Source organism: Elaeis guineensis, chromosome 3 (assembly GCF_000442705.2).
Source record: "Elaeis guineensis isolate ETL-2024a chromosome 3, EG11, whole genome shotgun sequence".
In the NCBI taxonomy this organism is placed as follows: domain Eukaryota; kingdom Viridiplantae; phylum Streptophyta; class Magnoliopsida; order Arecales; family Arecaceae; genus Elaeis; species Elaeis guineensis.
The window spans coordinates 1,961,747-2,033,835 of NC_025995.2; the positions used below are offsets into that span (position 1 = coordinate 1,961,747).

At 37.3% G+C, this 72,089-nt stretch overlaps 2 protein-coding genes across 2 annotated transcripts; one reads left to right on the forward strand and one right to left on the reverse strand.

The window, feature by feature from the left end:
• Positions 1-4,972: 4,972 nt before the first annotated feature.
• LOC105042398 (DEAD-box ATP-dependent RNA helicase 36) lies at positions 4,973-42,749 on the reverse strand. The gene is made up of 6 exons (XM_073253516.1): positions 41,998-42,749; positions 26,962-27,284; positions 18,495-18,698; positions 18,313-18,394; positions 8,025-8,123; positions 4,973-5,486 (listed from the first exon to the last, which is right to left on the reverse strand). Exons 1-6 carry the CDS (start codon positions 42,598-42,600, stop codon positions 5,355-5,357), a joined length of 1,443 nt encoding a protein of 480 aa, XP_073109617.1. The 5' UTR covers positions 42,601-42,749; the 3' UTR covers positions 4,973-5,354.
• A 6,155-nt stretch (positions 42,750-48,904) lies between these two features.
• LOC105042397 (uncharacterized) lies at positions 48,905-51,313 on the forward strand. Its single transcript, XM_010919582.3, has 4 exons — positions 48,905-49,197; positions 50,138-50,241; positions 50,858-50,976; positions 51,149-51,313. The coding sequence occupies exons 1-4, from the start codon at positions 48,936-48,938 to the stop codon at positions 51,234-51,236; spliced, it is 573 nt and encodes a 190-aa protein (XP_010917884.1). The 5' UTR covers positions 48,905-48,935; the 3' UTR covers positions 51,237-51,313.
• The last annotated feature ends 20,776 nt before the right edge of the window (positions 51,314-72,089 follow it).

Here is a 72,089-nt window from a genome sequence, read left to right on the forward strand (position 1 = left end):
ATCCCATGAGCTTGTCATTATCTAATAATGACCGGAGCGACAGGGTAGTGGCCATAGCTGTATAAAGAAAAATCAGACCTCTATTAGTACATAAATTAATACTAAAGACTTGGACTTTAGTCTAAAATTTTTTCCAATATTTTTACGAACTGGTAGCCTCAACCTCTAATTCGAAGAATTACTTTAATTCCTTAATGGGTACTAGAATCCACACAGACTACATACGAGCCCAACTTTGGTTGGTCAACCCATGTGCATCTATGGGTAGGTTCTTAATCAGTTGTTTCTCTAAACAACTTCTAGTAATTGATTTTGCCCCAGAACCTAATCAGTAGGCTTTGGCCTCCACTGAAAAGATCTGGTTAGGTCCAACCATTAACATGACTTAATTTGGTGAATCAGACCAATAAATGATCAGGTCCGACTTTGGCCGGCCAACCTAACCACTATCAGAAAGACTCAACCAAATTATCATATTATGAATGATAATTCCATTAGCCAATGAGCACCAGGCCTTTGGGCCTCCAATGATCATTGAACTAATGGACTCATTATCACTCACTTAATGGGAGGCATTGACTTAGTTATCATTATAACTTAATCATTTTAGGGACCTAATAATTTTTGAGGATTTTATTAAAGGATAGTAGAGAAGAAATCATCCAGCCAATTTCAATCCTCCCACTGACTTCACCAAGTCAGATTAAAAAAGGATTTAATTAAAGCTGGCATTAGGAGCACCTAAATCAGTCACACTGATTTACCTAATGACATGGGTGAGCTCTAATCACCAAGTGATCTAATCAAAATCTAACTTACCAGATTGGCCAGGTAAGTGAGATCAGTGGTGGGGATTTGCCATTAACTCGTCAATGATCGAATCAATGCGAGTAGCTCCCGTTTAAGAACCACTAGTCAAAACTGCCGAACTTACCTTAGACACCAACCGGTTCATTAGTTTTAATTTTGATCAACTTGGTAAATAGGGCTCCACCGCGTAGCCATGAATTAAGTTCATCTTGGTCTAGTTAAAGACATGGACCCATTCAACTACAACTATTAAAGTTGAGTCTAGAGTATCCTTGACCTAATCTAATTCAACTTTTGATTAGATTTGACCAATTACTCCATTTAGTCCATTTTTTAAGCTAACCTTAGGTCTAACCCAATTATGGACCTAATTCATCTAACCCATTAGCCCACAAGTTTATGCAATTGTCTTAGGTCTTAATTCATAATTCTAGACCTATTAGACAACACTTAATTCTTTTAATTAAGTACTTGGGCTGATGGGTCAGAGTTTGGCATTTCGAAAATAATTTTCAAATTTTGAAAGATTTTATTTTCTGTTCACCAAATGTGTTGACTCATTTCACAAACAGGTCAGTACATTTCATAAACAGCAATCCTATTGCTCATTTCATAACAGAAAATAACTCAAAATAAATCATAAATTTTTCTTTTAGATCTAATCTAACACATTCATGATAAATTTTATAATTAAGTCCTTTCGCTGCTTCATCGGCATAGAATATAATTGTATCGGCATGGGATATAATTGTATCGGCACCCCTACCGTCATAGGAGACCCCAACGAATGAGAAGAGAGCGCCTTTAAACCCTACTTTTCTCCTATGACCGGACGGCCATGGCAACCAACCCAATTAGATTACTTGCTACTTGGATCAAGTATATCTAAATATACTAATTTTAAAATTTAAATTTTGAATTTCAAATTTTAAATTTCAAATTTCAAATTTCAAATTTGAGATTTTAACCAAATTTTGAATTTTGAATTTTCAATCTTTGAATTTTGAATTTCAAATTTTGAATTTTAAATTTCAAATTTGATATTTCAAACAAATTTTAAATTTTAAATTTCAAATTTCAAATTTCAAAATTCAAATTTTAAATTTTGAATTTCAAATTTGAAACTTCTAACAAATTTCAAATTTTAAATTTTGAATTTCAAATTTAAAATTTTGAATTTCAAATTTAAAATTTTGAATTTCAAATTTAAACTTATAGATTACATCTTAATCTACGCATGCATATGTATATCATATTCTAGAACCATGCTCTGATACCATTTGAAGCGAAAATTCAGTGCAGGAGCAAAATGATAATTTTAAAACTTTTTCAAAATTACTATTTTAAAACAGAATTATTAATTAATCTCATTAATTAATACTAATTAACCCTACACTGGGATCTAAATATGATACAACAGTATGCATTTAAATTTAAAATTCAAATTTGAAACAGTAAACTTTTTACTGTACTGTGTTCAGAACACATCACCTTTTGCGGGTAGTCGATCACCGCAATCTGATCACCGTCGGGGGGCTTTGATCTTCACGTCGTAGCCACACTAGTGTCTGGCCTCTGCGGATCATCCACATGAAGGTCCCGTCTGATCGGTTCCTCACGAATGCTAGTTCGTGATTTCACCCTTTTGATGGCTGATGTTGATCGAACTCCTTTGATCGATGTGTGCCGACTCTTCGGACGCTCCGGATCGTCTGCACGGTTGGTTGAGAGGCTGATGGATCTCTCCCTGAAATTTGGTGGACTCACGACACTCGTGGCACACCAATCTCACTTCCCGAACCCTAGGTAGAAACCCTAGGGTACACACCAAAAACCCTGCACCCACTTCTCTCTCCTTTTTCTCTCCTCTCGGTAAATTTTAAACACTTCAAAATTTTTTTCAGAACCTCCCCACGCCCCTTATCTCTTCTTTCTTTTATTGCCCACGCCCCCTCCCTTTCTCATTTTATAAAACATCGCAAGAGATGTTGAAAGCGTGTGAGTGGATAAGAAGAGGTGGTTGCTCACTTAAATTCAAATCAAATTTGAATTCAAGTGTCAACCAATCTTATCCTCATCCATTTGTGCGACAAAGAAGAGATGGCGTGGCCTTTTTTTTTTTTGTGCGTGGAGACTTTCATGAGAAACCATTTCTCGTGTGGAATATGGGACGCACAAAAGAGGATAAGCTGGCGCATGGTTATTTGGTTATCTATTCAAATTCAAAACCCCTTTGAATTTGGATGGGTAACAAACCAAGTTAATCCAAATAATTGGCGCACAGAAACATGGGTGTGAGAGAGCTTTGCGTGGGAAAAAATTCACGAGAAAATTTCTTCTCGTGAATTCAAATGGGCACAAGGAAGTTGGGTGGCGCAGGAAATTTAAAACAAGGTGGTTTGATTCAAATTGAGCCAACCTAATTAAAATAGGTTAAGTACAATTAGACCAGATTAAATCCAACACAATTAGGCTTAATTAGGCTCAATAAAATCCTAATCAAATCGGGAATTAACTAAACCTAACCCCTGATCAAATCAGGGACTAAGCCACCTTAGCGATTAGATCAACACTTAACCTAATCGGATCAATCCAAACTGAATCCAATTCAATTGGACTTGATCTAAAAATAATTACTCAATCAAATTGAGTTAATTAGCGATCAAATCACTAATTAAACCTCTCATAAATATTGAGTCCAAATCCGATGGGCAATTAGGTATCAGAGACCATCGATATGAAACCCTGATCAAAGAGTTCAAATTTCAAATTCAAAATTTGAAATTCAAAATTTTGACCCCGGTACCCAAAATGTGTGGAACTCATGATCAGAGAATCCTAATTCTCAATCATAGAGTCCCAGACACATAAGACTCATAATCAGCCATCAGATCAGAAAGGAACCTCTAATGTATGTGACCTCGCAGGTTCGAACCTAAACCGGTAGCATAGGAACCAATTCCTGTACTAATCGAAGTGACCATCTAGCAATGGTACCCGACGACCGGATAGGTCGAATAGTCGCAATCGCAACATTCAGAACCTACGTGAATATGGTTACCGTATAATTCATCCTTTTTGACCCCTGTGTTTAGGATGACTCAGGGTTAAACTGTCAACCCTGATGAGATCATCCGAATCATGCTCAACTCAATTAGTCCTATGACTCCTCACTAGGACTACCCTGGCCAAGATTTTGCTAAATTGAAACACGACTGTACACAGCTCCTAAACTGGAGTGGTCAATCCCATCTTGACACACACACCGACAAGTCAAGTACTTGACTACACCCAGCAGCCTTCCGTCACTGAATTAGAAATTCATATAGTCCAGTGTCTAAGTACAGTAAGTTGCTTGCAAGTCACCGTGACGGTCTCAGATCGGAGGGACATTTATACCCATATCCCATCAGAGCAAATCTTGACAGCAGAAATAGCTCCGGAGTCGGTCACGTTCGGTGCAGATGTACCATTACATCTCACCTGTATGCCATACCAGTGCCTCCACACTCCTTGGTTATGAGGACAATCAACCCATATGGCACACAACGATCTATGCTCGATAAACGTTGTCATCCTTGGTAACAACGTATCATTTGATCGCGAACAGATTTAAGGACTAAGCGACAAATCCTCCTTTGTCGAGTCTAAATAGTCCTCAGGACTTCACCACAACACAGAAGTTCATTAGAAGATGAAACATTTGTGATGAAAAAAAATATCAAAATAATTTTTATTTATTTATAATTTATGTATTAATATAAAAGGAGTACAACTGTCAACAGATTGACGATTGATTTTGAGATACTATTCCCAACAGTTTAATCTCTTGACTGATATGACAACTGTTAACTTTCCTAGATATTTTTTCTTTTATTTCTGTTTTCACGGCCCGGATGTACGCATTAAGGAATTTTTTTTCTTTGCCCAACCCTACCGGACCTATTGTCACCTCTAGGATTTAACAATACTGATTTTTTCCGGAACGAACCACATACCGAAACAACGAAAAGTTTGGATATTTATTTATTTTTACTAACCATAAACTGCTTTCCATATAGAAAGTAACAAACTTGTTACCTCAAAATTTCACACATTTCAGATGGACAAGTCATCAAGCACAGCATGTTCTGGGCGGTTAGTTTGTGTTGAGCCAGAAAAGGAAGCTATAGTTCATGATGATCTAATATCAACGTGATCAATATATTTGTGTTTACTAATACAAAAATAATAACCATGCTAAGACCACACAATAACATATCCAACTATAATGCGTAAATAAATAAGATTTTTCTGGTAGGGAAAAGAAAAGCTGGAGGGGTTAACCTACGTGCAGTGGAGACCAGTGTCGCCCTAAAAATCTATCTCTGAATTAAGCAAAAAGAGCATACACACTGCATACTACCCTACCAAAATCTGTGGAATTTGATGTTGCTTTTCTTTCTTTTCCTTTTTTTCTCTATTTTTAAGAATAAAGGGCAGAAGTTCCATCTACTGCTCCTTAAGCAAAACCTTCTCTACCAATGTTCTCAGAAACATTGATTCTACCTTTTCCGCTTCTTTAGCAAACCCTTCTCTGCCAATGTTTTCAGCTTCTGTACTTTTCTAGCTTCTGCTTTCTCTTGAAACCCATCATCTATCATCTTCATATTTGCAACACGTCTGGCTTTGTAAACCTGCAAAACAAATAGCAAATCGAATTGTCCAATCATCAGCTGCAGCTGAATAAGCTCAAAATCTTTGAACAAATAGATCAACCATCAACAAGCAATACGAAAAAGGCTCATTAACTAGGTACATGCAACAATATCACTATGTTAAAACTAGAGTAACTAATCATCCATCCACCTATCTACTTCTATTTCTATATACTGTTTTAATGGGAGCACTTTGTGACTGGATTCTCCCTTTGTAATTGGGCTCCTGTTTTGTATCTAGACTATTTTATGACTGGACTAACCATTTGTAGAGTTCCAAGACACCGAAATAACATTGTCTTAGAAAATAATAATAAAAATTTAGTCCAGAATAAACTTCAAGACACCTACCGGCCCAAATGGATCTCAGATACCACTGGAGCCTCATCTACAAAGTGCTCTAGCATCCTACCATATACAGAAATAAAGAAAAATCCCATCCAAAAGATTTTTTTCTTTGGGTATCAAAGTAGGAAAGCCCCTTTGGGATTGAATCATAATTCATAACTATGCTCAATTTATTATAACTACACTTAGGGTCTGTTTGGTTGCACACATTTCTAGATGCAGCTGTAACTAGAAATGTTGGATATGCATTTGTGTTTGTTTTACTTGCCTTCATCTGAAAAATGCAAATGCAATTCTTGCATTTGGTTGTTTTAATATGAAGGTATGATCACCCTAACATGGTAAGATTACTTACACTGATATTTTTATTATCATAATATCATACTATAATTATTATAATATACTGTAATGTATAATATTATACTATAAGGTATAATATTATATAATATAATAATAAAATATAATATATAATATTATTATAACATACTAAATATTACATAACATCGATTCATGTAATTATCATATTATTTTGTTTTAAAATTAATTAGCATTGCTAATATAAGATAATAAAATAATAATTCATATTATTGTAATAATTATTATATTTTTATATCTTCATATTATAATTTTATTATATTATTATACTATAGTTACATAATATATTATAATTATATATAATATATATTATTATATGATGCTATGATATTTTTTGATTATTTATCAAATAATAACTATTACAATAAGAAATTATGATAAAATCATGATAATATTTTATTATTATGATCATAGTAATATTAGTATCATATGATTATTGGAAAGAAAGGGACATGATATTAGCCCTCTAATGCTGCATTTAAAGCCCACATCCAAGATGCACCCATTTTTGCTACATCTCTAGATGCGGTAAAAAAGGCTTTACGGTGGTTGCAAGCAACCAAACTCCTGCATCTATTTGTCTGCAGCTAGCATGTGGCATCTAAGAACCAGATGCAGGCAACCAGCACAGTACATGCCTAATGCTAGTTAATTGTAATGCCAAAGGCCCTGCATGGCTTTGTATGGTGTGGTCAAGCATATCCATAATATTTTGCCCTTGATAAGAAGGAACAAGTTGGATAGCAACACGAACCACACATGCGTAGCACCTATCTGTACACAGCCAGATCAATAAATAGATAACCAAGACTGAGATCTAAGATAAGGAGATGAATCAAATCCATTGGAGTGTAAAATCCCAGTTCACTCGTCTATTGACCATCCCTGCCTCTTTAGCAGTATGCCACAGAATTAGCTTGCTTTGAAGGATGTGAAGACCTCTTGAAGAAAGGTCACACATACTGATTTTCGAATCATTGGAACATTTCATGAAGGCCAAGCACATACAGTGCGGATTTTTATATCCTTTGCTTCCACAAAAAGCTCCCCAAGTTCCACTGCATTTTCTAGAATATCCGAAACTTTAAAAGGAAATATCAGAACCAAATATCTTAGCAAATGCATATCCAGTTCATGTCACTTCTGCAACACTTACAGACACAATACTTGTAGAAGAATGCATTCCATCTTATATGTTCTTGAATTAAAGGAATTAATAATTCAGTTTCGTTCTACATAATGCTGATAAACCACAGATCATCTTAAAGTCCCCCCCCCCCCAAAACAACAATTTTTTTTTTTTAAAAATCCTGAATTTTACTTCTATTTTTCATTTTCTGTTCTAATATACTCAGTTTTGTTTCAAGTCATGTTAGTCAAAACCTGATGCTAATATCATACCTGTACAGGTCATGGATGATACGATACACAGTATTGACAATTGAACCCTTATACATAACACTATGCCTGTATATTTTATCAATATTTTTTTAGTTATTCCTTTTATATATCATTGTTTCTAGTTAAAATTTGCTTTGTACCATATATGACTGTAAGCAGAATAATGACCCAAAATAGCGAATGAAAATTCACATCTTACTTTCCTCAAAAAAATCACTTCTTTCATTTCAGCTAAATAGTGATTGCCAGAGTAGTTAACATCCTACTCACGAACTCTGGAAATTTGAAAATAAAAAGGTGAAAAGTATTCCTTTTTTGAAGTACAAATAGCAAAATGATAAGCTAATCATAAGAAAACCAGTTGAAATAAGCTGATTTAGTTAGATTATGTACCTTGGTGATATCTTCCAGAACCACTTTTTCTTCATATTCAAATTTATCTAATTGCTTTCCAATAACAGCTTCTATCTCGTGAATAAGATCTACATCATTCTGCAAATAATTGAAAAAATTCAAATTTACTAATGCAAAGAAGAAGAAAGGTAGACTAAAGAACATCTTTTCAAAATTATGTGAAAGCATACGTGCATACACATATACATGCATATAAACACATGAATGCCCACCCCAATCTAATGGCTGATATATAAAATTCTGGTTGGAAAACTCAATTAACTCAGTATCGAACATCCCAACATTGAATTTTAGAAGTTAAGAAAGCGAATTGCAAGTGGAGATCATTAAATTATTCAGATCGACTATTGTATATATTCTTCTGGAGGAAGTCCATAATTGTCAGCATGAAAGCTGTTGGGTGCCTTGTTTATAGTTAAGATAACCTCTCTAATAGAGGTTAAACTTTCTTTCTTGTTTTATATTTATTACTTCATGACAATGCAGTCAAAATTAATAGGAAAGTCAATAGGTTCTGTTTAATTGGTCAACAGGAAAAGCTGCACAAAAGCTTAAATCCGATTTAGTTTAATTTAGAATTTCATTATACAAGGTTTATTATACTAAACTGGCAGGTTGATACATTTGTCTAGCTCATGCATTTAGCTTTTGTCACCATTTCAATATTCAAATAGATATCTATACTCAACAGTTTGGTTCTCTGTATGACATCTAGTCAACTATATAATCCAATATCAGAGGCACACAGCAGCGAAGTTCCCATGCTTCCATGACTTCATGGCATTGTGTGTTGCATGTGCCATTCTCTAGAATAATAAACTAATTTAAAGCCAATAATATAACAGCCTAGCTGAACTAAGCTCAAATGAAGATTGAAATCATGACTTCTTTATAAATCCTAATATAAATGTCAAACAAATAATTTGTTTTATTTTCTGGCTAACCAGATTATTTTGTATTTTCATGGAATAGTGAGAGCACTTTTTCATTACATGACAAATTACATTCCAAATATCAGAATGAAGGCTGAATATTCTGCTCTTCCAATAAGTCCATAGGCTAGAGTTAAACTCAAAAGCCAAGGTTCTTTTCTCGAATAGTCAACCCCAAACCCTTCCAATTTGCAAAATTTTCTTAAGGTTGCTTCTAGTCATACAGAGGCTTTTCATGAAAGAGCATTGGTAAGATACTCCTCAAGCATAACCTTCTAAATAAAGAGACCGACCAATTCTTAATTTGATTATAAGCATTTCTAACAAGCCAAGGCAAGAATAGAATAATTTAACCTTCGTAAAGACAAAAATGAAGGTGCAAATTGGGGCTTGTCCCAATAGTCACACCCCTTTGCTTAGTAACCAGAGGTTCCAGGTTCTGTTCTTTGTTGGTGCATCCAAAATCTAGACCTAGGTCATCATAAAGCAGGTGGGTTTCCTCTCTCTCAAAAAATAAAAGACATAAAAAACATAATCACGTCAAGCTTAGGATTGAATGGGAAACTAAATTTATGAAAATCACACAACGCATTATGTTTGGAGTTGAATTTGAAGAAGAACCATATAAAATCTAAGAAACAACTTGGGCATTAAATTGAGCAAACAAACAGCACTTCATTTTGTGTAGACTGCTTCACCAAGCAAACGCTACTCTAGGTCAGCAGAGAATCTATAAGATATGCTTTAGTAACAAGCAAATGTGAAAGATATTATTTAATTAGAATTAAATAGGAGCGAAACACAAAAAAGAGAGGAGAAAAGAAGGCCCTCCTTCGTCTAGTCCTATTGTCCCTGCAACTCCAACATTTCATTCATCCATTAATGACAGAAAGCAGGGTTGACAATAAGCTAGGTCAGGCTATGTCAAGCCTAGACCCAGAGACAGCACAAGGTCTAAACTACAGGCCCAAGCCTGGTCCAACCAAGATCTGCACTGGAGTATCAGACGTCAGCTCAATTGACTCAACATATACTTTCGGGCCTGGTTGGGCTCAAGATGGCCCTTAATTCTTGTTAACAAATTTTCAGCCCGAGCCCAGCCCAAAAATTGTTTGGGCCTCCATTTACAGAACCAACCATTGCTTACAACTATAAAACACAAGTCCAGGCTCAGATTTCTCTAGGTGAGTTCTTTGGGCTGTTCAAACTAGCCCGCCCATTAACAGTCCATGCAAGCAAGTGGGAAAGGCCCAAATGGTAAGCTGCTAACAAGGTGATGGAGTTGATCTAATCGGCTTGCACTCATATCCATAGATATCGCCAACTAGCTGGGAAATATAGGAATCTGTTAGATGTTTACAGATTGATCTGGCTCCAAGTTTCTGTTGGAGCCTCAGTCATAATACCTTAAGGGGATATTTGGTTGGGAAAGTGGGGGTCTAGAATCGAAATCGGAATGGGTGACTCCCATTCCAACCATTTAGGTGGGAGGAGTCCCATTCCGATTCCGATTCTAGAATAGAATGAGAATGGCTCAATCTATATAGAACTCAATCCCTACTCTCTATGGATTCAAATTTTCATTCCAATTTCGATTTCGATTCCGGTCACAAACCAAACGCTTCGGAGGATTTGGCCATTCCGATTACGATTCCAAGCCATTCCGATTCCCATTCTCATTCCTATTTCGGTTACAAACCAAACACCCCCTAAGAGTTTCCCTTTTTAGTTGAGTCTGAACATTCAAATATAACAATTGGAGAAAATGAAAGAGGCGAGATTGAAAGGGGTTCAAGCAATGAAGAGTTTAGCCTACACAAAGAACAATATCTTTTATCAATAGCACTTTTGCTTCCAATGTCCCTTGTACATGCTACAGTAACTCTTCTATTGGAGTGGGAGCTAGTTATGGCAGAACAACTGATCCTTCAACAGAACAAACAGTGGAGCATGATCCTGATTGAATGAAGGGTTGCTCATCACAGCTTTGGTAATGGCACAGCTTATTTAATACAGTAATAGAAGCAACTATAACTTCAAGCAGTTGACATTCTTAAAGTATTTGTTTAATGAGGTACCAACATGTTTACTTAACATTTGATGACTTAAGCACCTGCAGAGGTAAACCTTTAGTGTATTTTTCATTCCATGTTTCATATTGTCCGCACCTTAAATTAATCAAGCAAATGCTCTTGTTTATTGGAGGTTTGTGATGCAAAATTATTTAAAATCCTTGTGAATTATAGCGGAAATAGTCTATGCAGACTTCTCATGAGAGTGTAATATGTCTAATACAATAACCTGAAAGTAGCAAATATCCTTCTCTACTGACTTGTGGCTTATGGATATGAAGTCCAAGTATTCATTTAGAAAAGCATTAACTTAGATGTCATCATGAATCTTCTAGCAGCTCAGTATGCTTAAATCCGGGAAGTGTCAGCATTTAACTCTTCTTGACTAAGGAGAATCTTGCTACAGCAGGGGTCCTGAAAAATGCAACTCTAACTTTCACATCTGAAGGCTTTTTTCAACTTAATGTGGTTTGTCAGACCAAAAACTAGATTATTACATTAGCATTTAGCATCCATTTCGCTTAGATGAGTATACAGTAAACTCTTCTTGACTTGAAACTTGCCACATAAAGTTCTGTAATTTCTTTGAATTATACTACAATGTGAAAAGGTTCATTGGCTACATGGATTTTTCTTTGGAGTGAAGTAAACATGACCTTAAAGATAAGCTTGCAAGCTAAAACAACAAAATCTAACAAAAGAACTAAGCTGCAACCGGACATGAGAAAAGAACTTTGAAGGAAACTAATAGTTGTTTCGCAGCACCGATGTATCCATGCATTGATTGTAAGTTTCTAGTCTGGCATCCACATTTTGCAGGCATAGCAGATGCTTCATAATGAATTAAATCTTAGTTTTTACCCAAAGAACTAAGCTAGGAGACCACAAAGATTGTAAAATGATCTATGCTGTGATTTGTAATGGCAAAACACTCTATGATGCACAAAATTTTGGACAGCAAGCTAAGATCCTATCATGAGTTAAAACATAAATCAGCCTATAATATGCCTAGGACACCAAAGCAGGGGGTCAACATGCACAGAGGCACAACCAAGGTTTCAAATACCGATACCAAACCCTGTACCAGTTTTCTGCTGGAATAGTACAATACCAGGTCTAGACAATGGTGCAGGACTGCACTCCTGTACTGATACACTGTCACATGCCTGTCATGTAACAACTTACACATGCCTAATGATGTGACAGGTAAATTTATGTGGGAGAACCAACTCTAAGAGATTTCATGGATTAATACAAGATGAGGAAAAGGACCTGGGGGATATTAAGAACACATTGAATGCTACCAAGTCGCTTCCTGCAAAAATCAATGCACTCAACTCCCTCTCTTCCACTTTCCTTTCAAATAGACACGATCTCTCATTTCTTTTATCCTTATGGATGAATGAAACTCTCATATCTGCTTTCCATCTCCCAACTTCCTTCCTACTTTCAATAAATATTGCTCACATGTGAAGTCCTAGAGTTCAAAAAACTATAGGTTTGAATATTGGGGTTTCATTAGGAATTCTTCTTCAAGGATGTTACTGCAAGCTGAGTGCTTTTCTTGCGTATTTGATGAGCCTTTTTGCACTGCAACGTGTGGATCTGAAAGCAAGATGTGCCCCATGGTACAATCCTTTCTCAATGAAATGTTAAAGTCTGCAAAAACTCCATCTTAGGCAGTAAATTCATCCTACTGGTGATTCATTTTCAACGCTTTCTTATTTCTTCTTCCATTAATTGTTTTGTCACTCTTAATTAACGACTGCTTTTACCTTCATATTCTAGTGACATCACCATTCTTTTCAGATTTTTTTAATCATTCTTGTCACTTTTATGCCATAGATCTCATGATTATATTCATTCTTTGTCACATTTTCCTCTTAATCAATGGGGCTGCCCTTTAGTTTATTTTAATATTTCTCCATGCATGTTTATAAATCTTATGTGCTGAATTTCCAAGATGAGTTTCAATTAATTGTTACTCATTATCATAATTGACCTTATCAGATTGTTGGTCAAGGATTATTTTAGTCCTCCAATCATTTAAGACAATTTCCTGGATTGATTAAAGGTCTTGGAAACCATAGTGGCATCACAAGGAGAGTGTTCTACATTGTAATCTATCATGGTAGGCAACCTAACATCGCTATCTAAAATGTAAATAGAGCACAACACAGATCAATGGATATTAAAAGTTTAGGCTTGCTATAAGTAGCATCAAAGCCTGACTGAAAGCACAAGAACCATGTTGATACCTGAGACTGTCACCACATAAGGGAGTTAAGAAGACCAAATGGCATGCTTATGATTGTGGTGATTCCATAGAACTAAGAACCACGAGGAACCAGACTAATAAAGGATTGTCCAGGTCATTCAAAGCTTGTATGAGGCAATCCAACATTTCAACTAAACATTCTTTGTTGCCACTCATCAGAATAAAGGTTAAAGCAGTGCATTCAGATACATATGAATATTAATGAAATGAAACATGCAATATAGCATAGACACTTGATTTTTCATTTTGGGTGGCTTAGGTGTAATCGATCCCCACTGACCTAGTAGATGATGGCCTATATTAACACCATCTCAGCCCCACATCCGAAAAGATAATAAGAACCTACATTCCTGAACAATCCAAAATACTGTCCCAATTGCACCAATCCATGATGCTCAATTAGAAAGCATCCAGACCATTAAGTGCACTCAAACAACATTCAGAAGCACCATATACCATTCCCACCTGCACTAAGTCAGGCCCCTAACTACCCACCAAATAACACCTAACTGCTCAAAATTGCCAGAAAACAATACTCCCCACACCACTGAATCGAGCCTAATTGCCAACATATTCCAAGCTTGACCACCATGTGGAATACAATCATCTGCAGAACCCACCTCCAAACAGGCATTCTAAAATTCCCTGAAACCACCTCAAACAATAAACATGGAACCTCCATAGTACCAAGTTAGGAAGTGGACTCCTAAATCTTAATTAACTTAGCCATGACTGGTCAATCACATATCATAGAAAATAAAAATATTTCAAAAAAGACTGGACCATATAGGTCCAAACAATACTAATAATTCTTAGCCTCGGAACATACAAAATCTTTTAAATCCAATGTTGGTAATTCACGTCATTGGACCAATCTTAATATTTTCTCTGTTGCAGAAAAATGTAAATGAGGTACAAATGTTGAAGTCAATACAGAAACCATGCTACTCATAGGAGTTCCAAGAAAAGCATAGTGTATGCAAAAACAGCATGATGTGGCATGAAAATCATGGGAGATAAGGCTGACTTGAAGTTTACGCTCAAAAACTTCAAATGTTCAATGACAAAAATAGATACTGAATACCAACCCTAGGATGAGGAAGGGCCATCAATGGTGAAAGGATGAAAGAAAATTTGTTTGTTTTGTTTAGCTTCAGTTGGTTCGCCCCATCATGGATATTTAACTCAAATATTATTCTAATTGGAAATATTCATCTAAAGAAGGTTCAAATCCTAGATTATGACCTTAGGAATTGGTTGAGACCAAATTGATAATGCCATAATAGTACCAAAACTTGGGACCATGGTTTACCATACTACCTTGAACTGCTCGATTCAGAATGTACCGAACCATACCAATGGAATTTAAGACAATTCACCCCATCGGGTAAGTAAATAGGCCGATCTAGCTCTAATGTTAGTTTACAATTTGATTGAACCTGCTCTGACCCTCCCTTCAGCTTGGTTTGATCAAACCTCCCCATCTCGCCCATCTCAATTCGATTAAAAACCCCCTTGCCCAACTCAGTTCAATTAAACCCCCCCCCCCACTAACCTAGCTCAATTCAATTTCTTTCCCCAAGCTTGGTAGAAAGGGCTCCCCTCCCAAACCCGTGCTCTCTTAGGAGACCCTCAACCCCCCCCCCCTCCCTCCCATTGCTCGCATTCATGGGAGCCCCTCTAGGGCACTCGCAACCGTCGATGTTCACACCCCCCCCCACCAACCCCAGACATCACCAATAAGCATCCTCTACCCTCCCTCTCTCTATACCCTAACCTTACATCTTGGGTTCTATCCCCCCAACAATGATGAGGACTTTCGAACCCTCTCTCTCTCGACCTCTCTCCCCACTCCCTCCGTAATTGAAAATATTCTTTAAAAAAATGTTCAAATCCCAAACTATGATCTTGGTAATTGGTCAAAACCAAGTTGATGGTATCAAATCCTGGGACCATGGTTCACCATACTGCCTCAAACCACCCAACTTGGGGCATGCCAAGCCAAACCAGTGGGAACTAGGACAGTTCACCCTATTGGCTCAGTAAATAGGCCGAACCAGCTCTAATCTTGATTTACCATTTGATTAAATCGACTCTAACCCTCCTCCAGGCTTGAAACAATCAAAGCCCCCCACCTCCTGTCCAGCTCAGTTCGATTAAAAACTCCCTTGCCCAGGTCAATTTTTGATTAGACACCCCTCCCCCCCACTACCTTGGTTCAATTAAAACCTCCCCCCTCCAACCCCATTGGCTAGTAATCTTTTGAGAACCTAACCCCCCCTTCTCCTCTGTCACTCGCCATCCTCAGTTCGATAAAAACTCCCTCGCCCAGGTCAATTTTTGATTAGACACCCCTCCCCCCCACTACCTTGGTTCAATTAAAACCTCCCCCCTCCAACCCCATTGGCTAGTAATCTTTTGAGAACCTAACCCCCCCTTCTCCTCCGTCACTCGCCATCATCTCCTCTCTTAGGCAGTCAAGACCACTTCCAGCACACTGCTGCTCGACGCTCACCCTCCTCCCCCCAAGTGTCACCGGTAAGCATCTTCTCCCCTCCCTATCTCTCTCTCTCTCTCTCGGTCCTCACCCTATGGCTTAGGGTTCTATCCCCTCAACAATGATGAGAGCTTTCGAACCCTTTCTCCCTCCCTTTCTCCCTCTCCCTCCCTCTCTTTTCCTCTCTCTCCTTCTCCCTATCTCCTCCCTTTCCGACTCTTCCTATTGTGGTATACCCCAAAATGACATGGTATGGACTCGTATCATGCTGAACAAGTCACCAGCCAGTATGTCCTCCGACATTGGTTCGACAAAACTTCTTTGGAACAGTTTGACGTCTTGGTAATTCACTACGACAGCAAAACTATTATTTACATTTAATAATTATTTTATTCTAAAAATAATACAATTACATAAAATAAAATATATTGCCAAAAGAATGGCATCATATGTTGATTGCTAAACAACAAATGACCAAATATCATGTCCAATGAAAAAAATAGCATGGTTTTCCCTCATTCATCTTTCTTTTGATTTTTGGCCAAAAAATAGAAAAAACAAAAGGTTGAAGGGGAAATTACTAAGTTTTAATATGGATCTGGGAGGCTTCCATTCTTCCTCTCTTCTCTCCATCCTCCTTTCACATGCAAAGCAATTGAGGAAAAGAAAAGAGGCTCAAGCACCCCTCTTGACATGACCTAGTTCCAATTATTGGGCACAAGCTAGTGCCAGTCACTAAACCAATTCATACTAGCTGGTGCCAAAGCAATTCAGACGACCTAGCTTCTCAAAAACTAGGGTCCTGGACCTATCCCAAGACTTAATATCCCAATGGTCTGATCAGGGACATGTCGGTGCACATTGGGTTTTAAAACCTTCTCCAAAGTGAATCAAATCACAATAATATTGTCTAGAAATTTTGAAAGGATGTGATTTAGGAGATGGGCATAAAGACCAACCACGTAATTAAAGCTACATTTTAGCTGGAGAATAACAAGGAATAGAAGGTTTTTCACCCACTTATTCCATCTTTGATCCAAATATTTAATTGAGCACATGGATTAAACCATAGAATGCCGTAATAGGCTGAACCGCCCGATACACCCTGTACCGTATTATATAGGTCTCATATCGGTATAGTATTTCATACCATACCGAAACTCGAAACACTATCTCGTACTGTATTGAACCATGTATCGACACTATAATAGGATGGTACCGATACGGATCCAGTACCGAGATGACGAACCTTAAATATACCACTTTCTCAACAAGGCAAAATGAATATTCAAAAAAGTTGGCATAGCACAAATGCCTCTTTCCTCCTAACCCATTTATATTGCTTAACCTAGGAGTAACTTACTCCAATGACAAGATGGAACATTTTAACCCATGGTTTTCCCTTTCTAACTTCATTTAACTGATCTAATCTAGCTCTCTATTTCTATAATCAAATGCACCCAAAGGGTTGGGTTGCAACTTTAACATGTTTCAGATTTTTTTTCAATGTTGGGGAGGAGATGGGCTAAGATAGAACATGAGTTTCAAATGCTTCCAAAAAGACCAATATCTATATTGATGCTGATAATTTAATGCCAAAGAATTAGCAACTATGAAGCATGGATACTATTTCAGGTGTATACCAGCATCGGGTACGTTTTCGATGCGGATACATTTCCGGTACGATACCAGTACTCCTATCTCTGCATTCTTGAGATTTTTTAAATTTTTGCCATATTGGCATATCCGTATGATAAAGTACCCATACCGCATATCGGTATCTATGCTTCCTAGATTAGCAATAGATTATTAAACTATTATAATTTAATTTATAAAAATGATGGTTTTTGATTTGAAATGAAAACACGACTAATTTTATGTATGGTAAGCAGTTATTTGAAAAGAGATGCATGTTTTGTATAAATTCTATATCTTATGAGACTTTAGCTACTAAAATGTACACAGTAAAAAAAATTTGAAAAATATGATCATGACAATAATGATATAAGATTCAGATTTGAAAAATAAAATCATAAATCTGACTAAAGCTCATTGAAAAATGTCAGCGTAATAGGTTCTTATGATCTCATCGTCGAGCATTATGGAAGCTTGAGAAAATCAACCATATTTGATTAGCATACTACTATGAATAAATCTCCTCAAATCAATTTAATTCAAGGAGCTGATCAAGCATAAATTTTAATGGATTGCCAAGCATATCTAACGTTTTTTGAAATGATCTAATTGCAATGGGACTAACCAAAACGTAAAAGGGTAAGCCATTTTCTACCCAGCATCCAAAATGATAGACCAATTCTTGCTTTATTGTTTAGGTAGTAACTATGCTTATCCTTCTTTTCTTTTCTTTAGCAGATATCTTTATATTTTCCATTGCATATGGGGACATGATACTAATCTAAGCATTAAATAAGCAGGTTAAATTAAGATACAACTTTCTCTATGAAAGATAATATCTGTAACAGTAAACCTGTGTAATAAAGCTAATAGAAAGTCCTCCTCTGCCAGCTCTCGCAGTCCTTCCAACACGGTGGACATAGTCTCTTGGATACCTACATCAAGGATAGAAATAGTTTTCATGAAGTGCTTCTCATCATTTGCAAAATGTTTAGTACCACGAAACATAAAAAGAACTTTTTGCTGATAACGAACCTTGGAATGTCATAATTGATAACAAGATCAACTGTTGGAATATCCAAACCACGGCTAGCTATGTCAGTGGCAAGCAAAATAGGAACCTGACCAGACTTAAATCGATTTAAAGCAGAAAGTCTCAAAGACTGCGACTTATGTGAGTGCAGAGCTACTGCAGCCTGATCAAGTTCTTCCAACAACAAACTCAGAAGATGACAAGTCCTGCATGGACATTGAAAGATACATCTGTGATCCCAAGTTGCCAAAACAAGAAAATACTGCAAGTTTTGGGAACTTCACCTCATCACAAGTATGATATTTTGAAATTTTAAATAACAATAGAGAATATTGTAACTAGTGAGGAGCCCTTTTGATGTTATGAAGCAAATGTTAATCAGTTTCCCAAGTAGGAGCATTTTAGCCATCCTGCCATACCTGAGAAACACCGAAGTCATCAAAGTCATTCCTTTTCATTCTCTTCTCTTTTCTTTATTTTCCCATTCTTTTCTTTAAATTCATTTGCAGTTAATTATTCTTCCTTCTGTATATTTTGTTTGTTTCATTTGAAGAGCTTTATTTTATGCCCATAATTTTGGTATTTGCAGATTCTTGTGTTATGTGATCTGTTGGTCTCAAGGATGTCCATATGTAGCTGTTGAACTATATCATGGTTCACATTTACAGTCCTATAATTATATGCAGTACAAGGATTGAAATCTTGGTTGTAACAGCCAATACCAGCCAAGTGCCAGGATAACCACAGCCAGTATGCACCAAGTAGGCCGAACCAGGCCAATAAGTGCTTAGATTGCACCAGATCAGTGTGGATCAAACATGAGCTAGTCCCAAACTGAATGATACCACCAAATACCATCAGGAAACCTTCTAAACCCTTTTTCATTGTGTTGTCCACAAGGAGTATGAGACAATGAGGAGCCATGCAATTGAAGCAAGTATTGCTGGCTTTGGGATTATAAACAAGCTCCTGTCTTGCTGACGGCCTCTCTTCCCCCTTTTACATCTATTGAAACAGGGAGATGGGAGATTGAAGAAATCAGGTAGGGATAATTTGTTAGGAAGTTTCAATGGTTTAGGAAGTAAGGTATCATGCATTAGAACATGCATCTGCTATCAAAATTAGGATATATTTCTATGTCAAAAACATGGTCATTGTTGTTCAGTTATATGGCAACAACATCCTCTAATCATCATTGTCAAATTAATGCTTGTAGTAGACTATTTCATCTCGAATCTTAATAATCTTCAGCATCATACATTATTTCCACAAGCCTAGTCCCATCACACGTCTTAATACATGTAAATAGATATTCAATGTATTTTTTTAAATCATAACTTACATGTTAAGTAATCGAATAAGACAAAAAAAAAATGTGGCTCAAATAAGACAAAGAAACTAAAGAACAGGTCATTTTTGCAAAATTCCCATTTGATGAAAAAGGATAGTTATGGATTTATGTTAGGATGCTAAATTATGGAAAATGTTAGTCACTTGCATTCATTGGGTAGTCGATGGTTAAGAGAGGAAAGCATTCACTTACGGTCTTTATTTGACTAATGAAAATCATACGGAACTATGTTAGAGATTACTTGGTAATGTTTGCAAGGAAAGTGCATTTGAAGAGTGTATGAAATCTACCACAAAGAAGCAGTGAAAGACACTAGAAATAGCTGCAGTGACAGTAGTGAAATTCCAGCCATGGTGAAACTACAACAACAGTTAACCCTATATATTTTTATCTTTAACAAAATTCTCAGCGAAATACATAAGGAAAAGTGGCATATAATAACCAATAGGGGATTTCCAGGTCTCACCGTAACCAAAAAAATCAGAGATTTTGATTTAGGTTAAGAAGTGCACAGAAAGCAAATGGTAGGATTTCATGGGTTTGAAGGAACAAGTAATCAGTCTAACCTACCAATAGCCTGTTTCGTCCATAAAGAGGTAATTAATCATTTGAGTGACAAGAAAGTGCTTACTTTAGAACAATATTACCACAGAAGAAGGAAAAAGAGTACTAAATATGTTGCAGTTGGTCCTATTGCACCTCCAATTGGATTTTGATGTCACAACAAAGTTGTTCTAGACTTCTAGTTCTGGTACCAGTTCTCCTTGGACATAACATAACAATATTTTTTCTTGTTAAGGAACTAAATGAGGGAGTGAGGGACCTTGACTATTTTCTTTGTGGTATAACAAGAATCGAATGTGAAGGTTGATAAAATGGTAGAAAGGGCCACAAATATGGACAATAGCTGTAACAGGATTTGGTGATGAATTTTAGACTTCGAAATGATTGGGAAGGGTGCAAGGATGGTGATTAGTGAAGGTTGCAGAATGCCGGAATCATCAGTTGAAGATTCCTGATACTAGGATCCAACCATCACTATGCCAACAAGGGACTTTTGTAGGAATTTCACCATTATTGATCCAAAAGGGGTTCATTAAAAGGATCTGACCACGTTGGTTCTAAGATCATGATTGAGCACAAATTAATGAACCAACCAATCATGGTCAATTGCATTAAAAGATAGGCCACTTCATAATTGAAGCTCAAGAATCGGCAAATGAGCCATTAATCACTTTATCATAAGGCAGGTAAGCATCCATCTATTACAGTGATTTGACCATATACTTGCATTTTGACATCCTCAAGCAGATCATGTAGCGAGATCTGTAAAGTGGACTGGAAGCATCTAACCTAAATCTATATTAGTTTGGGGTCAGGCTTCAGGTAATTATAACTTTTTAAGGGGGCTTTTGCAAGTATTTTAGGATTTCTGTTCTAGTGGCTAAAACTTACATTCAAACATATTTCCTCTTTCTTTTGGTAATAAGTGATATAATCAGCAAGTTAAGGAAACCAGCTAGTTTTGCTAAAGACCCAGCCCCTTTTCATGAAGGGAAAAGACAGCAAGAGCATCCCTCCTCTCTGCGCTCCCCCCCGCCCAACAACTCTCATGAGCAAAAGAGGAATTGCCAACATCTTAAGCTCGGCAAAGAGAAAGGGAGTGATAATAAGAGAAAGATATGATAGACACAATGTGTTGCCAATGTGCAGGCATCACTAGCAAGGTCGTGCAAACTCGCATGTGTGCCACCTATGTCTAAAACTGGAAATAAGACAAGGATTAGTAGCGCCAGTCCTATTATCTTGAGATTCAAGGACTTTCACTACCAAGATACCACCTTCTCAAAAGAGGAGGTAGTAGCTGGGCTACGAATCTAGGCTAACAACTATGAGCTACGGGTGAACTGAGGTAAAGCAAGATAAATAGTGGCAAATACAAGGTAAAGATAAAGATAAATGAAATGATAGCTATTTGATTGGCCAATAGTCCTCTATATTCACATTTTATTTTTCATACATCACATTGTAAATAGTCAGATAATCATTTGCTTCCAATGCTGACACCTATCCACGTCCATCTCCATGTCTTTCTGCTGGTTCCAACAGTCACATTTATGAACTCCACCATGGTTCACCGAACCGCCCCAAATCAGGTAGTTCTAGGTATGGCAAACTGTACAAGCGGCCTACTGGTGCAGTTTGGACATTCGATTCGGAACACCGATAAAAATGGAGGGAGGGAGAAGGAAAGAGAGGAAAAGAGAGATAGACAAGGAAGTGAAGGAGAGGAAAAAGCCGATAATGGTCGTTGGTGGCTTGCTGAGGTCGCCGCAGGACTGTCGAGGCCTCCAAAGCTTCGCCCTCCTCCAAAAAGATGAGAATAGAGAGCTATAGAGAGAGAGGGAGGGAGAGAAGTGGAAGGAGGGGGAGGCAGCAAGGAGGCTGACTGTGGCTATCGGAGGGCCATCAAGGCCCTTAGAAGGCCGGATCCTTCCCCCCCCCCCCCACCCACGGCCTCCATTGAATCAAAATAGTGGTGACCCACACCTATTTCATTATGTTTATTTTTTGTTTCTGTTTTACAATGCATAGTGAAGCCGGCCTGTATGGGTTTTGGTTTTGGTTCTGCAAACCTTGATATCCACATCCCACGGCAACCACTCACATTCTCCCGCACATCTCAACTTTTATTATTAGGTCAAAGGTCCAACTCACACCTCATTGGATTGAGTTGACTTCAAACCCAATATATCCCAAGTTAACACCACTTGTCACTTGACCTATACCTCTGTGATGCACTATGTGAGACTGCAACCATTCAAGCTTCCCTAACCGAACTTTAGGCATGTCAAAAATATTTCATGGCAACCCATCTAAAGTTGTCCTTTTTCATTCATCAGATTTATCCACATGGTATCCATCTAGACAATCCCATAAGTCCATGTGGTGCAAACACGTAGAAGAAAAAAAAAAACAGGAGGCAAGAAAGGATGAAAGCAATAAATATTAAAGGATACGAAGAAAAGGGGGGAAAGAGAGATGGCCTAACCAACCAACCCATCCCCACCCTCAAAAAAAAAATAAAAATAAACATAAATCCTCTCCAAAGGTCTCTCCTGCTTTGAAGGCATATAAGTTGTTGCTTAAAAAAGTCTCTTGCAACTTTTAAGGTAAAATAAAAAAAACATTTCCCTAAAAAGTTTAAGTGACTAGTAATATTGTTTGTGAAGTACTTCTATGAGAACCAGAAGTTGGAAAAGCACTTTTAGAAGAAGCTAGAAAAACTGACTTATAGGTTCTAACTGCTACTTTTAGAAGATTGCTCCATCTCATTGAAATAGTAAGCCTATGCGTAAAAAATGGTTGCACAAATGTGGTTGCCAAAATAAGATATATCAACAAGTACTTTTTAATTAATAATTTACATGAATCTACTTTTGGAAGATATTTCTTTTTTTAAAAAAAAAAAGATAAAACAACACCAAGCACGTCTTCAGTCACAACTACTGGATGAGGGTGGCTATGTATTGTCGGTAGAGCAATTTAAGTCTTGGAGCAATAAAAGTAAGACAAGTGACATGCAGTCGGCTCTTGCATTAAAATCAATAAAGTTTCTTCTAAAGCTTCAATCTCGATTTAGGACCCATAGTAGTATCACATCGGTACAATGTCGATTCACCTAACACAAGGTTAGTTCAATGTACCGACGCTAGGTACATCCCCATACCAAGTATCAGTCCAGTACTAATACGGTAATAATATGCCGACACAAGGTAGTACACACTAGTATTGTGAACTTTTGTTTCTTTGGTTTCCTTCTTCAGCTTCTTGGTTCCTCGATCTTTCAACTTTGCTTTATAATTCAACACAAGGCTTGAGTTAACATCGTCACAATGGTAGAACATTCTCTTGGATCAACGATGATTGTGATACAAGATTTCTACATGAAAGCTAAAAAAAGTTCAAACTCACAAGATAAAACAATTAGATTTGAATTATATATCAGGTATAAAATAATGGTGAATTAGGTATCCCTTATCAAATCAACATTAGCTTTGCCCCATGACTTTGCTTTGCCAATTTATTTATTCTAGGTTGCTTTGAATTATCCATTTTCAACCACCAAAGTCTTTACCAGTGCTCATATAATGCTCTTGTCATGATTACATTAACCAACAGCTTTATCTTTCCTTTGACAACATTGAGGGTGATAACTTCAGCAATCTGATACTACAGTACGAAATAAAAAGAAAGAGGAAAAACAAAAGAAGGGAATGGAAGCAAATGAGAATGAAGATAACATGGAAAATTCAACCTGAAGCTTTATTAACTTGCTAGAAACTCAAGAATCAAACTTTTGATTGTCAAACTTGTATTCGAAGGTTCGATATATGATTTTTTTATATAGAAAAAGCCTGCTGAACCCTATGAAAACTTAAAATTAACCCTGACCAGTAATATAAGGCTTTAAGGAGTTTTATAATCACTACATTTGACCCAAGTACATCCTGCAAACTCAGGAAGTCAGCCAACCATCAAAAGTTCCAAAGACAACTAGTCAGGTTACTTCTATATCCCTATTGAATCTAGAGTAGAAAATGGGAAAAGCTGAAGCTTTCTGCAAACAAAAGCCAAAAAACTGGCAGGGACCATAAATGCTAGACCATTAGAAACTCTAGCTTATTTTTCTACACAGTTTGCAGTCAATGGCTATTTTTGACTAAGCAATAGACAAATATAGGTGATACAACATTTGTTGGAATGACTATCAAATCCAATATTGCTGACTTTAATCTTCAGATCCAAGATATGTAGTCCTTAGCAAAAGATATTCTTTCACTGCTTTTGGTGATTAATTTTCTCCAAGGCTTTGAGAATGCAATGCTGCTTTTACCTTTTTCGTGCCTTAGCCTTCCCCAATTGCACTGTTCATTAGTCATTGTCTTGAAAGAAAACCCCCTATAACACCTAGATTGCCCATAAACAAGCTAGCAACCTAGCGTATGTTCAAGCAACTCAACTATGTCTTGGTCTGACCTGTTTTTCGGGCTGAGCAGATGTTGTGGCAATGATCAAGTATTATGAATGGTGAGTGCTGATATTAGCAAGTCCTGTGGGCATATCACCATTCGATTGTCTATTTCACTGGTGCCCAAACACTATTTTTGTAATTTAAAAGTTTCACTAATTCTTAATAATTTGTATTTGTATTCATTGTTCAGTAAAGCAGGTTGTTGCATTAACCTAAATGAACCACTTGTCCTTTTCATATGATCAATTTACTTGTGTAATTTGTGGGCAGAAACTATAGATTTCTGAGTTCACATGCAATATTGCACTAAAATAGTCAAAAATAAACGTAGAAATGTTTCTTTGACAAAGTATTTCTTTGACTAACATATTATTTCCATTACATTCTTCTAGTTTATTTTTTTAATATTTGTGAATGTATAAAAAAGGATGGCCCAATGCATGCGGCTCCCGCCACTACATGATCTGGGAAGTGTCAAATGTATGCAGCTTTCCCCTACGTATGGAGAGGTTACTTCCATGCCTCAAACCCATGACACTCAGGCCACAATGGAGCAATCTTACTATTGCATAAGGCTCATCCTCATATTTATGATTTTATACCAAAATAATTAACCTAAGCATCTATTTAAGAATTTTCCTTATATCTACAAACTATGCAATTCAAGCCCCCCTTTAGGGCACTAAGATAAACCTTGGAAAGTGTTTTTTTAATTACTATGAGGCAGCAATTAGGTTTATAAATAACAATAAATGAAATATCTAAACTAGAGAAAGCTCTATATCCTTTTCTAAACTATAGTTTATGCCCATAACACTCCCTATAGGCATAATTCCATGATTTATTAACATTGATTCTAATGATGATCGACATTCTCCTTGATAGAGAAACAACTGATTGAAACTAATACATGCAGCCAAAGAATGAGGAACCATCCTGAACCGCCCGGTTTGGAGCATACCGAGCCATAGCGGCGGTGGACTGAGATGGTTCTGACTTTCAAAATGAAAAACCGAAGGGAGAGAGGGAGAAAAGGAAAGAGGAAAGAGAGCAAGGGGAGGATGGAAAGAGAGAGAGAGGGAGATGGAGGGTGGCGGACGGCCGATAAAAGCTGTAGGAGGGCCACAGAGCGCCAGGAAGAGGCATAGAGGGGCAGAGGGGCTCCGCCCTCCCGACCTCTGTTTCATTCAAAACAAAGGTCTTGGATGGGTCCCCTTCTATTTTGAAAATTTTAAGCAAAGACAGCAAGTGGTTTGTCGACTTCACTTAAAATTTTTAAAATAGAAAAAAAAAAATTTATTTTAAAAATATTAAGTGAAGTTAGCAAAGAGGTCACTGACTTCTCTTAAAATTTTCAAAATAAAAAATAAGGCCCCGTTCAAGACCCTTATTTCAAACGAAATGAAGGTCCAAAGGACAGAGCCCCTCCACCCCTCCATGCCACTCCCCGGTGCTCCACTAGCCTCCACTGACTGCTCACCACCCTCCATCTCTCTCTCTCCCTCCCTCCACCCTCTCTCTCTTTTCCTATCCCTCAGTTCTTCCTCTCCCCCACCCTCTTTACCATGATGGGCCACACTCCGCTAGCCTCCGCCGGCCTTCACCTTCTCTCTCCCTCCCTTCTTCCCTTTTCCTCTCTCTCCCTTTTCCTCTCTCTCATTTTCCCTCTCCCTACTCTTTGTTGTCGGTATATGCCCAAACGGCACGAGGGCATTACCGAACTATGCCACCAGCCAACCAATATAGACCCTGGTACTTGCACAGCGAACCTGGTTTATAGGTTTTTGTTTAGTCATCGTAGATAATCCGGTCATAAAAAATACGATCACTAGAGAGTTGTTTAGTGTCACTAAGACATCAACTTGGTGTAACCAAAATGCCTTCAAGCAGTATAAATGAACTGTATATGCAAAAGTAAATTTGCTAGCTATTTGCAATCACAACAACTATTAAAGGTGAGCTTCACATATACAATGCAAAAGATACCATCGAAGAACTTATACTAGCATGGCAAACCATGACTTCAAGCAAAATGTTGAATGTGATCTTAAATATGTACATAAGATTTTAACAGAAAGCATACCTGCAAGTGGAAACAAATACAATGGCTGAACGGATACCCTCCTCCTCCATCTTAGACAAGACGTGATAAAGATAAAGATCCTTCAATTTCTTAGGGGTGAATATATATTGTTGTTTTAAAGAATCTACTGTTTTGAACCCTTCATATGCCTCAAAAAAATATGATCTGTTTGCAGAAATCTCAAGCAATGCCTGCAGCTCATTTGTCATCGTTGCAGAAAACAGAAGAGTTTGCCTATTCTTAGGCAAACATTGAAATATCACTCTCAGTTCCTCCTCAAAACCAACATCCAAAACCCTATCAGCCTCATCCAGAACTAGAAACTGAGAGAAACCAAAAAAACTAATAGTTAAATAGCAATCCAAAGTGACATACTAAGTATCCAAAGTGACATACTAAGCACTTTCTAATAAATTTGTAGGGACATAGCCTATCAAGTTACAGTGAAAGGTACAACTGATGAAGAAAGAAAGTACTAACTGAAGACAATAGAAGATCAAACATTTGTTGCTGCATGTGCAAAAGCAATAAATTCTAGCCAATCCTAATTTCATTTTCACCAACACTTTTAAAGCAAAGAGGGAGAAGATAGAAGTCCATTGGCAAGTACATGGTATCATCAGATTAATTAAGTATTGGAGAAAATAAGAAACATTCTAATTAACCATTGTCCTGCAAATAACTTTAGCACTAATTTGATTTTTGGTGTACTATCAGAAATTCTATTAATAATTCAAGTGCTTTTCAAAATATGTAATTTAATTTCATTAAAAGATTGTACTGTAAATTAGGTGCCAATGTTTGTTCAATGCGATTTGGGGTTTGGCATCTGAAAAAGGATCATAAAATCTGCAAACATAAGATCCATTTGACTTCCAACCATACAGCACCTGAACCCACCCGAAAAGACCAAAACAAAGAAAAGGGAACAAAAGCTAGAAGCAGTCATTTAGCTACCTCCAAGATAACTGCAGTACCGGAGGAATGAGATTTGACAGCATTTCAAGCTCTTGTCTATCATAACTGGCAAGAGATCAGCTGCACTATTCACCAATTGATAGTCTGATGCAAGAGTTTAGAGTTTAAGGCTGCCTACGAGCGAGAATGGGCCAAGAAGTAAAGCATTCCCCTCAGACACAGAGAGAGAGAGAGAGAGAGAGAGAGAGAGAGAGAGAGAGAGAGAGAGCTGCCTATGAGTGAGAATGGGCCTAGAAGTAAAGCATCCCCCTCAGAGAGAGAAAGAGAGAGAAGAAGAAGAAGAAGAAGAAGAAGGAGAGAGACAGAGAGAGGGGAAAAGGGTAGCGGCTTGCTATCCAATACCAGAATTCTAGACAGTTTGGAACTGATTGGAGTCTTGGACACTATCGAGAAAGAGGGAGATAACAAGTCCTTGTACAGTTTCTAGGGTCAATAACTAGTGCAGAGAATAGGTTTGAGGGTTTTATGGATGGAGAAAAGGCAAATAATTTGTTTCTAAGGGATTTGGAATATAAAACCCTTATTGCGTCTGCATATGTTACCTCCGTGCAGAATTCATTTGGTTTTATTATTCTCAACCAGGGGGCAGGGGGGAGGCCTTGATAAAACAACAAAGAACATAACAAGTTGAGGATATTGAAATGTAATCAAATCTAAGATCAGTTATTAACCATAGAAAATAAATAGTCAAGAAGACAGACAATAAGAAGAAAGTAAACTGATTAAAGAAAAGAACATAACAAGTTGAGGATATCGAAATATAATCAAATTTAAGATCAGTTATTAACCATAGAAAATAAATAGTTGAGAAGACAGATCAATAAGAAAAATGTAGACTGATTAAAGAATGGAGAAGAAGAAGTAACACACATGCACAAGCACATGCATGCACAGAGTAAAAGAAGGGGAGTGAAGACTGCCAGACTGTACATTCTCTTATTTAAATCAGAATCAACTCAAAAACCCAGTGAACTTTGGTGGGTGTGTCATGATCAATGGGTTGACCACAGGCCAACCATGCAACAGAGAATTTAAGAAAAATTGTGATGACATCTGATTTCTCATGTCGAGAATCCCTTGCCTGTCCTCCCATCTTCCAACGTACCATCTCCCACTCTCTCTTATGTCTGGCCTATCCTCATCTGATCCACTATGGCTAACCCTCCTCCCCAGATCTTCAATTCCTATGGGTAGCACCAACAACTGATTCAATGAAGATTAAAGCCCATATATAAACAAAGAGAAGAAAGAAGAAGAAATTTCCCTTTTGCTTGCAGGTTCCTTCCAGTCCCAGCATCAGCAGTAGAGGGTAAGGAGGGATAAAACAAGCAATCAAACAGCATTTTCCGTGTCTTACAGACATCAGGGACAACCACTAATCCATGTGACTTTCTCTTCTCGCTTCTTGGCCAGCAATGTCAGACAACAGCTTCCTTCTCTTCTTACCCAATAATGGTGTCAAAGAGCAAGAAGAGGGAACAGGTGATGACAGAAAGTGGAGGGAAGAATAAATAGATAACTTACCCTATTCCTTTTTTTTTGTGGGGGTACATACCTTGGTCCAATTTTATTCTTTTTCTTCCTGCTTTAACCACTGAAGTGGCAGCCTAATGATAGTTTGAACCAAGCAGTTTAAGCAACTAAACTGCCATGGTAAGAGCTAGCTGTTTTGTTTCATCTAACTTCATTCAATCCAAACCATATCAGCTGTGGGATGAAGGATTGACCCATCTATGTTTTAAAACATTACAAAAGCCCACAATCAAACAAATAAATTACAACCTTTATATAGATTTAAAACCGTAGCAACATTAGATCCTGAACCATAGCAACATTAGATCTTGACCCTTGAATTAAATAAATCCTAACCATCAATTGAAACATAAAAAAAGAAGCCCGTGATAGAAAGAGAACTCCTTGGCAAGAAAGAAAAATCCTTGGTAAGAATCACCAGTACATCACCAGGGAAGTTCTCTGCCTTTATTACTACATATATTACCATCAATAGTACCTGACACGATAATACTACAGTAACAAACACTACAGACCCTCTAAAACTCACTAGCACCCTTCCTAATATTATGGATTGTTGGCCCTTAGATCAGTTAAAAAGAGGTGTTACTTTGAAACTAGAGCTCCAATATGCATCGATCAGATGCCCATGACTCTGATATGCACCGAAAAATTGCTTCTGCATCACAGTTTCAGTTGACCTAAGTTACTCTTCATTACCATATTTATCTAAAATTTTGGAAGTTTCTATTTAACATTTCAGCAAGCCCAAGAGAGTTCTCAACCAAGGGATAAAGTACTGCTATCAATGAAGGTACCAGTTTGGGACCGGGTTCATACTGTAACAATACAGTAGGGTACCAACAGTCCTAACTCCTATGCTTTGGCGTAGTTAGCTTATAGCTTGAAAAATGTAGGGTAGCTTGAAGTTAGTTATGCTATAAAAATGTTAGAACATATATGTCCAAATTAAGTTCACCAAATATAACATTCCTATGCTACCTACCTATTCATGTGAATAATGAAGCAGCACATCATGACAAATATATATATATATATATATATATATATATATCCTTTGTTTCAAAAATTTTGAAACAAGCATGGCAAGCATGCCCTAAAGCAATTTACTCTTTTTAACTCACAGAAAGGCTTTGTGGGGAATTCATTGCAAAAGAAAAATAAATTCATGTTGTTTGCTTCATGAAAATTTTATTTTTAAGAGAGATTTTTTATGAAAAAACATGCATCATCACTATGATATTTATTGTCTTATTGAATACTTGAAGAAGGGTTTCTCCTCTATTTGGTTTGACAAAAAGCTTCCACTATCTTTTGTGATCATAATGAGATCCTTGTTATGCTAGTAGCATTATACTACACTACTTAATATGAGAAGGTTGTATTAATGAGTCAGGTTTTTTGACAAATAATACATCAACATATACGTTTAGAAGTTGACACCTCAAATGCTTCCAACCAAGGTATATCAAACTGGTACCATGACTCATATCGATCAGCTATGTACTGGTCCATATTGCGCCATGCCTAAAGGTATTGAAACAGGGAGGAGGAGGAGAGGAAGAAGTAAAGGGAGGTAGACAGAGACAAAAGGGAGGGAGAGGGAGAGGGGGGAGAGAAAAGAGAGGGAGACGGAGATGAGGGGAGAGAGAGAGAACGAGAGGAAAGATGAGGCAGATCCACCACAGCACCATTGCCACTGATGAAGGCAAAGGAAAGTCGATGAGAGAGGGAGAGGGAAGAAAGAGTAAGAGGAAGAGAGAGAGTGAGAGAGGTGAAAGAAAGGATCTGGGAGGTGGGGAGGGTTGGCTCGGTAACTTACTGGGCAGCAGGGTTAGGCCAGGGAACCAAGGTGTCGACAGAGGGGAGAGGGAGGGAAGAGAGAAAGGGAGCATTGATGGTCGATGTATCTAGGATGATCGTCGGTCCGCAAGGGCAAGATAAGTGTGAGCAGATGGGAGAGACTGAGGCCCCTTGTTCAACGAACCATCTCAAATATATAGGATGAGCCGTATCGGTGACCGACTAGTCCGATTTAGTATGCCTTGAACCAACCGGTTTAGTATGCCTCGAATCGGCCGATTCGGCACAGTTCAGCAAATTATGCTTCCAACACTGTCTAATGATCAAATAAAAAATCACAAAGGAATCATAGATTTCTGACAAGTTCATTGTTATATAATCCACAAATGAACAAGCAAACTTACAACTGGAAGGTGTATATGTTGAACAATGCAAAGCTTGAGTTATACCATAATTAACAACTTTCTAAGAGATCCTATCAAGTTTGTTCTACCACTGTTTAAGAAGATCAACTCTAGCTAAGGTGGGATATCCATAGTCTTCCTTATACCATCAAGGCCCATCAATATCAACAAATATTCCTCGTGATCTCACCATGCTCTCTTCCAAACTAGACTTTAAATTCTAGACATACTAGAGAAAAATGCTGAATTAAATTGCATCATGCTCCACCACCCTCCTAGGCTGATTGCAATCTTTGAATTTTTTTTTTGGTTCAACTCAATAAATTTATGGTTGATTTGATTCACTCATTCCATATCCTTCATCTATCTTAGGACAAAACAAATTTCGCATCAAAAGTCGTGCACTTATCTTTGGTCTTTCGTCGAACAACTTCTAGGGTGCTCTTGAACTCTGTTGGAATGGCCGAGAAAGGCAAGAACTCGAGTGGAAGCAGCCGATCGATGCTAGAAACCAAGGTGGAGGGGAGGTCGTCAACAACTTAAGGACCGCCGCGGCAACCCCATTGGATGGACCACAAGATCACGCCTGAGGAAGTGGAAGAACTTCAATGCTACTTTACGGATATTTTAGAGTTCCCAAAGGAGATAATGGAGGATTCCAAGAAGCAATGGGAAAACGTTTCTGTCTTGGTGCAGAGTGTCGGCTGGTGAGTGCCAACAGATTGGATTGCCAAGGAGTTTCGTGATCGAGGTAAGCTTCAATATGATCCGGAGCAAGGTTTTCAAAACCGGTACCGATGGCCATTCCAGCTGGTCGATGGCATGATCCGATATAGTTCCATACCGGATTAAACTGACGCGAACCGAAACAAAGAAAGGAAGGGAACTGGGAGGAGGAAAAGAGAGAAAGAGAGAAAAATAGAGTGAGAGAGGGAGGAAGAAAGAAAAGGAGGGAGGGGAAGGAGCCACCGTGGCTGCCGAACGGCGCATTCCACGTGCGTGGCGCCGTGGACATGGGATTTTTTAAAAAAAATGGAATTTAAGTGAAGCCGGCAAACTATTTGCTGGCTTCGCTGTTTTTGCTTTTTTTACAAACATTAGAAAAAATGAAGTCGGCAATCCGATTAAAAAAAATGAAGCCGGCTTCGTTGTTTTTGCTTTTTTTTACAAAAATTAAAAAAAATGAAGCCAGCAATCCGATTGCCGACTTCATCGATTTTAATTTTTTTTTAAAAACATCTTAAACAGTGAAGCCGGCAAAATTGTCGGCTTCACTATTCATCTCTGTTTTTAAAAAAACCCGACACATGAACAGGGGCAACAGTCCCTGTTCCGCGACCGCAATGCCGTCCAAACCGCTTCCACCGCCTGATGGCCACGGCGGCCACCCAGAGTCCTACGGTGGCTTCTCCGTTGGTTTGTCCTCCCATCTCCGGTGGTCTCCCCCCTCTCTCTCTTTTTCTCTTGTTTAACAGCCCTATCAAGTAAACCGAGCGGAAGCGGCCCTCCGACCGCCGCAGCAGAGCACCGCCAACGTCCGACGATGTCCTCTCTCTCCCTTTCCTCCTCTCTCCCCTCTATTTCTCTCTCTTTCTTTTCCAACATCGACATGCGCTATTTTCCACATCGGAACCATCCCGATTTTCTGTCGGTCCGATTCGGCACACTCCGAACCGTTCGATTCTGGACGGTTCTGAGAACGCTGATCCAGAGCCTTTCACCCTTGCTGAAGACCATCACCTCATCAGATTTCGATCTGCAGAAGACAACAATGCCATCATTGCCAGTGGGCCCTGGTTCGTCGCCAGCCAACTTCTTGCAATGGAGCCGTGGGTTCATGATTTTGTCCCTGACACTAAGAAGGTCCGTCGGATTGTTTTGTGGCTCCGGCTTCCGGAGCTTCCAATGGAGTGTTGGAGGCCAGAAACTCTACTGGACATAGCAGCAAAGGCCGACCAACCGATGGATGCAGATGAGTTCACCGATCGGCACAAGAAAATCAGATTCAATCGAATCTGGGTGGCGATTGATTCACTAGAGCCCTTGAGACCTGAAATATCGATCCATGGGAGTGATGGTTTGTTTGGCAACCTTCCGTCTACCAGAATGTGCCAGTGGTTTGCCACCACTGCGGCCGATTGGGACATCCTGACGATGACTGTGGGTTTCTCCAGGAGACGGTGGCCAGCGGAGGACGTCATCTTCAACCGAGAAACTTCTTCTCTTCTCCGTTGACCACTAAGGATGGATTGGAGGGTAGCGGTCCGACGGTGGTGATGGAGCGGCCCTTCGATAGTGACTTCTCAAATCCACCTACCACGCCCTTTTAGGGCTTCTTCCAAGCCATAAAAAGGAGATGTCCCTAACTCGGAGTCTTTAGTGCCTATTTCGTCCCCCCTCGTTTGGCTTCGCTGCAAGTGCAGGGGACCTCGCCAAGCTCTCCATCAGACTCTGACAGGTGGCAAAAGCCCACGAAAGTCACCTGCCACCATTCACCGAAGAAGAATGCTGAATCAGGACAAGACGATGTCAACCCGGTTGAGTTGGGCTTCCACTACCTCCTTGATGCGGGTCTGGTTCAGAACGCTATGGAATTGGGTTTTGTCGCCAACCCAGATCTGCATGATACCCATATGGCTAAGGTTAGTGGACCTTCTCTTAAGCGTGCTAGAAGCCTAATGAGGCTGGCTCGAGTCCAAACGATCCAAAAGCCTACTGGGTCCTCGTCATTGGGCTCTTCTGCCGAGCCGAACTCTGTAAGCCCAAGCAATGGACCACTCCCGCGTCTTACGCCGATAGTTGCACTGCTGCTGCCAGCTATTTTGCCAGTAATGACCTCTTCACCGATAGCTGCTCGAGAAGATGTGAGCCATACCGCCGCCTCGTCTTCCCCGTCAACCGGCATGATCTTGACAGCCCGTCCTCCAATGATTAGTAAGGCCTTATGTTTACTCGAACCTCCATCTTCCACACGGAGTGCCACGGACGATGGGGAGGAGCCCACCGATGGTAGTCGGTGTGAAAAACCGACCCCACCTATAGGGGAGTCTTCAACCAAGGAGCTTGTGACGTCGATGGAGACTATTACGAATAGTGGCTTCTGTGCGGGTGGGACTGGGAAGACGGTGGGCTGTGAGGAGACTGTGGGCCGCTTGAAGCTGACCCTCTCTGCTGCACCAATAATAATCGAGTTTAGTTCCGGCATAGAAACTGCGATTGGAGGGGATAAGAAGGGGATTGTGGGAGGCTGTGGTTCACCCTCACAGAGACGTTGATTTGTTTGCAATGAAGGTGCTTCTGTGGAATGTTTGGGGGGCAAGAAAGCCCTCTTTCTAGTCTGCTTTTAGAAGGTTCATGCAACTTCATGGTCCTAATCTGTGTGTTCTCATCGAAACCAAACTCTATGGTTCAAGTTTAAACCGTGCTTGTCATTTTTCGACGAACTGGGGGTTCTATGCTATATAGTCTTAAGGTCTGTCAGGGGGTATTATTGTTGTGTGGAGACGAATGTTGCTATAATAGATGTTTTTCACGGATATAATCAGTAGGAAGCAATTGTTATTTCTGAAATAAATAGATCTATTTGGCTTTTGTCTGGTGTGTATGCTAGCATTGATTATAGAGAGAGGAGGGTTGTCTGGCAAAAGATATCATGCATGATTGATCAAGGCATCCCTATAATGGTAGCTGGGGATTTTAACTGCATTGTGGGATCACATGAGAAGTGGGGTGGTCAGCCGTTTGTGAATGATATTGGATCTCGAGAATTTAGATATTTTATCCAATCTACCAATTTAGTAGATTTGGATTTTGTCGAATTTGCCTTCACTTGGTGCAACAACGAACAGCAGAGAGCTAGAGTCTGAGAACGACTGGATAGGTTCTTAGCATCGGCCTCCTGGATCCAGAATTATCCTAACTTTCTGGTTCATCATTTATCGCGTATTGCCTCTAATCATTGTCTGATTTTGCTTATTTCTGATTCCTCCCCTTCCTCATTTTGGAGCCTATTTCGCTTTGAAAAGTTCTGGCTTTCTTACCCCCGATCATGGGACATTGTGCGGAAGGTTTGGAGACTGTTCGTGAGAGGGGATGCCAGATATTGAGTGTCAAGGAGGCTGGAGTTGACATGGAGGCGATTATTATGGTGGAACAGAGTCGACGTAAGTGATATCTTTCAGAGACTAGAGGGTGTGGAGGCAGCTATCTCGGAGCTCCAGGATCGTGAGGATCAGAATGGACTTGCAGATCATGAGTTGGCTGATCTTCGAGGTAGACTGGCAGAATATCATTCACTTTTGCAACAGCAAGAAATGCTTTGGTGGCAAAAGCCCAGAGTTTAGTGGCTCAAAGAAGGAAATCGGAATACGAGATTTTTCCATTAGGCAACCGCCATTCGAAGACACAGGAATTAGATCCCCACAATAAAGAAGGTGATGGTCATTGGAAGATTGAGGAGGATGAGGTCAGACAGGAGCTGTTGCACTTCTTTCGATCAAGATGGACGATGCATTCTAAAGGAGATGGCGCCTCTCAGCTTACCCCCTAGTGAGTTTGTGTTGGAACAAGAAAATAGGGTGCTAACTGGTGTAGTGACAACTGAAAAGGTGCGGGGGACAATGTGGATGATGGCAGAGGACAAAGCCCCTCGGCCTGATGGTTCCCCGCCTCTTCTTTCACCGCTATTGGCCTATCATCCAAACGAACATAGTAGCTACTATGCAGAAGTTCTTTACTACTGATCATATATCGGTTGACTGGAAGCGGACATTCATCGTCCTTTTATCGAAGAGGGAGGATGCATCTGAGCCGAGCCATTTCTGACCCATTAGCCTGTGTACCACCTTATATAAGTTATGTGCCAAACTAATGGTTGGTGGGATGAAGCTTATTCTTCTCCGGTTGATTTGCCCTGAGCAGAGGACTTTTGTTAGAGACTGAAGTATCTCCAATAATATTCTCATTACCTAAGAATTTATGCATGATCTCCAACAGGCATCTACTCGCCGCAGTCTCATGACAATCAAGCTGGATACGGAACGCATCTATGATTGGATAAGTTGGCGATTTCTGCAGCAACCATCGGAAGAGTTTGGTTTCCATCCTCACTGGATCAATTGGATTATGGCATGTATTTGCAGTCCTACTTTTGCTATCCTGATCAACGAGACGCCAACTAAATATTCCTGCTCATCAATCGGGCAGCGGCAAGATTGTCCTTTATCCCCATATCTTTTCATTCTTTGTGCTAATACTCTTTCGCGAGCCCTTCGTGCTGTGTCCCAGGGTCTGGATCTAGATCCTTATCTACCAGCTCCTGGGGCTCGACCGATCTCGTACTTGCTCTTTGCAGATGATTGTTTGTTGTTGGATCGAGCATCAGTTCGAAATGCTATTAGCTTTCGAAGAGTCTTGGAGGAGTACTACCTCTCTTACAGCCAACAGGTGAACCTCCACAAATCAGTAATCCATTTTAGTCCGAAGACACCAATTCAACTTCGGCATATGATTCAGGGTATTCTTGGAGTGGCGGACCATAGTGAGGTCTTGCATTACTTGGAAGTCCCTATTCCAGGTCGTCGACTCAGAAGGACTAAGTATGGTGGGGTGCTTCAATCGATCCAGGTGCGGCTAGAGGGATGGCAGGCTAGATTCTTATCCATGATGAGTAGGATCACCCTGGTGCAGTCAATCTTGAGTACTATTCTCATAAATCTATTGTCTAACACTTGCCTTCCAAAGCTCTTGGTGAAGCAGATTGAGCAGTATTTTCGAAGATTTCTATGGAGCTCAAGGCCTGGGGGCATCAGTGTGCATTTGCTATATTGGGATGATGTGTGCCAGCCGCTGGCGGATGGTGGTTTGGGGATCCAGTCCCTAGCCACTAGGAGGGAGGACTTCCTTGCTCGACATGTAGCCCGCTTTCTGCTGGATCCAGACAGCTGATGGAGCTCAGTGATGAGGGCCAAGTATGGATCATGGGAGGATGGAGCAGAGATCGAGCCGAACCGAAGGAGCTCTCTATTATGGAAGAAAATCTGTGAGAGGGCCTCTATAGTACGTTTACTGACTAGGTGGATTGTGGGCAATGGATAGTCTGTTAGCATCCTGTCGGATCCATGGATTGCTGAGTTACCACTGTGTCGCTGACCGACATTCATCAATATGGACATTGGGGAATCTATAAGAATATGTGATCTACTTATTCGGGATGGTGAGGGACATGACTTTGAGATCATGATCGAGCTGTTTAGAGGAAATTTGGTTAAGCGTGTGCAGTCGTTAGTGATTTCGAGGCACACCACCTCAGATGTCAGAATTTGGAGGTCCTCCTGTGTACCAAAGGTGCAAACCAAGGATCTTCACCACATGTTTCGAAAGGAACCTTCAAGATAGCTCGACAGTGGGTGGATCTGGAGGATTGGTGTGCATCCATGGGTTAGCCTCTTTTTTTGAAAGATGGCATGGCGATGGCTTCCGACCAAGTCTTTCCTGAGTGCTCGAGGTATGGACCTTCACACTACTTGCCCGATCTGCAGCAGGGAGGAAGAAACCAATGAGCACCCCTTTTCATTGCCAGAAGGTAGTGCAGGTGTGGCAAATGGCCGAGCTTAGTGGATTTCTTCTTCGAGAGGCCATGTCAATCCAAGAGTTCATGGAACAGTTGAGGCGATGCGCTACTGTTGGTGTATTGAGGCTAGTTAATATTCAAGCGGCCCATATAGCCTAGCATATCTGGTTTGCTAGGAATATTCTAGTGTTTGAGGCTAGGAGATGCTCGACGAGAATTATTTTGGAGAGAGCCTTGGTGCTGGCTATTGAGATGATTGATGTGGCCTCAAGACCCTCAAAGACCTGAGACTCCCAACCTACTTAAGTAGCAGCCCACGGTGTGTTTGTCATCTAGGAGCCCCCTCCTCTGATGTTTCTTAAGGTCAACTTCGACGACAGTGTCAGAGGCAAGAGTGGTGGATCTAGCTTCGTCATCCGTGATTTTGCTTCCAGATTTGTAGCGGTCGGAGGTAGTCACCTCTTTGATCCGTCCGTTCCCTCTGCAAAGCTCCAAGCTGCGTGGGCTGGGATTACCTATGGGTGGCAGATTCTTCATGCTGATTCTATGTTTATAGAAGGTGAATCGGCTATGGTGGTGTCTTGGCTTCATCGGTGCTCGCGTGGAGACGCTCATCACCCCTTATTGCATGATATAGCCTTTATGCTATTGGATTGTGTAGACTACAATATCAAACACATCTTTCGTGAGGCTAATACTGCAGCTGATTGGGTAGCTGTATTTGTTGCGGAGCACTCCGGATCGCACCTTTGGACTGCTTTACATGACATTCTTGCTCTCCTTAAGGATATTTTGTTTTCCAATTCTCTTGGATGTATTCATATTAGGAATTGAATGCTCCATTCTTATCAAAAAAAAAAAAAAAGAGCAAACTTCCTACCAAAGCTGACTATATATTTTACTTGTGCAGTATAGGTCAAATAGATTCAACAAAGTTTTGAGCTTTGGTAGGATAGGGATGCTAAGCACTGCTCAACGAAGTTTTGAGCTTTAGAAATATAATATTTTTGTTCATCAAGATCTAGCTGTATGATACTTGGACTTAGCTAAATTTTTTAGAAAAAAGCTTTATCATTTACTTTAAGTTTGTAGTACCTATCACCTCTTTAATCTAGCCATGAAAGTACAATTTGTATCAGTATTGTCCAGTTAACACAGTTCCTCAATCTATTATATTTGAACAACACATTACATTCTTAATAATGTTTTATATTTATAATTCCCCCAAAATATCAATATGCTGATATCATGCTACTTCAAACCAGGTTCAAAAACTTGGTCCCGCTTATGCTGTCAGCCAAGTCAAATGAGTTTCAACTTCAGTAAACTTGGGTGGAATTCATAGGTTTAGTTCAAACTTTTGAAATTTGAACTGAAAAATAATGTAAGAATCAAGAGAACAAAACAAATATTTTGGATATTATTTTAAAGTGAATCACAATTTATGAACCCTATGTGTATTATGTATGATCTCAAAAGTCAGGCACCAACTAAAAATTGCAATAGTAGTTAAAAATAAAAGATACCAAAAATTTAAAAATTAAAAGAATACTTAAAGAGTAGTAGAAGTTAAAAAATTTTGGTATGTTATTTGGTAAGAATCTAATGCACCAAATTTATACATTCGCGTCAAAATAACATTTTTTTTCTTTTATAAAACCATCCTCTTTTTTTATATTTTAGTTGTCTACAGACACTTCCAGATTTGCACAAAAAAAAAATTGATAGCATACTTCCAAAAAATATATTTTCCTTCAGTTACCTTGCTAATCAACATCTATATAATTGTAATCTACTTAAAACTTGCAAAAGACATGTTAAATATAGCACAATGCTCTTTAATATTTAATTATAAGCACAAACTTGATAAGACATCTGCCTAAAAGTTATCAGTTTAGGCCCCATAAACAAGTTTGGGCCAAAAATTTGAAATCTGTCTGAACTTCAAATTAATTTTGAGTGAAATGAGTATATTGCAGTGTCATTTTTGGAGTTCAGATGGAACCTCAAACCATGTTTTAGCTAGTGTAGGAAATTTGAATAAGTGCAGCTGAATTTCAATGAAAAATAATTTGTGAAAAGTGGTCTTCTTTTCTTCGAAGAGTAATTGTCAAGGATTTATAGACATAAGCATGGAATCTAATTTTTTTTCCTTTAGGAAATTTTTATCATTGTTTTATGCAGTTGGATACCTCATCTCAAATATTATCTAAACCCACCAAGGCAATAGGAAAACAACATAACATAGTAAATCTGGTTCTCTTAATGACTGAGATAAAAGACCTATGAGATTCTGTTAAATTTCTTTTTTAATTCAATGGCAAATTGATCCACATTGGGGTGAAGCATTTTAACATTTACTTTGTCATGTCCATCAGCGACTCCCTAAACAAATCATTCCAGCATGTTTAATTTGGAGAAAAACCTGGGGTGATGGTTGTAAGGGAAAAATATGACACTGAATGAAGAAATAGAGGGAAAATCATGTCTATATTCCAAAGCTCACCCAGCTCATATTCAAACATCGAACCTTGAAGTAGAATAAGAGCAAGAGCGCAGGCACCATAGTTTTTCCTTGTCATGATTCAAAGTGGACAAAAATGGAAGCGGAAGTGTACAAATTGGATTTCATATATCATTAACTAGTGAATCTTTCACTTAAGGTCAAAAATAGTACCTTGGTGGTTGTTCCACTTTTGACCAGTGTATTTGAATTTGGTTGCTTGCACAGCATTGTGATGAGGATGGAACAATAAGTCAGGATAGTAGGAAGAGGGAAATGATTCTGAGCGAATAAATTTGCAAGTCTTGCACTTAGGGTCAAAAAATTAGAAGTGCTGTGGTTGTTCCACTTCCAACCCACATATTTGCTTTTGGTTGCTTGCACAACCTCATGATGAGAATAGAACAATTAGTTAGGATAGCAAGGAAAAGGGAAAGGATGCTAAGTGACCGATCCTGCAGTTAATGAAAACCCTCAAACAAAATCCTTCTAAATTTAAATTATCATTTAGATACCCAAAGACTTGATAATTAGTCAATAGTTAAAGGTCTCCTGATATATTGGTTTCACCAGTTCAATCATAACTTGATTAAGGAAGTGTTTGCATCGAGAGTTGAGAAAACAATTTCATAAATGTGTCCTTATTTTGAGGATTTGCATATATGTGCAACCGTACCTGAGAATTATATACAATTCATTGAAACTAGTTGTCCGTATATAAGGTTTTCCAAAGATAAAATATTAAAATCTCTAGCATCAAGACACATTACTTTTCAGACAGGAAAGAATAAGGAGGCAAAGGTTGTTTATACACTTGGTCTCATGAAAAGATGGAACACAGAGAGTATAATTATAACATGGTATAATTACGACAAAATCTATGTGTACATAAAGAAGAATCTTTAGAAGCATCATGCAGAACTCAAGATGGAAGCACATGATGGCATATTCATGTTACAGATTTGAACTCTTAGTCAGAATCCTAACGATCACCTTAGCTATTTTCCATAAACAACAGGTCATTAAGATGTATAACTAAAATTAACAACGAATAAAATTCCCCAGGATTCCCTATTTAGTTTTAATTGGTGCATGACAGCAGCAGTTTCAGCCTCTTTAAAGGATGTTCAAGAAATTTTTAAAACTTAAAATTTCAAAGTGGTTGAAAAAGAAAAAAAAAAAAAAACTCCAATCAGAATCAGGTTAGTTTCAAACTTCCCGAGAAAACAAAATCTAAAATTCACCTTGGTCTTGGAGAACGCGGCAGGGATATTAGGATCCTCCTCGAGGAGGACTTTAATCCTTCCCGGAGTTGCGACGATGATGTGCGGTCGCTGCACCAGGGCCCGTGCCTGGCCAATCATGTCCATCCCCCCAACAATAAGGGTGCAGCGCACGTTGAGGGAAGAGCCGAGGGCCCGGAACTGCTCGGCGAGCTGGCAGGCGAGCTCGCGGGTGGGAGTGAGGACGATGGCGAAGATGCCATAGGGGTTCTTGGCGAGGCGGTGGAGGATGGGGAGGGCGAAGGCGGCAGTCTTTCCGCTGCCAGTCTGGGCGATGCCGAGGACGTCGTCGCCGGCGAGGATACGGGGGATACAGCGGCGCTGGACGGAGGTGGGCCGCCGCATGCCCAGCTCGCGGCAGGTCTCGACGGCCCACTGGGAGAGACCCAGGTCGGAAAAGGAGACGGGGCCGGCGCCGGCATCGGAATCGCCGCGGTCGGTGTCGATGGAGGCGGGGTTGGAGAGTTGGGCGGGAGTGGGAAGCGTCTTGGGAGGGGGTTTAGGTTTGGTGGAGAAGAGGCGGAAGGGTTTCTCCGAGGAAGGCTGCAGCTCCGAGTTCTCCATCGGTGGAAGTCCCCCAAACCCACGGATCACAGAGCAGAAGCAAAGAGAGGGTAAAAAGGAGAGAAGAGGAGGGGGGAGGGCGAGGGGTTGGTGGCGCCGGAGCCGGGGGAGCGGAGGGTCGGGGCCGCGGTGGGGGCGGCGCGGACGGCGGGGGCCGGGGTGCAGGCGGTCGGGGGCCGGGTTGCAGGCGTCGAGGCGAGGGGCCGCGGCGGGGGCGGCGCGGACGTCGGGGGACCGGGGTGCAGGCGTCGGGGCGGGGGGCCGCGGCGGGGCGGTGCGGACGTCGGGGGCCGGCGTGCAGGCGTCGGGGCGGAGCCGGCGGGGGGTTGGGCGCGGAGAAGAAGAAACGGATTTTTTTTTTTTTTTTATGGGTCGGGACACGTGACAGATGATGACGGTCCGACCATAATTTTGTTTATGATCGGGCCGAATAGAAGTTTTATCCCGTTCGACTGGTAGGCATGCGACGACGCTCCGTTTCCAAGTGCAATAATGGAGTGGAACAAAAAAATATATATATTTTAAATTTCTCAGAAAAGTTATTTTTTTAGCAACGTTAAATTGCTGGGAGGTCAACTCAATCTCAAACACTAGGCTAACTAAAACTCAATAAAAAATTTGATCAATTTGTTTTGAAAAAATATTATTTTTAATTTTTTTATTTTTATTAATTTTTTCTATGTTTGAAGTTTATATATGTTCTCAAGAGTCTCAACCGATTGGAAGCGTGGAGGGGCAGAATAGAAAAATTTAAACGATGGCTAGAGATTTTTTTTTTTTAGAATTTTCATGAACAAAAATATATGATGATAAGATATTAAAAAAAATTAAAAAAATTAGTATGCTAGTAAGTCCTATGAGAGTATTGGGTATATTATCTCTCTCATCTTCTGTTTAGTAAAAAAGATGGATTAAAAAAAAGATAGATGAAGGAGAGGATGGATCTTTATTAAAAAAAAGATAGATGAAGGAGAGGATGGATGAAAGATCCATCCAACTTTCATATATTGGTGAAACATAAAAAAGATCGATATAAATATTTTTTTTATATTTAATAGAGAAAAAAATAAAAAAATTGAATGATATTTATATATTATTTTTAACAGGCTATCCTTAAATAAAAATATTATTATTATCAATTTATAATATTTATTTATACTAAATAAGTAAATAATATATAAACTTATAATTATTATAATCCATAATTATATAAAAATTTATATAAATATTTAATTTAAATATAATTTAATAAATAATTTTATAAATTAATTATTAATGAATTAACTATATACTAATTATATAAATAGTAATTAATTTATTATTTAATTTAAATAGTTAATTAATATCATACAAATAAATAATTAAAATAGTAAATAAAAAAATAAAAGATAATTCTAATTAATTAATTAAAATTATTAAAATTATGTACTAAAATTAAAATAATTAATAATAAAATATAATAATGTATGATTAATAGTATGTGTATATATCTATGCGTATGTATGTATATATGTATGTATGTATGTACGTATGTATGTGTGTGTGTGTGTATATATATATATCTATGTATGTGTGCGTGCGATGTGTGTGTGTGTCTATACATATGTATGTATGTGTGTGTATCTATGTATGTATGTACATACATACATATATATATCTATATACATACATACATACATACATACACACACATACACATACATATATATATATATATACACACACACATATATATAAATGTGTGTGTATATATATCTAATTATCTATAAATATAATAAAATATTTCATTCATCTATGAATTTTAACTCGAGTCCACGTACAACTGTATACATAATTTTTAATAATTTAGATGAATGCCAATGCTTAGTTAAAGGTTTTCTGGTCATTTTTTCTTGAATGCATGTAGTGCATATTTCAAAATCAATATTTTTCATATTAGGAATCAAATCATTTTTATGTATTTCGTGCATTTTATCTTTATTGATGTGACTTATTCTAGGATGCCGAACATAAGAATCAATATATTTGGAAGAAAAAGCAAACGTATAATCAGAAATGATATTATTATTATTAACACTAGAAACATCAATACAATACATATTATCTTTCTTATCATTCTTGACAAATACACGTCCGTTTTTCCCAACTGTCACACCACCAGTCTTAAATCTAGTTTCAAAACCTTTAACATCTAATTCAGATGCAGAATTTAGATTACGTCTAACGCTAGAAGCATACAAAATATTACTCAATACAATATTAGCGTCCTCCAAAAATCTTATAGCTGCCTATACCAAGTACATATCACTGTAAGTGTTGTTTACTATAAAAATTCGGTGTGTTCCTGGTGCTATTTCATGAAAAGTAAGAAAGCCGTCTTCGTCCTTTGCAATATGTCTTATAGCTCCAAAGTCAAGCCACCAATTTTTAGAACCAGTGTCCATCATCATTGCTTCACATATAGTTAGAATCAATTCCTTGATGCCTTTTTCGATCTTTGTAACTTTGTTTGGATAATTGTTTTTAAAATGTCCAACTTGATCACATGCATAGCACTTCTTTCCTTTCATCTTTTTCTTTCTGTTGCCCTTGTTCTTTCCCTTTCCAATAAATTTTTGTTTTTTGTGGAAAGGTTGAGGACTATCTTGTGCCACCATCAAATTAGACCGTTTTTTATGATTCTTTCGTTCTTGCTCAAGAGCCAATACAGATGGTAAAGTATCCATGGTCATAATCAATATTTGATCAGAACAATTTAAAGATAAATCTTGCTTTCATCCCACTGTTTGACTCGGTTAGACAAATCTTTCTCTGATTTTCTAGTATTTGCAGCTGCTGGCTACTCAAAATTTACAACAAAATTTAGTTTATTTTGGATTAGCATATATGATATTCTTCGATGCTATATATTATAATTTGTACCATTTAATTTCTCAAAATTATAAATTTCAAAAGATTTTGAAGCCATCAACGCTGACTTGGTATTAGATTTTCTTTAGATACAATGCCTTGAGATGCTTCTTGTAATTTCTCTCTATATAATAATATTTGATGCTGCCTCTCTTGGTTCTTTGCTTTTGTTTCACGAACTACACTTGAAATAGGCCGCTTAATGTTCTGGAGCATGAATATAATTTTTGTTTTGGTGGTTAGATTCAAAACAAAAATATAATCTGGCTTTGATACTATTGATGGCCTAGAAAAATAAGTTATAGGAAGTGTGTACTTGGAGATGTAGATTATCACCCAAGTACCCGTATAATTTTTGAGATCACTTTTGTACTTACCACTTATCCAAAGGCTCTCTTATAAGAACTCTGCAGATTATAGCTTATCTTGTACAAAAATGAAATATTTTGGAAATAATCCAAGACCCCCTATTCATAGAATTCGTACGATACGAAGGGGAGAGATTACCACCATTGTACACAATCTTATGTAAAGTGTTATGACTGTTGAACAAATTTTAGCCATACGCCAACAAAACATAATATGCCAAAGGCTATATGATATGGATGGAATATATAAGAAAAAATTGATGAGCTCATTAAGATAACAGAAATAACATGCGGGTAAATAAGAGTATTGATATGCATGCAAGAGAGATAAAGGATTAGCAATCATATGTATGCTTAGTGCACAAATCCTGCCATCCTTTGCCGAAAGTGAAAAATTTTCGACAAATGGGATAATATAATGAGAGACATGCTACTCTGAAAAAAAAAAAACTAAACATTGACCCATTCACGTGAACTTGAAAAAAACTTGAAATGATTTTCCAAAACGATAAAAATATACTGATCATTTTTATAAAATATCTTATTTTGGAATACTGTGAATTTGAAATTACGGAAGATCTGTACAAATTGTTTTATATATGACTCTAGCTATTATAATAAACTATATAATAGCTGTTAAGATCATATATCATATATGGTTGTATAACACGATGGATCATTCTTTGAGGTTTATTACGGTTTCACTATCTCTTCTTCCTATTCCGTTATATATATATATATATATATATATATATATATAATGTACATATGCATGTATGTATATAATACACATGCGTGCATACGGGAGAGCAATTATTAAAGATGCATTTGGTTATATTTTTTAATTTTAAATTTTTAAATTTTTAAATTTTTTTTAATTTTTATTATTGAATAAAAATAAAAAAATAAAAAATATGTTTGTTAGCTCGATAAGGAAGAAAGATTTAAAAAGGAAGAGAGACAGGATGAAGAGGTAACGAGCTCGACGAAGAAGAAGGATTCGGATTCTGTATTTTTTAGTTTGACATTTTAGATGTGTGGAAGTAAATAAAATAGAAAAGTAAATTTTTAAAAGTAAAAAATTTTTATTTTATATATAAAATAATTATTTTAATTTTTTTGATTTTAATTTTTAATTTTTTATGATATTATTAAATATTATTCTTTTATTTTTATTTTTTAAAAATTAAAAAATAAAATATATATATTTTTTTAATAAGTAACCAAGCGCACCCTAACTTGACGATCGCTAGTTTCCAAACCGGACCGCTTTAACTTTTGATGCATGAAGGCCACGTAACCACAGGCCCTGACGGTGCAGTTCTCGGCTCAGACTGTCCATATTGACGAAAAAGCCCCTATTCGATCAAAAAATTATTAGATCGATCAGATCAAATAGACGGGGCACGGAAATAGCGGATAAGGGGATGAATTTTCCTCTCTACTTTTGGTCATAAATAATTTAAATACAAAAAAAATAATATGGTGAGTGACTATTATATCGATCCATTAATCTGATCCATATAATAATTTCTCTTTAACATTAAGAACATACACATTTTCTTAAGCATGCACCCCAAGATTTAAAAGCTAAAATTGAATTTCATTATTATAATGAAGATGGGATTCAAACCAGCCTATCTGCTAAGAGATATTTTACATACTTGAAACCCAGCACCCTTATATGTGCTATGAGAATTGCAGAAGCTAATGTCTCAACCTATAATTTAGTGAGAAGATCAAGAAGAATAAGTATAATTATGATCTATCTTCAAAGAAAATGGAAAATGATGCTTAATTATTCGCCGATGTTCTCTATATTTGCTCTTTGATCGATCATTTTAAGACCTACCATATCTTAGGAGAAAGGAATTCATCGTGAATTGGCCAGCATCTCTATATCACTCGAGTTTTTTCTATATTTTTTCAGTAATGCTTTATGGTTTAGTCTGCTTTTTATTTAGAGATTAATTCTTGGGGTGACATTTACCTTAGGGAACAATAATGCTTTGCTATTTAATTTCCATTTCTTATTTATCCTATGCTTTGGCTCTTCTTGTTCGCTTTACCTAGTAAATAAGTAAATAAATATAATAAAAGATATTAAAAAAAGTAGTCCAAAAATATTTTTATCTTAAGCATTGATCAGTAAAATCTTGATTTTTTGAAAGAGTAGGAATTAGGATTGAATACCTTTAAAATGCACAGAGATATCATCTAAGCTATTATTTTGGAATATATTAATTTCATGCGGTCTGAGATTTTTTTTTTGAAAAAGCTTGTATTTCCATATGCTGCACCAACTCTAATATTAATACGGGCTAGTATCTAAATAGACTTCTTGATTTAATCATGAAGGCATTGACATGTCGCTAATATATAAGAAATAACACGTACAATATAAGTAGGGCCTTATGAAATTAGCAGATAAATATAGCTTATAATCAAGATTTGTGGTTGAGGCATGGACCCTGAATTAAAACTTAATCCCAAAAATTCCGGGTCATGTAAATGCCTGTTGCACAATTCAATCTGTAGCTCGATAAGCTTTGGATTTATCCAGATCTTATCTAGAGATTCATCCAACTCATGCCTTATACTCCAAATGGAAATTTAGAGCTTGGAGTCCATGCTAGTTTGAGTTGGATCCGGGTTGGATTTAGATTTGAGTGGGATCCAAGTTGGATCAAACTTGCTTAGATTCGGCCCAACTAATGCCTTGTAGATAGAAAATGAGTCCGGATTGCATCTTCCACGTGAAAGAACGACTGGTCTTCTTTCGATAGTAGTTGGATTGTGTTTTGTAAATCTTTCAAAATGCTCTAATATTTTCTTTCCATCCACAGCATAGGTCATGAGATTAAGATCATGCTTTGCAAGTTGTGCAACGTGCGATCCAACGGTTAAGCAAGAGAAGATCAACCATTCTTTGGGATAGGGGGCATTAATTTCGTCACGTCGAAGAACAAAGAAGACAATGTGGGGGCAAACTCGTCTTTTAGAGGCTATAAGATGAGAGAGACAAACTGTGTGTGTGTGAGTGAGAGCGGCACGGAGATGGAGGAGTATAGGGTGGAGTCGGCGGCGAGCGGTGAGCAGACGGCGGAGGAGGGGAAGGGTGGCGATGAGGGTAAGAAGATGAAGGTGATGGCGGGGGTGGACGAGAGCGAAGGAAGCATGCACGCTTTGTGTTGGGCTCTGGACCACCTCTTCACGGCCACCGGCGGCGAAGTACCGGATAAGACCCAAGCTCTCGGCCGTCTGATCCTCCTCCATGCCCAACAGCCGCTGTACCACTTCGTGCATCCCATGGGACCAGGTACTGATGCAATTAGAGGTTGAATCACATACCCAAAAGGCCCTGAAACAAAATCTTTCAACTATATTTTAATTTGTTTAAATAAAAAATTTAATTATGGTGGGATGGATGCGATTTTTTCTTTTCTTAAAAAAAAAAAAAACATGCCGTACAGTCTTTTTTTCCGACTTTTCCATTTTACTGATGAATTGCTGGTGATTTAATTTGTCACCGTTTTGTTAAAGAAGAAAAAAAGCATTTTTGAGAGGGGTTTGGGTTGGATCTCTCGTCTGAAAGAATGATTGTCATTTTCAGTCAACAATTGGATATATTTTGCATAGATTTTAAAACACTCTAATCTTTATGTTTCGTTTATCTGCATAGGCTTCGAAGTAGATATATATTACATGAACCAATGGTTGATGTTATGAAAGGAGGGATAATTTGATTGGATCTAATAAGAGACAAGAAAGCGCTGTGGGTGTCCAAAACTCATATATTTTAAAAGATATGAGTTTAAAAATTAAAAAAAAATTAAAATTGTTGATAAAATATAAGCTGAAAATAATAAAAGTTATAATTAAAAATAGGTGGAATTAGAACAAGAGAGTTTCCATTGAAACGGTAAGATTGTATGCATTTGGATGTTTATATGGTAGTATTAGCTCAAGTTGATAAAATAAAATGCGTAATTAAGTGAGATGCACAACTAATTGGATTTAGGTCAACAAGTAATTCAGGTTATGCCTTTGGCCTATATAGACCAAGACCTACTTAATTTGAGTTCGAGGTCTAGGGTCGATCCAATCCATCATTTGGTGGAGCAGTGTTTGAGTCAGCCCTCTTTCAGATATGTTTTGAGCTCACCATGACCACAATCCATTAGAACATTACAGATTTATTATTTTGCTTTTAGTAACATTGGCTTAATCCTTTTACTACTACTATTATCATGGTGCAGCGGTTTATGCGACATTAACAGCGATGGAGTCGATGAGAAATGCCCAGAAAGAAAACTCAATCTGGGTCCTTGAACGGGCATCACAGATTTGCATAGAGAGGCTGGTAAGCTATCTCTACCCCCATCTAAATGAAGGTAAAACAAATACACAATTTGAAGGTACAATGAATAAAAAAAAAATTATTTTGAAGAATTTTGCAGTGAAAGGTGGTATCTCTTCTGCGTAGTTTTTGATCTTTGAAGTGGTGGTACAAGTGCCACCAATTATTTTATAAAAACAATGATTTATCAGATGCATAGAAAAATCTAATAAAAAACAGATGCAAATATGAGAGAGTTATATCTATTTGCACATGTTGCGGCCAAAAATTCATAGCTCAATACGTGATATATTGTTCGCTCTACCCATGGCCTCACAGTTTTATTTCTATGAATTCTAATCCAAAATATGTCTCATATGAAAAAGATGATCCTTTCCTATATAAGTCAGAATTTCGATTGACTTATAAGCAATATAAAACTAATAATGCCCTTCCTCTTGAACCACAATAGCAGCTATGCTCAACAGCATAGACATCTTATCTCCCATCAACATAAAAAAAATGCAACCAATAAGTTATAGAATGATGTGCCACCACAAATTACATATTAGTGTCTCACCACTTGATCTTTGAATTTGTAACCAAGAATATTTCTTGTCTCCACGATCTCCTCATGAAGGTCAAGGCTGAAACAATTATCATAGATGGTGATCCAAAGGATGTAATATGCCAAGCTACTGAAGAGATGAGCATTGATCTTCTCATAATGGGCAGCCGTGGTCTTGGTAAGGTGAAGAGGTGAGAATATGGGTGTGCCTCCACACATGAATCAAATCAACTTGATCATTCAGAATCCTTCTTCTTCTTCTTTTTTTCTCTATATTTTTTGAATGATTTATTTTTATGCTTTTAACTAAAGAGCAGGAGCACCTATCACTGTGATGATTTTATTACTCCTCTTGGATCACAGGGCAATATTGGGCAGCGTCAGCGACTATTGTGCTCATCATGCAAAGTGCCCCATCCTCATTGTGAAGCCACCCAAGGTCCATCCGTAGTTAACGCATATTTTTTTTGTTTAACAGCAAGTTGTAAGACATAAGCATTTTGTACTAAAGTTCTTTGAATAAATCCCATATATACATATATATATATATATATATATATATATATATATATATATATATATATATATATATATATATATATATATATATAGTTACAATATGTCGCTTTTTATATCTGCTGAGGCAATTCAATTACTTAGACAAGTCCTTGGAGTTCAAAGTGTTTACATAACAGCCTTGCATTCAACCTGAAGATTGTCTACGAGACACTCGGGTAAAAACAAATGGCCAGATGTTTCATTAAAATAATAATAACTAAATAAATCAATATATGCGACTTAGTTTAATATAGTTCTAACACAAAATAATACATGCAATTACAGAGTTCTAATAATATTGCATTTATAAATATCTGCACGAGTATGCAATAAAATAATACAAATTCGAGTAATACCTTTTAGATAGTTTTTTTGGGTAAGGTCTCGAGTTGTTGTGGATGATATTGGAGTGGAACTAAGCTCATGCCCAAGAAAACTAGGGGATTGTAGTATAAATCTATTTCGATTGACCATGAGTTAATCGTGATATTTATTATTAGATTTGTGATGCTTATGATTGGATTTAAATGAATTTAGATTCTTAGATTAGTCTTACCCCCTCCCAAATAGGGATGGCAATGGGTAGGGTTTGGGTCGGGTAGTATACTACCCATCCCCAAATCCGAACTTAATATCCTATACCCAAACCCTACCCGATACCCAATCGGATAAGAAAAGAGATACCCATCCCCATACCCAACGGGTTCGGGGATACCCGTGGGTAACCCATTTCGCCATACCCAATCCATACCCGCCCCATACCCAACCCATACCCATCCATTCTATACAAAAAAAAAAGTAAAATAATTTTATGCATATTATCAATCAAAAATAGAATTACCAATTATATATACATACATACATACATACGCACATACACACTTCTAACACACACACATACATATATGCATGCATACATATACATACATACATATATATAATTATATATATATATATATATAGAGAGAGAGAGAGAGAAAGAGAGAGATCATATATATGTGTGTGTGTATATGTGTGTGTGTGCGTGTGTGTATATATATATATATATATATATATATGTATATTCGGATATGTATATATGTATATGTATATATATATTCGGATATGGGTTCGGATATTATCCATATCCATAGGTTTGGGTCGGGTTCGGGTAGAAAATAGCACTACCCATACCCGTACTATAGTTTTCGGGTTTTACCCAAACCCAGTCAAACCCTATTTTTTGGGTTTGACCGGATTCGGGTAGGGTGTATACCCATCGGGTCGGATTAATTTTGCCATCCCTACTCCCAAATGAGAGAGAGCATATGAAGATTATATTCTATAACCCCAACCTCTTTCAATGGATTCCAAGATCTTTTTTTGCAGTTCTTAATTTATTTTGGTAAAGATTTAAGAATGGTATGCTAATTTTAAGTCAAATACAAACTACTTATTATAATGAAGATCTTTTTTCTACCATAAGATCTAATTTATTTGACATTCTTTTGTAAAGGAAACTATCAAAATAATATTCAACGCCTTTGACATATAAATATTAGAGCTACAGTAAGAATTGAAATAAACTACATAATATTTAAAAAGTAAATTAAATACACCAAAACAATTTATGATAGCCTACGAATATTATGCATGGAAAAGAAAAAAATGCTAAAATAATTAGCAATAAGTTGATATAAACCAATGTATAAATATTATATAAATAATTCTTTACTTGAAAACTATTGGAACAAATAAAACCAATTTGGTGATGTATGAAAACAACTTACTACTTTAATTCAAAGCTAATAAATACAACAGCCTCACATAGAATAGTAATAACCGGATATTACGTCTAACAAAATATTTCTGATAAAATATTACTAAAAAATACACATTGCATCCTATTAATATTTTGTAGAATAAAAATACTCTATGTAGCATTGATAAAGATTTTTCTTAAAAAAAAATGACTACAGTAATAAAAGGAAATATAAAGATGGATAATAAAAAATGAACAGTAACCCATCAATACATAACTAATATCATTTGCTACTTTAAAGTATCAACGCAAAAATAGATGATACTCTAATAAAAATAAATAATATGATAAAACAATAATTTAAAGATAAATGTGACAAAGTGGACTTCTAATATACTAGATATGCTTTCTTAAGGAATAATAGAATTCATAAAGGGAACAAAAAATTTATATAAATAATTGCTCTAAAGAAAGGAAATAGTAGAGAATCAATAGTAAAAGCATATTGTTACATGCTCTACAACGTCCGTAGCTCTTAGTTCTTTATGCAACACAACCATACCAACCATCCTTACCTCTATCCATGGACATTAAAAACTATATTATGATTTAAAGAAAAAAAAAACTACTTGGACAACAAATAGAGACAAATCTACAAATTATTAACTTTTATATGTGCATGGCATAAAGTAAAAAAAAAAAAAATCTAATATTGATCTGATTATTAAATTAGATAATTAAATCATACAAATATATGCACCACCTATCAGTGATGGTTGTAGGGCTGATGGCGAGATCCTTGATCGTGACTAAGCTTGAGGCAGTGGATTGAGGAAGAGGTTGAAATCATATCAAATGGTTGTAATGAAGAGGTCGAGATCATATTGAAGAGGATGAGTGGGTAAGAATTTTAGGGTGATCTATACAAAAAATAATATCTATAGGAAAAATCATATCAACTAACTGGCTTATAAAATAGTGGTGACACTTTTATATTGATTTTTTATACTCAAACAAAATTATTTATTTAATTAGAGATGATAGGTAGAATCATCACTAGTTATTATATCAAACAAGAACTAACAAGAATAATGGGAGCGCTTCTCTCATAATTTATGAACTCAAGCATTCAGTTAGAAAATTAAACAGTGACTACGTACAGTAACAATACCGATAGATGCTAGAGTATAGATGATATAATATATAGTAAGTATTTTTATTATCTTGGGCGATAGACTATGTAACAACTATTTGATTTTTATTTGTCAATCATTCTTCAAGCATTTTTACAGTGGTCTATCTTTCTTAATTCCATTGGCAAATGTATTTACATTTTCATCGTCTTCGAATCATTCCGATTGATAAAAGTTACTATTCTTCTCTCCCCCCTTCAATTACAACAAAATAGAGATCTTACCTCATTATGCTTAGTATTTTATCAATGAGTAAATCAGTTGCCCTCTATTTTTCAAGTTATTATTATTATTTTTTTGTATAAGCAAGCACTTAAATCTGGAGATAGATTCTGGATACAACTTTGAGAAATAGAAACACAGGACTATAGGTTTTGAAACTCTGATGTATATTACTAGATAAGAAGAACTATATCACAGTTGTAAAGATGTAAATAGTAGGTGACCGATATTACTTTCCTCCAGAGGAAAAGATAGGATCTATCAATCTCATGACAATAATAGATGGGAAATAACATCTGTCGATCAACCAAATCCTGGTAAAGTGTCTACAATTGTTGAAGCTGAATTTTGAAAATTGCCACCATCATCTTAGAAAAGCCACATCTGATGCATCAGCCTACAAAATAGCTATAAATTCCAGCATATGAATAGCAGAAGATTGGAGATAAATTTTGCCCAACCTTGCCTTGTTAGCTATATAATCTACAACATAATTAGCTTGACGATAAATATGCTTAATAACAAACACTATAATATCTTTGAAAATAGGTTGGTCTTTAATGTTGTCAACATAATTGTTAGTGGTAAGCCAAGTTATCGCAGTTTTAGAATCACCCTCAAGCTATAATTGCTAGACTTTTAATTCCATTACAGCCACCTTCACCCTCAACCAGGCTCCAAATAATTCTGCAAATAGCACTGAAGAGGGTGGCACAGGCTTGCCTCTAGCTCTGATCAACTTGGCATCATGATTTCTAATGACACAAGCAGCTACCGATTCCGTAGCAATAACTGATGCATCAAAATTAATTTTCCACACTTTCATGGGAGGGGAAGCCACCTAGCTAGTGTCACAGGTAATGTATGAGAGCGTTAAATAGTGGCAAACTAGTGCTTTGATGGGAGCTAAGAATGGAGCTACATTTGCTAAGAAATCAAGTCCAAACACATGCATCATGCCATTCTTACCACCTGTGCCGGTACCATGTTAGCTTGTTGAAAAATTCTAACATTCCTAGCATCCCAAATTTTCCATGCAATATGCGCCAAGAGTCACAACTTCCATTCCTTCTCTATCTGGGCATTAAAAAGAGATTGTTCTAAAATCAGTAATAGGATAGAAAGTTACCCTGTATGTGTTGCACAGAGCAATCCAACATGCCCAAGCGTAGGAATAGCCAACAACAGCATGTTCATAGTCCTCCATGTCCAAGCCACAAGCATCACAAGCCTGATCTTGCTTGCAATAATCTCTTGCCTATACAACAGAGCTTTACATGGTAGTCACCTCCATGAGAGTCGCCACCAAAATATTTTTACCCTCATTGGGACTTGTAATTTCTATATCCAAGCAAAAGAATATGGTACTGATGTAGCAGGGAATTGATCTAAAATACACACTCCTAAGTATTTCCAAATTCCCTGCTTCTTTGCTACCCGTAGCACTGTACAAATCCTTCTTTTTATTGTTCTTAGGGTCGAAGGACTAAAAATACCTTATGATTTGGTAGTATTAACAGCTTGAGCTGATATTAAGCAATATAGATTCAAGATGGCTTGAAGATACGGACTATCTTTTACCATTGCTTTGGCCAGTAAAAGACAATCATCTATAAATTAAAAAAAATGACAATTTTGGTCCTTGTCTTCCTAGTTTGAAAGCCCGTAACACTTCATATTGAACAACAAGGTGCCAAAGCCTAGAAAGGACTTCAGTATCCAAGATAAATGAATAAAGAGACAATTGGCATCTTCGTTGAAGTCCCTTGGATGGTTGAAACCATTATATGGATGCACCATTTGCAAATAAGGCAAACTGGAAATTGGTAGTGCATGCCTGCACCCACTAGATGAACTTGTGATGAAAGCTAGAATTAGATAACACCTTCATACGAAAAGGTCAATGAATCTTGTCATATATTTTTTCCGTATCAAGTTTGATTGCCATGAGACTTCAAAAAGTGGAGGATCTCATTAAGAGTGTATGGTTTTGTGGCTAAGCAATATATTATCAACAATGCCATGGCTTCGGACAAAGTCTCCTTTCTCAACAGATTAGAGAAGAGAGTATAGGTTGCAACCTTTGCATAAGGATTTTTGCTGCTACTTTGTGTATAGTGTTATAGAGACTAATTGGTTTATAGTCATTTAAACTTTTTGGGTTACCTGTTTTAGAAATTAGTACAATTTGGGTCTTCTTCCATGAAATTAGCGTCATCTCATAGCTGAAAAAATATTTAATAGCACAAGTTATCTTCTTTTTAATAATATGCCAAAATTCATGAAAACAGAAAGCTTGAAATCCATTTAGCCTTAGAGTTTTATCAAGTGCTATGCTGCTAATTGCCTCTTCCACTTCATCCTTTGTCACTGCCATGATAAGCGCCTCATTTTGCTGCTAACTGATGGTAACGGCCGTTGGAGGCAACTCTATTTCCTCCACATCTTCTGCTCTTTCTCATCTTTCCTGGAAATGTTCAAGAAGGACAACCCTTATATATGCCTTTCTTCTCGACCCGTGTCCCATGCTGATCCCAAATATGAACAATTTTGTTCCTTCTTCTTCAAAGTATGGTTGCTCTATGAAAAAACTTGATATTGGCATCTCCTTTTTTTAATCTAGAAAAATTCTTGACTTTTAGTATCAGAAAACCTCATGCAGACGTAAATTTTGATGATAACCCCCCCTTGATACATATCCATCTCCTTCAAAGCAAGGGAGGCTATCTGTGCCTTAAGGTGGCATCACTTTGTTTTGTACTTAAGTAGATGCATATACTTCTGCATAGATAGGCCCCCTGCCGATCGAGCGTCCATCATCTGAAGCTCCGAAGTTTTTTACATGGAGAGATTGCCCTCTTCTATAAATGTTCCCAATTCATCTCCTCCACCTCATCAAGGCTTCATGTGTTTTAGTGATAAAAAGTGTGAGTTTGACCTTGGGTTAGTGGTGTTCCTCACACTGCCATGCTTGCTTATCACTTGTTGGATACCTTCGGAATAGAGCCACATCTTCTCAAATCGGAAAGGAGAATGTCTACAATGAATCCCATCTTAAATTGATACTAATAATAGGTAATGATTTGATGCAAATTTGCTTAGATGTTGCACATTTGATTTTGAGTATAAATCGAGCCACCAATTAGAGATGAAAACCTAATCCAACCTCTACCGCACTCCACTTACTCCGGGTTTGTAATTACACTACATATGGGATGGTCCTGGAAAACCCAAGTCAATGAGACCAGTTGCTCTAAAGAATTCTCGGAACTCCTGTGCTTCTCGGACTATTTGAAAATATTTATCATATTACCGTAGAGTGTTGTGCATATATTGGGACATCCATCAAAAAAAGAACGGTTATGTGATGTTTATCCAAATTATTTAAATATTCAAAAATTTTATTCATTTTTTTTCTTAGTATTTTATAGCGTGTGCAGCCATCTATCTTTTGATATGTAAGATGCAATTAAAGCTGCCAATAAATAACAATGGCAGCTTCAAAGATGATACTAACTTCACCTGCCCCTGCAACACTTGACGTTGAAAACCACATGTGCTTTCATATACCACACCCACTAGCCAAGTTGGCCTGGAGTCATCACTCCAAACTTGTCTATTAAAATGGGTGAAATCTGCAAGGATTCAAGAAAATATTGGGAAGACTCTTGATTTCTTATTGACATCATATTTATATAGAGGAGTGAGCCGAGGGATGAGCTTTGGTTGTTATATAGGATGACAACAAATCACAAAAAAGTGTTTGAATTTGAAATGTTGGGGCTTAGCAAATCTTAACAGCTGAATGACTTGTGGTTTAGCAAATCTTAACAGATGCTGGAATTGGTCAAGTCTATCTATTACGCCCCTGCAAGATCGTGGATCCACTACAAACACCGATCTTGGACCGAAGAGTAAGGAATTGCTGACGAGACAGCAGTCTGGTGAGAGCATCAACAAGTTGATCCTTCATGGAGATATAGGATACTTGAAGCTTGCTTAAGTTAACTTACTTACGGACAAAATGATAATCAAGGATGAGATGCTTCATCCTGGCACTCAAGTAGGTTACTCCAATTGTCGAGATTTAGCACCTCGAATTCGATCCACTATAGTGAAGATCAGATACAGAAAAGCCCACAGCAGCACGAGGCCTGCAGCAGGAGTGCACAGGCCTGCAGGACACGTGGCCCAAGCACGCACGCGAGGCTTAGGTGCACAGGATGCACGGCCCAACGTGCCCATGCGGTCCACGGACCAGGAGGCGAGAGTGCGGTGCACGTGCAGTCCACATGCAGTCCACCGTGTGCCAGTGGGAAAAATGCGGTCCACGTGTCTCGCGTGGACCGCCACAGTTCAAATATGGTTTATCGCGGTCCAAAGGAGGTTTTACGCGATCGAACGGCTCAGAGCGTATGCAGGTGTGAACTGACGGCCAGGGACATTTTGGACTTCAATCAGGACTGTGCTTGGGGTTATAGAGTTTTGTTAGGACTCTATTTTAGATTTTTTTAAAGGCCTCATGGCCTGTGGAGCCAGAGGGCATCAACAGCAGCTGAGAGTATCTTGGAACAACCATGGGAGTGGCAATGAGTATAGGGGCAAAGGCTGGGGCATGACGTAGCAGCTGAGAGCATCACAGGAAGCATCCAGAGATGTCGAGAATCTTGGCATGGTAGGCCTGTGAGAGGATCTCCTTGGAGGATTTTGTGAGAACTTTTATAAGAATTGTGCTTCTTGTTGAGAGAGAGGTTGGTGTATAAGAGTTGAGAGTGTGTGATCTCCTCTTGTACTTGTTATTTTCTCTCATAGTAAAGCTTGTATGTTCCACGGAGATAAGCCTTGAGCTGATCCATATATTTGATTGTGTTTTATTTTTATCTCTTCTTTCTTCATGTTGCGATATCGATATCGTCACCTGTCTTAGCAATCTTGGGCAGAGGATCTATATTCCACACTCATGAAAGATCCTTCCCAACAAGTGGTATCAGGTCTATAATAATTGGTATTAGAGCCAGGTGGTATCACAGCTCACGTTGTCTCGATTGCAGCGGTGTTGATCAAAGTAGAAGAAAATTGAGAAGACAGGTCCAATCAAGATGGAGATCAATCGATAAGATAGGAAGAGCAATTTCTCTCTGTGGCTAGTGAGCATGAAGGATGTGCTCATCCAATAAGAATTGATCAATGCTCGTTTGTGTAAGAAGAAGCCGTCTATCATGAAAAATGCCAGTGGGAGTCCATTGCAAGATGGAGCTCTAGATATAGGTGCATTGGACATGAGACGGGAGACTTGGGAGAATGACAGGTGAGGTTGTAGGATGAAGCTTCTATTGTCATCAAAAGGCTATCTCAAGCAAGTTTTAGATCACAGCACATGACGGAGATGAGATCAAGCGGTCTAGCTCGACTCCTATATTTGTCCATCCATGAGTAGTCGGGTATTTATCACAGGGCATAGGGGTGAGGTCATGCATAAGCTCTCAGAGTCGAGATGGAGACTGAATGTTGAGTCGAGATGGAGATTGTTGAGATTTAGTACCTTAAATTCGATCCACTGCATCAAAGATCAGATGCAGAAAAGCCCACAGCAGCACGAGGCTCGCAGCAGGAGTGCATGGCCCCGCAGGCATGCACAGGCCTGCGGGACGTGAGGCCCAGGCACGCATGCAAGGCCCAAGCGCACGTGAGATGCAAGGCCTAGCACTTCCACATGGTCCACCATGGACCGCACGGACTAGGAGGCGAGCATGCGGTCCATCGTGCGTCCACGAGAAAAATACGGTCCATGCATCTCGCATGGACCGCCCCATTCCAAATGTGGTTTATCATGGTCCAAAGGAGGTTTTGCATGATCGGATGGCTCAGAGCGTGTGCGGGTGCAATCGGACAACCAGGGACATTTTGGACTTCGATCAGGACTATGCTTAAGTTTATAGAATTTTGTTAGGACTCTATTTCAGATCTTTTTAAAGACCTGATGGCCTCTGGAGCCAGAAGACATCAACAGCAGCTGAGAGTGTCCTGGAACGACCATGAGAATGGTCGTAAATATAGGGTCAGAGTCTGAGGTATAATGTAATGATTGAGAGCATCAAAGGAAGCATCCAGAGACGTCAAGGACCCTGACACAGTAGGCCTGTAAGAGAGTCTCCTTGGAAGATTTTGTGAGAGCTTTTGTAAGGGTTGTGCTTCTTATTAAGAGAGTGGTTAGTGTATGAGAGTTGAGATGTATGATCTTCTTTTGTACTTATTATTTTCTTTTACAATGAAGCTTGCATACCACGTGGAGGTAAGCCTTGGGCTGATCCACATATTTAATTGTGTCATATTTTTATCTCTTCTTTCTTTATGTTGCGGTATCAACTTTGTCGCCTATGTTAGCGATCTTAGATGGAGGATCCATATTCCGCACTCGTAAGGGATCCTTCTCAAGAAGTGGTATTATAGCTGCAACACCAATATTATCATAGAATACCAATGGTGTATGAATTGGCGAGAGAAATGTGCAACTCAATGAGGAGATTCTGGACCCACAGAAGTTTAGCCATAGCAACATACTTTACCTCTATGGATGATCATGCGACAGTCTTCTGTTTGCTAGATTTCTAAGAAATGGCATTACTATCCACGTAAACAATGTAGGCTGAGGTGGAAGTTCCATCATCATGGTTTCCACCCCAATCAGCATCACAGTAGACACGAAGAAATGTTGATTGCTGGCACTTGAAAAAGAGACCATGATACTGTTAGGATCCGATTACATGCAACATTAAAATTTTAAAACCTTTTTAATGTACACATGCATATATGCATGAGATCGCATCTCAAAACATCAAGATCTCTTGTAGATTTAAGATTAAGATAAAGTAAAAAAGAAGAAGATCTTATCTTCACCTTGTGCGGGTAGATATTCACTATGATCCGAGTTTCTTTGAAGCCGCACACGTATCCAATCTCTGTAGGTATCTACACGAGACTGATCTAATCAGGAGATCTCAATCTCATCGAAGTGCTAGCTCCCTTGCAGATATCGCTTCTTGAATTACAAAATTTTCTAATCCCTTTCTCTTCTCAAAAGAACATCAAAAATCAAAAGGAGGAAGATGAGAGAGGAGATAGGCATCCAACTCTTGGATATGAAGTTGTGGAAGGATAAAGGCTAGAGAATTATCCAACTCTTGGACATAATATATGAGGAAGAGAAGGGAGGCATCCAACCTTTGGACCGTCCAAACACCAGAGAAAGAAGGAGGCATTGATTTAAATCAGTATTTAAATCCCACGCCCAAAACACTTTCAGATCTAATTCCTGTGCTCCTTGTTTCCTCACGCACGCCCTCTCTCTTATTTTTATTTCATGCCATTCATCCACCAATCTGATAAGAGGGGGCGCCCCATTTAAATCCCTCAACTAATCCTAATCTTATTAGGGTTAGGGATAGAGTTTAAAGGCACTAGAACTCCTAGGAGTGCCACCCATCTGATTTTGGTATGGAAAAAGAAAGCGTGAGGAAGAGTCCCCAAAGAGAAGGACTCTTCCTAGGGGCACTATGCTCTTCCTAGGGGCACCATAATTATGTAACTCCCTTATTGGCGTGAATTCTCTTGGGGCATGGTCTCTTAAGGGAAGAATTGTTCTGCAAGTAAAATACCTTTTACAGATAGAGTCCCATATGGTTTGGGTTCGTATCAAATTGAGTTTTATAATAAGTTAAGTACTTATTGAGTCTAAATCCTTTTAGACCCATAAAATCCAATTTGACTCAAATTCAGATCAAGTCCAATCAAACTAAATCTCAATTTAGTTTGACTAGGACTCAACCTCAATTATTTGATCAAATCAAATAATATAGTAATAATTATAAATAAATTCTTCTTTAACTAACTAACTTTTAACAAGTCATCTCTTGTAACTTTAACAAATCAGTCCAATCATCAATCATATTGATAATCGAATCTTATTGCAATTTAAAATCACAATTCAACTATCCGATTAGTCAGGACCTCTTATGTGTGTGACCCTATAGGTTCTATTCTGTCTAATAGTGAGATATATTGTGATTTTTATCATAAATATCATTAATAAAACTTTTTTCAATAGTTTAAAATAATTTTAACTCATCAATGAGAATTATTGACTATCAAAATAATTATCGTTGGTCTCATAATCCACCAATAATGCCTAGCAGCATGTAGTGATAATCCAACAGATGAAAGAAATCAAGCATCTAGATGTAGCTACCGTATGATATAGTTCTTCTATCGTGAGTTTTGACAAGATGAAGATCATGAAAAATTTGTCAAACCTCATCATCTGTCATATGTTAGATTTATTTAACTCGAGTTCATTTTATGAAATCTCATGAAAACTCTTTTTCATTATTCTCACTACCATTGTCATGGTCTTCAGAATTCAATCTCATAAATCACGTAGGACTTCTCCTTATCTATCAAAATCGATAGATCCCATCTAGATGCACATCCTACCCTATAATGAATCTACTGCAGTCAATTTACATCGTAAGGATCTGAATGGCTAGGGACCAAGTGTATGTACAGTCAAACTACAGTAATTTCGTTGTGAATAACCAAGGCACCGTAGGTCAAAAAATCAGTCATACAACTACAGCATCGAGAAAGTTACTGATATATAAGTAGATATCCAAGTCACTTCTTGTGTTGATCACGATTAGTATCCTTGTTCTCTTACAACCATCTGTACTCTCGCTTCAGTATCCTCACACTGTAAACTCAAGACTCGCCTATTCAAAGAAAAGTAATCCGTGCACCAATCTTACCAAATCAATCACCGTCTCCATAATGATCCATCAATCAGGAGTAATTTAAGAATTAATCACCAATGATACATATTTTAAAATCTCAATTCTTGAGAATATGTGTTATCATCTTATTAATTCTCTGGATGATTTATGGATATGTACACAATATGAATGAAAATGAACTGCCCAATATTATTAATAAATATAAGATCAACTACAAAATTATATCTTAGAAAGAATAAATATGTCGATCAGCATACATCTAACAATCTTCCACTTACATTAAAGCCAATCTGCTATATACCTAAGTCCCATCTTCTCAAGATGTACTCTGATCTTTAGCTGGCTAGGTGGTTTAGTCGGTGGATCCATCATATTATCTATGGGGTCTAGTCTCTGCTCCTCGAAGTACTTCTCGAGATAGTCGTGAATAGTGTAAAATCGTCACTCTATGTGCTAAGATTTCTGATGAAATTTAGGCTCTTTAGCTAGAGCTATGGCACCTTTATTATCGCAGTATAGTGTTATGACATTGATGACATTATACCAAGTTCTGCAATAAATTTTTTGAACCAGATGACTTTGTTAGTAGCCTCAAAAGATGATTTACTCAGCTTCGATGGTGAAATTTGTAATGATTAATTGTTTAGAACTCTTCCAATTCACCGAATCTCCATTACTTTGATGGAGTTTCATGATTTCATGCATGCTAAAAATTTTTCAAAATAAGTATGCAGCAGAATTTAAAATATTTTAAATTAAATATAATTTAATCTAAGCATGCATAAGATCAAATTTTAAAATCATAAACAGGATCGACATATGTGAGATAGAATTCAGATACAGAAATTAAATAGAAAAAATAAATAAAAAATATACCTTGGCACGAGTCAATCTTCACCGCGAACTGATGATCATGAAAGTCTTCCGAAGATTCCTTGAAGCCGCACAAGTGTCCGACCTTTACGGATATCCACACGAGAATTTGATTTGATAAAAAATTTATTGATCTCACCAAGGTGCTATCTCCCTTACAAAGATCGTATCTTGATAGTTGAAAATCTTTTTTTTTTAAAGACACTTTTAGAGAAGAAGAAGAAATAGAAGGATGATTTTCTCTATACTAGAGATCATGAGAAAAACTTTTTCTTCTCTTTTCTTCCTAAAACCCATGCACCAAATCTCTATACTAGAGATATAAAAATTTTATCCAACTTTTGGACAGAGAGGAGAGGAGAAACCCATATCTAAACTAAGACAATAGATGGGAGAGTAGATGTCCTAACAACCAACCTTTGGTTGTTGTAAGAAAGAAGAGATATACATGAACTTACCTCATGCCTAGATGCATCACGCCATCCCTCTCTCTCCCTTGATTTTCCATGCACAAAAATATCTTATTTTTGGCATCAAACCTGATCTCCTCTCAGCCCCTTAATGCCCCATAAAACACATGTTTAAATAAGCAAAGGGATAAGGTGTTTGGATAGAAAATAAGAGTCCAAACTCCTTTGGACTCTAGGATTTTTATGCTGCCCAACCCATCAGATTTTTGCGCCCACCTATCTCACGAAAAGAAGGAATTTAAGACTCTTTTTTACACATTAAAAAGGGGAGAGGGCATGGGATCTTTGTGGCGTCAAACACAAGTGGGCGTGGGGCTTCATGTAACACATAAAAGGGAAGAGTTTCAGTATCATGGGACTCTTCTTTTAGGTGACTAATTTAAATCAATTTAAACTCTAACCAATTCTAATCATATTGAAAATTGATTAGACCCAAATAAATAAAAGTCTAAATTTGATTTGGAGTCCAAATTATTTAAATTAAATATCACCTAATTAGAGAAGGAGTTCCAGTCCTTTTAGATTCTCTCTTGATGCTTGAGTCAAACTCAATTTAATCTTAATTTAATTAGAATTTGATGCACCCATGAAGATGAGAATTCTTAGTCCAAATAAGAACTCAAACACTCTTGTTTAGATCCTAGTCTAATTAAAAATTAAATCAAACCCAAATCCTAATTCAATTAGAAATCATTTTTTCATGCAATTTGATTATCTCATAACCTAATTAGGTTTGATCAAATCAAATACATATCAAGTCAAATTAAATCTAATTTAATTAGACTTGATGTAAGCCTCATAGCTCAATCAAATTGAGCCAATTAATAATCCAATTGCTTATAAATTTTCTTATAACTCACTAACTCTTTAGTGAGTTACTTAATTGTAACTTTTGCATTGGATCAATCATCAATCAAATTGATAATCAAATCCTATCATGATTCATAATCATAATTCAACCATTTGATCAATCAAAAATCTCTTTATGTGTGACTCTATAGGTTCTATTCTGTTTGGTAGTGAGAGATATTGTGATACCTATCACAATATCATTGAAACTCTTTTCAATGGATTAGAACCGTTCCAACTCTGTCCATCAAGGATCATCGATCATCAAGATGATGCTCATGGGTCTCACAATCCACCAGTGACACCTAACGGTATGTAGTGGCAATCCAGCAGAATAAAAAGTGATGAACCTCTAGGTACAGTTAACGCATGATACAGTCTCTCTATCATGAGTTCCGACTAGATGGTAAGTTATGGATGAATCATCAAACCTCATCATCGGTCATATGATAGATTCAATCAGCTCAAGTCTATATGTGATTCTCATAAATTTTTTTTTCATTAATTACACTGCTATGGTCATAGACTTAAAGACTCAGCTTCTTAAATCCTATAAGACTACTCTATTCTGCTAGGATCGATAGATTTCATCTAAGTACACACCCTACTCCTATAGTGGATCAACTGTCGTCAACATCCACTGCAAGAACTTATTGAGATCCATGATTATGTGTCAGTCAAACTCCAGCAGCCTCACTGTGAGTAGCTGTAACACCGCAGGTCAAAGGATCAGTCATACAACTGTAGCATCGAAAAAGTCACTAACGAGTGAGCAGACATCCATGTGACTTCTCATGTTGGTCATGCTCCATGCTAGTTATTCTCTAACAACCACCTGCACTCTCGCTCCAGTATCACTACACCGTAGACTCGAGACTCATCTGTCCGAAGAAAGTGATCTGTGCACTGATCTATCCAGATCAATCACCATCCTCATGATGATTCTATGATCAGGAGCAATTTAGGAATTAACCATCAATGACATATGTCTCAAATTTTTAAGTCTTTGAGAATATGTGTCATCATCTTGTTAATCCCTTGGATGATTCATGGACACATAAAATATGAATAATAATATAAATATCCAATAAATATAAAATCATATCCTAAAAATATGATATACATCAGTCAAGATTGGCTTCTAGGGCATACATCCAATAATCTCCTACTGCACTAAAGCCAATCTACCATCTACCAAACTCCATCTTCACAAGACAGGCTTTAATCTTTGGCTAGCTAAGTAACTTACTAGTAGGTTATCCACATCTCATGTAGAATTTACTCTCTACACCTCTATGTATTTTTACTTAAGATAGTCGCGTATTCTGCTGCTCTATGTGCCTGGATATCTGGTGAGACCTTAGCTTTTTAGCAAGGGCTATGGTGCCATTGTCTTTGCAGTATAGTGTCATGGCATCTGATGGCATGACATTTATTTCTGTTACTAACATTAGAACCAGAATACATCCTACACATTTACAGTGTACTCAGCTTCCATCGATCGATTGCTTGGAATCTGTCCAAGATATCGATACAGGAACACATCCCATGATGTAGACATTCTACTATCAACATCAGACATAATATCTGAATTGGTGTATCCGCCCACTTCTAACTTTGATCCTTCTCCAAATTAAGAACAAATCCTTAGTTCTTCTCAAGAGCTTAAGAATATTTTCACAGCAATCCAGCATTCTCAACCTGGATACAACTGATACCTACTCATGACATTCACAATATTAACTATATCAGTTCAAGTACATTATATGGCATATATCTATGTCTAAGAGGGTAGCAGATCTCTTTCCGAGATTTCTATGCTGAACCCTTTCAGCATCTAGTCTTTATACTTTATCTGTGAAAACACAAGCATCTAATTGCATCTATCTCTATAGATCTTTAAAATGCTTGCTTTATGTCTTTCATAGAGAATTCTATATACAACTATATTTTAATCGATGTTAGCATTAGACACTTCCACTGATCCTTTGAAAATACATAATTTATCTTTTCTGATCAAATAATTTGATATATCATCAAAATAAATATTCTAACTCCATGATTATTATAGACTTTGTGATCTCTTATCACGAGAAGTGAAATCCATAAGTTACTCCATATAGAAATCTTCAAAAGATATCTAGTAAGGAAAGCTATTTCACATTCTTTTTTTGGAGTCGATATCTAACATCACCTCGTTGTAGGTTTTGAGATCATATCTATGTTCTCTATCTCCTATGAGAAACGATCTTCTCTACATCCTCTATTAAGCATACCCGAGTACCTTTCGAGAGGATTGGAGATCCTACTATGTGTATGAGGTGGAGGAGGAATATACGTCTACTGGCTCATCATGAATAGATTCTTTAGGTCCTACGGCTCGTTGCTCTTCAAAGATACTCTCTTCCAGCTTAACTTTCCTCTCACTTCTTCATCTTAGTTAAACAATTTTTTAAGAAGATAGCATGTCGGATCACAATCATATTGTAATCCTATCAGAAAGTAGTATCCCAAACTCTTAGATCAAGTTTTAATGATAAGAGGGACATTCTCCTCTTACATCAACTCCACTTAGATCAAGTTTATGCATGTACAGTATCAACAATGTATCTTCTAAATAGCATAGATGGAAATATGCAACATGTTTAACTTCCAATCCCACTCTACACAAGAGGGTGGGTTGAACTGATTGAAATTGTTAATAGTTTGATTTGCTCGTAATATTTAATTGATGGTACACCTCATCAATTGATAGTTTGAAATCCTGCAATAAAAAAGAAGAGAGAAGTAACTGACATAAGCAAGTTCTTGGTGACAACTTATTCAAAATATAGATTCTGTTCTGATGAAACAAATTCCTTTTACAAGATCATTTGTATTTATGATGCCAGTGCATTAGATGTTTGCTTATGGTTTACCACCTATTCAAGCAATGATGGCTTTTGGAAGGTGCCTAGACTTGTTGCAAGAAAAGATTGTATCTTTAAAGGTGATGCAGTTTATCTAAATAGTAGTTTGTTTTGGCTATGTTTAAAGGAAATTGATGCGACTTATGAGGAAGTTAGTGCTGTTGAATTCAATATTCTTTATGAGACATTTTCACAAATATTTTTTCCATCCACAGCTATTCAACTAGATGGAAAACTGGCCATTTTCAAAGGGATGTATCTTTGCTATCATAGAATCAGAATTTATTAAATGATTACTCAATTGACATATGAGTCATGGGCATTAAAGAAGGATGTAGCCAAGGATGGATAACATGTTTGCTTAACCCGACCAATGAACACCGCCCCAAGTGTGCGCTTGGTCGTGTAACCTACCGAAGGGGCATGGGGAGGGGACGGCGCATATGGACAGAAAGTGCGAGCTCAATCCTGCCAATGAACACCACCTCAAGTCTATGCGTGCGGCCACATAACCGACCAAAGGGGCATGGGGGGACAGCATGCAACTGACCGCAAGGGCATGGTTGGGGATAGGACACATGGATAGAGAGTGCAATAGGGCACATGGACAGAGAGCGCAAGCTTAACTCGACCAATGAACACCACCCCAAGTGTGCATGCGGTCGCGTAACTAACCAAAGGAACATGGGGAGGACACGGCACATGGATAGGAAGCGCGAGCTCGACCTGACCAACAAACACCACCCCAAGTCCGCGCACGCATGGATGCATAAGCGGCTGAAGGTGCATGGGGGGATGACATGCAGCTGACCAAAGGGGCACAGGGGGATGGGGCACATGGATAGGGAGCGCAAGCTCAACCCGGCCAATGAACACTGCCCCAAGTGTTCATGCAGTCGCGTAACTGATCGAAGGGGGATGGGGAGAGATGGACTGGATGATAGCATGGCATTTACTATAGAGGATTGAGAAAAAGAAGATGATTGGAGTTGGTCAAGTGAAGGAACTATTTACGATCTAAATCTATATAATTGTAACACTAAGAGGACAAAATGCATTGCCATGAAGGAGATAGATATTTTTTTTTGGTTCTATAATGTTTGCAACTATAATGAGACTCTGATCTCTATTTGAAATATATTTTATCCATTTTTTTTATTTCAATTTTTATGTTTGAAGTCTTGAATTCTCCATATGATGATATGGGATTTTAAAGGATTCTTTTTTATTGTATATGTTTGGTATGGAACTATCATTTTGGAACAAATTTTTTAATTAATACAGTAGACTATTTGTGAAATATCAGATTTTTTTTTTGGTATAACCATTTGTAAAATATGATTATTTTTTGTTACAAATTATGCAGCAAACTAATTAATTTGGCCTCTACATTGCTTTTATCTATGAAATAAATTATAAGGACTTTATATATTTTAACTATAGCATGCACCATTATTGTTAGTACGTGCACTTTAGTGAGAATTAAAAAAAATTATAATAATCAATTAACTACACATATCACTATGTGCATTCGATCTAGAATACCATATTTAAAGGAGTTATTTATCTCTTTAAGGACTCTTCACCTTTCCAATTATTTTTTTTTTCTACAAGCATTGTTTTTATAAACCACCTATTTAAACTTCCAACAATATGTACTTAAAATAATATTTACATTCTTTGAGCTCACAAAAATATTTGCATAAAAACATGTGCATTAGGTTATTGGAGAATATGCAATAATGTATCTTCGATAACTTGATAACATTAATTCATCATAAAGCATAACCCTTTCCATTAAAAACTTTAAATTAAACAATTAACTAACATACACCCATGTGTACATATAGAGACATATGAGATTTAGAGGACATTTCAAATAAGATGGTATAGCTCTTTAACTCTAACACATCAATCAGACCCTCCTAACTCCACTAAACATCCCATCTCTATTATTTAATCTTCAACAGCTGACCTAAAATGAAGAGGTATTACACTGTATGTTGATTTTTTTTTATTATTTGCTTTTCAATATTTTGCTTAAATATGACCTAATTTTTTATTTATTTAATTAAAAGTTTAAAAAAAATTAAGAAAAATGTATACCATAAATTTTAAATGAATTCGAGAAAAATATCGAGACAAAGAAGGATCATACTTCGAAAGGAGAAACGATTAAGAACTTCAATCGAGTTCAAAGGTTTCTATTTTAGAACTTATAATATTTTATTTTTTTTTCAATTTTTTATTTAATATCTCTAACGATTGTTATCTTTGTATATTTATTATAGAAAATGCATGTTTTTCAATGTCTGCATCTAAGTTTGCATCTCTTAGTGGAAATACTATTGGCAATAACTATTTTCAGAATACTCACATGGTTAACACTTCATGGATGCGGCTAAGAAATATTTCAAATGGTAATTAAAATAATATCATATATTATGCATGATACAATGTCATTATAAAAGCACTATGATGCTAATAATTATGTGTATTTCATGTAGTTCATAATTCCTTAGTTGATGATATCACTTGCACCACTTGATATAAAAGATCAAATGTCAAAAATAGTGATTGTAGTTCAAACACTTATAGATCAACAACTATAAAATAAAAAATGAGCATGATTATATTGAAAGAATAATGTCCTACAAGACAATCGCATATGGGATGCGATAGGGTGTTTATTATAATTTATCTTTCAGACTTATGTAATTGATATTTATATTAATAAAATATAAATTTTTGATTCATTATATGTTGCATCTCATTATTTTTAAGATTATAATGAACCCCATAAGTCTGGATAATGATTTTAGAATCATGATAAGATCACATCAGTGAGATCTAATTTTTCGATAGTCGTGATCTAAAATATTTTTAGTCATTGGTACATTGAGTCAGAGATCAATAATACCGATAAGACTAGCATGTCCTATGTATGCTTAGAAATGAGAGTGGTTGATCTCACAACCACTTGTGTGGTGACACAAATACAAGGATATGGGTGCTCATTAGAGAATGAATTTACTGAATTGATCTATGAGAGAATATTAGATGGAGTCTTATTTATATGTCAACTTATGATTCTCTAGTGAGAGTTGTGTAAGTGATCTTTAGACCTGAGGTCATCATGGTACCTTGTGTACATAGATCCATATTTTTGTTCACTATCTAACTTGATTCTTTGATCCTTGTGTGGGATGTTCTGGATATGGTAAAGTATGTATGGAGGTTGTAAGTAATTAATAAAAGATCAGTCACTCCTAATAAGGAGAGCGAACATCTTATGTGATCTCATAGGACGGTGATTCTGAAAGTCTTTGGCCAAAACAGGATGATAATTAGAAAAAGATTTCAATGTATCATCAACTGAATCATCACCTTCAGATTGAGATATATATAAATAAGTAATTGAGTTTGACATATTTTTATACCCACAGCTCATCTAGGATATTGTTTGACTGAATGACTGAATTACATAGGAACTTGCCACTGAAAGATATTTTGATAATTTTTTATCAAAATTTTAAATTTTTTGGATAGTCATGATACATTGCTAGATATTAATCTTAACTTGTGAGCTCATCAAAATTAAAAAAAATTAATTTTAAAATTAATTTAGAAGAGTTCAAGTTAATTGAAACTCTTCGGGTGACCTAATCTCATCGGATTAGGATTACGTCAAAAGTCTGGATCC

What these genes read in the sequence shown, in the direction of transcription:
- LOC105042398 (XM_073253516.1), bottom strand. Translation starts at nt 42,600, where the DNA reads ATGGAGAACTCGGAGCTGCAGCCTTCCTCGGAGAAACCCTTCCGCCTC. An exon ending in CCGCGTTCTCCAAGACCAAG is followed by an intron (nt 27,285 to 41,997) that starts GTGAATTTTAGA and finishes GGTTTCTCTCAG; the next exon opens with TTTCTAGTTCTGGATGAGGC. An exon ending in GTATTTGTTTCCACTTGCAG is followed by an intron (nt 18,699 to 26,961) that starts GTATGCTTTCTG and finishes ATGTCCATGCAG; the next exon opens with GACTTGTCATCTTCTGAGTT.
- LOC105042397 (XM_010919582.3), top strand. Translation starts at nt 48,936, where the DNA reads ATGGAGGAGTATAGGGTGGAGTCGGCGGCGAGCGGTGAGCAGACGGCG. An exon ending in AGATTTGCATAGAGAGGCTG is followed by an intron (nt 50,242 to 50,857) that starts GTAAGCTATCTC and finishes CTCCTCATGAAG; the next exon opens with GTCAAGGCTGAAACAATTAT. An exon ending in GGTCTTGGTAAGGTGAAGAG is followed by an intron (nt 50,977 to 51,148) that starts GTGAGAATATGG and finishes CTTGGATCACAG; the next exon opens with GGCAATATTGGGCAGCGTCA.